This window comes from Limanda limanda, chromosome 11 (assembly GCF_963576545.1).
Source record: "Limanda limanda chromosome 11, fLimLim1.1, whole genome shotgun sequence".
In the NCBI taxonomy this organism is placed as follows: domain Eukaryota; kingdom Metazoa; phylum Chordata; class Actinopteri; order Pleuronectiformes; family Pleuronectidae; genus Limanda; species Limanda limanda.
In genome coordinates, this window is record NC_083646.1 from 19,885,409 (window position 1) to 19,957,497 (window position 72,089).

A 72,089-nucleotide genomic window follows, 5' to 3' on the forward strand; every position below is an offset into this window, starting at 1 on the left:
AAAGATCTATGTTAAGAATGACACAACGATGCATGAACGTATAGTCAAGTGCCCAAAGTTTCCTCAGGGCTCAAATCAGCCTATTAAAAAACAAAATGTTTATATTTATGTCTGTTTATGACAAGGTAAATATAGTTAGTATAAATTACCAACAACATTTCCAGTTTATTCCCGTTTTGATAACATATTTTTTATTGTGCATTTCTACTCTCCATGTCCTTTCACCCATCAGAAGCACTTTGTGAATTTGGTCAGAGAAACGTGCTTCATTATATATATAAATGTAGGAGTTATTCAAAAGGCTTCACTCAGAGTGATGCTTGTCAAGAGACAGAATCTGTAGCCTGTATTTAAGAAAACACCAACTTAGCTTTAGAATTAGTTTCCGCTGTTTTGAAATGGAAAACTTAAAATACTGACAACGACTAACAAATTGTCCCTGTAACCACTGAGGCTCCATTGTCATGATGCTGTGTCAGGTCCTGCATTTAGGACTACACGCCGCCATAGCTTAAAAAGCAGCTAACTTGAGTTAGCTTGTTGTTAGCCTCTCAGGTAGTTTAGAGGGTTTACACCACGAATATTAGCTCTTTTCACAGAGCACTTAAGAAACATGTAACGTAAAGTAGGTTAAGCCACTGGTTAATGTACATTACATCCCATGGCGTCATCTGTCCGCCATGATGATGCTCACATATTAGCTCCCACCCACAGATGCTAACAGATGGAGGCCGGGTTCTCCCTCACAGCCGCTACTAAACTTCCACACACGGCTCCAGGCCGCCGCGGTGACACTTACCAGTCCCTCGATCTGGATCTGTTTGACCGGAGAGTCCAGAGTTCCGCTGGTGGTGGCCACTGCGGCGGTGGGAACCGGGGTTGTTTCTTTGCGAGCAGCCATTTCTTAGCACGCGTTAGAAGGAAGGACCGTTTGCAGTGGCGGACACTTCCGGTATCTATGCGTCCCCCCTTTTCCTGGTCGTGCTGAAACAAGTTAACGGGACACACATGCTGCATTTTGAGTAGAGACCCCGGATGTTTTTATGTCATGGTTGAATTTATTACATTTTATCAGTCTAACATGATTTATTTGTTTCAATAATAGTTGGATCCTAATGAGACAAATGAAGAGTGAACTGTATATGGCAGAGAGAGAAGAGGCTGCACCTCCATGTTGTAATGTTGCAAAGGTACCCGCAATGAAACTGAAGATGAACATTAGTGATGTGACGTCACGTGTCGAGGCTTCGAAGTGTGTGTCGAGTGAGGAAGATTTTTGTGAAGCCCGTATCGAGGCTTGTGTTGATGACGTATGTGGTGACGCGTGCCGGCCGTACCACGTGACCCCACCATTGTATCACAAAGACAGAAACCATTATTAATAAATTCATAATTTATGTATTAGCCTCACAAACATAATTCATTAATTTATTCAATTCAAAGCTTCACACACCAAAGCCATGGTGTCATTATTATCACTCTGCCTGTTTTACATGTATTGTCCACTTGTTGGCGCAGTAGAGCACCATGAAACTATGGCCCATGAGTGAACCAATTGGATGGAAAGCGTCAATGCTAGCTTCATCTCGCCATCACTAGTGCAAATTATTTGATTTACCCAGCATCAAATAATCAATTCATTACATCAAATAATTTCAGTGCAGTTTTCACAGACGTGCTATTTATTATTTTGCCGACGTTCATCCCCACGAGAATCTTTTGCGTATTTGTACGGCTCAGCTCCTGAGCAATAAAACTGTATATTCTACTTTAATTTGAAAGGCTTCATCTAAACAAAGTTTTGATTCTAATCCAAAGAGCCATTTTTCCAAGGACGTAATTGAAGATGAAACCGTTTACCTGAAGATGGATTTTTTGAATAATCACAGACTTGGGCTCCTCTTGGGATTCTTCTTTTTCAGCCCAATTTTAGCTTCATCTTCTCTATTCCCTCGACAGCTACTTGTTGAACTACTCGTCTAGATCGATGAAGCCGTTGCAATTAATAAGCATTTCTTATCAAGGTCTTAAAATTGCTCACTTTATATTTTTCGGTAATTTAATATGTAAAGGTAGATTTCAGCCAATTTCTTCTTTTTTACCGTATAAAATAATAAAGAATTCTAAAGTCAGAAACAAAAGAAGACAGAAACTAGGGCTACGTTGTAGCACTGACGGCCCGAGCACACGCATTTTGAAGCCTGTTGCGGTTATTGGAGAGAGCGATCAATGACCAAGCGCACGTCTCCACATCTTATGTTTTGCTCACTGCGGCAAGAATAAACGCGTCTATCAAAGTTTACAACATGTCACTACCCTGTAGCCAGCAGGTGGCGCTGTAATGATGAGTCAATATCGACACATGAATCTGAGAAGGGCGGGACTGCGAATGTGTGAATGAGGTTTGAGGCTGAAAGAACAATGCACAGAGGAGTTCTAATAAATCTGTCTTTTTTGGCGAGAAAGACAAATGTCCCTATCAATTTTTGTACGTGTCAGCCAATCTTAGTGCCGGGGCTTCACTTTAGGGGGCGCTAGTCAGTTATTTTGTCACACCCATTCCTTAAAACCGTAGAAATATCTTCCGGGGGGTGCTGTTGTTAAACAAATGTATTTTGAGGGAGACTGAAGCATGAACACTGAAGTTACAGCAATTTCGTGTTTAACGGCGAATTGATGAACTTTGATTCCATGCAACTATTATAGCGTATTAGCGTTTGACGAAAAGTCCCAGTAATCTTATGCCATGATCAATCTCTTGAGACACTTTTGACACAGTTTGACATGGTGCAGTCAGTGATGTGGAGGAATACTTCCAAGTTTAAGATGTTCCAAAAACAAGACATTTCCTGTTGCCAACAGGGGGCACTGTGATTTTAATTAATCATTTCTGTGTAGATGTCTTCAGGCCGGGATTCTTGTCTTACATGTCTAGTTTGGAGTCGATTGCACCATGTATGTCTGAGATACAGAACATTGTGTTTTGATGGTGTGTAATTAAACTAATTTGAGGTAGTTTATATCTCCAACTGGTTGTGATGACACTCCTGTCCATATGAAGTTGATCTGATGAAAACCCTGGGACAAGTAACTCAAAGAAAAAATTTACAAAACGGCCGAAATGGTCACTAAATCCAAAACCTAGGGCTTCCTGTTGCGTTTTTCCCATTGCACCTCTAGACTTTTTTGTTTAGTTATTAAACGCCTGGTGTACGATTTTTGTGAAGATCAGTGACAACTAACCGAGTGGCTTCTCCTTAGATGGCGCTGTTGTAATTTTGCCACGCCCATTTCAAATTACTCAAGGATACAATCACTTTTTAGAGTTTTGATTTTCCTGCAAACTTTGGTAAGAATTTAAGGCCACCTAGGCCCTGTAGAAGCACAAAAGGGAAATACAATAGGGACTCTAACCATAGTTGCTCAGGACCTTAAAATAAAAATATCCAGTCTTACCAAGTACTTAAAACAGTTTATTTGAAATCTTTACAGATGTATCACAACTAGAAGTTACCATAAGACTAAAAAGGTGGGATACCGAACTTAACTGTAACAAGTACATTACCTAGTTACATGATGCAAAAAGGTGAATAAGCATAAAGAGGTACAAAAAAAAAAAATCCAAAGAACTGAATTGATAAAACTGCCTGAATTATACATCTGAGACACATTATTTAATGCCAGGTAAGATTAACTGATTTCTTTTGACATTTTAACCTTTTTGTTTATCATGAAAGAACAAGTGCAACAAGGAGGAGGTGGAAGAGGCTACACTTTGGAGCAATAAAACAGTACCTTTCCAGAACATGTGGAGTCAATGAGGGACTTCATGTGAAAATACAGGGCTCTTTATCTAAAATCTCAACGATATCCGGTGACGGGGGCAATAGTACAAAACTGAATGGAATGAGCAGACAATGGAGATTTAACTTACAAAAAATAATGAAACGAAGCTTGCAAATTGGTGACTAAAAAAATGTTGCTTTATAAATATAATTGTTAAACATTCTTCCTCACTTTGTTTTACCCGAATGAATACTGCATGATTCCATCTGTAGTAGAGTAAAATCTTATTTAATTTGTTTAAGTTTCCAACCCGTTCCCCGCTACTCCCGCCCCTTTCCCAGAAACAAATGGGGCTGACAGGAAAACAAAATAAAAAGGGCCAAAAACTTGAGTAATTAAAAAAGTATATCTGTTGCAAGCAGAGTGTTTTTTTTCTGTTCTTCCAATGTCTAAATAAGGTGGAATCTTGGTCCAGCGGTGGCGATGATGTCGCTGTAGGGCTCTGTCTGGGTGACCTCGATGGCTTGCTGCTTCTTAAGGACAAGGAAACTGTAAAACTTGGCCGCTGCCTGCTTCTTGTTGTTGTTCCGGCACAATTCGAGCAGGCTGACTGAGTCTGCTCCAGTCTTGGCCATGACACGCTGTGGAGAAAGAGGAACAAGATATCAGTCCGTGTCCTTTGGTTTGAGCTGTGATGACTAATCTAACGAACTGGTGATGCTCATCTTTAACTTTACTTTCATCAAGAGAGGGAAAATAACAGTTCTCTAGGAAGTAGAGCTACACAATTCCTTTTATATATTCTAAAAATGGCAAACTAGAAACAACCTAGCAACTAATCTTTTAACAACTATTTGTCTTCTTTGAATCTGTTATCATACTTTGAACAGTCAGTTTTATACCTGGAGACCGTGCAGCATCTGTTGGGTTCTCTTGTTCCATCTCTTCTCCTCCTGATCCTGGTCTCCTGTCTGACCATCCTCATCCTGAGGAACACAGACTCAGTCATCAGCATCAATTGGCTCATACAGTTTCTTTCTTATTATTGCAATTTCTGCAGTAGCACTTTGGGCAGCTTTTGAACAAAATGACAATCACTTTCACATGACTACTACCATAAACAATGTCTCCTCTCACCTCTTCTTCATCGCTATCATCCTTCTTGTCTTTGCTTTTCTCGCTAATAAGCTCGAGCTCAGGGACCAGCTGGGTGAGGCTGAGGGTCTCCTCTGGGGGCAGATCCACCTGAGGCATCTCTAACCTCTGGGACAAGACTGAGCGGTCAACCTGTTGCTGCTCCAACGTAGGCATCTGAAAGAGAGGGAGCAGGGTGAAGGTCAGGAAGAAGCCTAGACAAAGACTGAAGTGATTAAGTTTGGTTTTCCTCCAATTCGGCTGTTGAGCAACAAACCTTTACTGCCTTTGTAAATTGAGAATAAATAAATCCTGATGTCGTATAACCCCACATTCAATAATATAATAGTAATGAAACCCCACTTAAAAATCATTATCTATGAAGACTTAGACCAGATAAAAATTGGGAACCTACTTTGTTAATTTTATGGCTCTGAATTTAAATTGAACATCATTCAGAACCTTTAACAGCTCCTTTGAATGTTAATCGTGAAATACACAGGAAAACCCGGTGGACTTTTACTCACTGCGAGGGGGCTTTCTTTGTCAAGGGTCTTGCGCTTGACACCACGGGGGGTGGAGGGAGGAGGCATGGCTGTCTCATCCAGGGTCGTTCTGCTGCCCTCCATCGCAGAGGCTGCCAGCATGCTGGGCTCCTCCATGATAGTCTGGTCTGTGAGAGAGAGGTTGATACGTATGAAGGTGTCTCACTTAAAAACATCTGCAATCAGTCTCTCGATCTCCACTCATCTTCTCCAGCAATACTTACCAATAACATCTCTGTGCTGACTCATGATCTCCTCCCTAGGCACCTCGGGGTTCTCCAGCTCCTTGAGGAACTCATCCAGGCTGTCTGCTTCTCCGCCCTTCCTCCTCTTCCTCATCTCGTCTGGCACCAGAGGCGTCAGGCAGCGTGTGAACATCTGTCATCAGAGATTTAACCATTAAAACGTGGAGCAAAACAGTGGTACGATAACAGTGTAGGGACTGTTCAGGAAGACCGATGCAAGACAAAGGGAAAGTCTGCTAAATTATACATCAACACATTATCCATTCCGGAGGGGTAACATGGTTGTGAAGTGATATGGATAAGAGAGAGAGAAAAAAACAATCACTTCCTCCTCTTTCTGTTCCTTCACTGTTCTCACTTTAAAATCTCACAACCTGAACAGAATGCCAATGAAAGATATAATATTGTAAACACTCTCTCCCCTTCCTTTAAACAGCCTTCAGTCTGATCCACACAGAGAGGAAGACCTCAGGTGTAGTTTGCTTTTTTCTCATATCGTCTTTGTGATTTCAGGCAGACAGCTGGCCGTTTTGGTATCTTCTCCAACAGGAGTAGACCCAGAGTACTTTCCATAAATACATGCATATTTATACTTAATACAAGCTTTTGTTATTTACCTTGAGCAACCTTGCATTCCACAGGGGTTGAGCAGGCAGAGAGAAGAGCTTCTCGACTCCTCCGGTCTCTTTCCACATCATGAGCTTCTTCGTGGGAGGGGCGAGGTCCAGGGTGGTGACAATGTCTGAGTAGTCGGACAGCTGGGCCCTGATGGTCTTACTGTCCAGCTCCTTCACACTGTCCACAATCAGCTTCCTCTTACGCTTTGCCTTAGTCTCTTTCACTGCAAGCGAGAAATAAAAAGTACCTCATGACAGGCTTCAACCTTTAAAATATGGGTCAACAGCATTTTTACAATGATTGGAATCATCATTTTTTCCCCTTAAGTTCAGATGGCGAGCATCATCCAAGCCACAGCACAATCCTGTTGGTTACAGGTCCCAAGCAATAGCCCACCAACACTGAATGCTAGTGTGTACACAAAGGATTTCATATGACTGAGCTGCTCCAGGGAGCGAGCAAAGCTGCGTGTTAAAAGGTGAGGCAGCAGAAGTGTAATAGATATAATCCTCTTTGCTGAAGTCGCAAAAACACCTCATTTTTAAAAAAAGGTTCATTTGTTGATTCAAAACACTGAGCAAGAGCGAGCTGGAGAAGACTGAGCTTAGCTAAAGTAACCATCAGATCTGAATAATATGTAAACAACTGTGGAATAAAAATTCAATTCTATTCAAATAAAATCCTTTTCCTTGTTAATGTCACTGCTGTTCTCATTGTTAAAAGGAATAACACATTGGGATAACATTTGAGAATTCAACCACAGTATATGATGACTTTGGAGGATGGACAATGTGGTGCTAGTGATGAATCCATCTCTCTGTGTAAGGGCCGGTTTTTTCAATACAGGGAATCCTAGTCTTAAGCATTCATTACGAACATTGAAATGTTCCTAGGTATTATTTCTTAAAAGCTTTCATGGGCCATTGTGTGTCAAATAAAATTTGGTTGTTGCTACACATCTAAAAAAATTACATCCTACAGAAAAGAATATACACCGAATTTAATGCTAAAAAATATGAGAATAAATGTATTTATAAACAGCCTCTTAAGATGAGGGAGTCTTACCAGTGATGTCGATGGGCTCCAGGGCAAAGGCCTCCTCCTCATTATGAACCAGAGTCGTCTGTTCCGTCTGATCAGCCACGGCTGGCAGTGGCTCGGCTGGGCCGGAGTCTGGGCTGTCTGGACCCGCTACACACACAAAGTTGCATTTCCTCTTAAACAAGCAGGTCTTGACAAAAAGTGCACACAACTTATAATAGTACGTGACCATGTAGGTTTTTCCCAAGGTGACCTCTATAACATTTTTACATGAAAATGTATTTTAGCGATAAACAGTGACAAGATAATAAAGGAGAAATATGTAAAACCACAAAACCATCGTAGTTTCCTGGTTAATTTCCCTTGCAACATGTCAAATGACTTTGTTTTCTTACGAGACTGGAGGTTGTCAAAGTCATCCTCGTCATCTCCGTGATCTGGAGGCATCAGGACACTTTCTGTGATAGCCGGAGGATCATCAAAAATACCGCCTCCATCTTCAGAACTCAGCAGCTTATCAACTGGGAAACAACAGAGAGGATTAACATGACAATCATCGTTTTGTAACTTTATTAATAACATCTCATACTTCTTATAGAACAGTCCAATAGAGTAAAAGATATTATTAAAATAAGTCAAACTGCTCACCCAACATTCCCCCATCAGTGTTGCCCAGGGAGCCGTCCCCAAAGTCATCATACTCCATGTGGTTGGACTTGTCAGGGAGATTAGCTGGGCCAGGCTCAGTCTCCAGCAGAAGGTTGGAGGCTGTGGGTCCGTGCATGATGTCCTCCTCAAATGTGCTGGCCTCTCGCATCATTTCTCGGTCGTCCATACCGAAGTCAGCTGAAGAGTACAACAGGTTGTTATTGTAAAACATCTATAGGATGATTTATTATCTGAGAGAACTGAATATCATATCTACTCATTTGTGTGTAGTGTGATGGTATTGAAGTATGTATCAGTAACCAGTGTCCTACCGAAGTCATTGTCTTGCAGGAGACTGAGGTTTCCAACATCTTCTCTCATGGTGATCTCTTCTACTCTGCTCTGGTTCAGGGTGAACTGCTGTGCCACATCTATGTCACTGTTTGAAACAACAGAAGAAGAGAGAAAAGACATTGTGGATGAGAAACACTGGGTGAGTGAATAACCTAAACCACACAGGTACTAGTGACAGAAGAAAAATCGGTCACCATACAAACTCATCCTTCATTTCAAGTGTTGGGCTTAACTATTTAACAAACTAAGAAATCTGAATATAATGTTTTGAACTTACTCCAGATCTGGGAGTGGCTGGTCAAAGTCATGGAACTCCTCAGGTAAGGTGATAGCATTGTAAGCTGCCTCTCTGTTTTCCTCAGGAAGATCCACCACACCTGAAATCAAAGCAAAGTCATAACTTTATAACACACAACCGATGATTATCACAAACGTGATTGTCTGCCTCAAACAATAACACCAAATATGTTCACTGCAACAGCAGAAAACGTGTTCGGGAAAACAAATTTCTAATTCAAGAAAAGAAAATCATTGTCTTTCTAATGAAGAAAGGTCCAAGACCATAATTATCTTGACATTTCATCTTACCTGGCCTGAAAGCCATTTTAATCTTGATGAAGGCTTCATTACAGTCAGCGAGCAGGTACTTGGCCTTCCTGTGGTAGATTCTCACGACCCCAAGGAGCAGATGGCCTGACGTACGCAGCGCCATCTTTACCTAATGAAAAAAGCCACAGGAAAAGAGAATAAATACCTAAAGAACAGACCATTGTTAAAAGAGTGTAAAAAACCACACTGAACTGTTACCAGTGCATGAAGTACAGCAATCAGTGACACTGGAAATAAACCAGTCTATGTGGACATAAGTACAACTGATTGTTTCGGCATGAAGTAAAGACAAACTCTGTTGTAATATTTCATAGGACACACACATCCACTGCTTTGACTTAATGGAAGTTATTAAGAAAGATGAGACAGGCAACAGTAAGAAGTCAGGATCAGAGAGAGACTGAAGTGCACAAGGTGATCACATGACCTGCAGCAGAATCTGCAGCTTTGTCTTGTTACCTTGGGGCAGATGATGCTCTCCACACTGCTCTCTAGGTTGCATTCAAACACATGGGCCTTGGTCAGCTTCTTGTCCCAATGGGCCGCTAGCCAGATCTTGGCCAGCGGCCCCCGCTTGCTGAGGACAAAGTGGGCGTAGAACATTGCCCCGGTTGGCCTGGCTCACTCACACTGCGGTAAGGTTTACCTGGAAAACACAATTTGTTCATGTATGAGAGCAGGCCACTCTGAAAAGCTCAGGACAGAGAGACAAAAAAATACAAAACACAAACTAACAGCTCTGAGATAATGCTGATTTCAGCTAACTTCAGAAGCATGCAGCTCTCTGGGAGTGCATTGCACAGTGTGGTGGATATAAATTACACTAGTGTACAGAATAAATGCTTTGCAAGGTTAACATGATTTTTTTTTTAAATATTCGTTGTAAATTACACCAAACATCAGCCTTTAAGGCCACACAAGACGGAACAAACTGGCTTTGTAAAGATATGGATCTATTTAATATATTATATCGTGTCATAGACGAAATAGTTTGTATTGTTGAAATCTTCGGTTTTAAACAACTATTGCCTTTGAGAACTTTAGGGTTTGTTCTCTCTCTCTCTTAGAAGAATCCTGTTAATACTAATTCATAATGTCGCAATGGTTATGCTGGCGGCTTCAGGGCTAGCATACAGCTAACTATAACAGTCACATCGATGCGGTTCCCTCCAAGCGGTTCTCTTGCTCTTGTTATACACCGATCACGTAAATTGGATCGTTCCTCATTGTAAAATACCAAAACAGAGCAGTATACGTGAAATAATTAGAATCCACTGCATTCAAAACAAGCGCCGACTTCATTCAAGTTCCGCCTGTCTCCCAGTCAGGGACGCAAAACACTGGTAATGCACAGGTCTCCGCTCGGCAACAGACGCGATCCCGTACAGTACACAGATGACTCTTAACCAGCACAAATACGTAAATCAGACATGTACAGGTAAGACGCGGGAGGTTACACGATCACCTCAGAGTACAGTCTGAGCGCCAAAAGGGGGATCGACACCAGTAAATAGTCGGCGCCATCAACTGGGTCAACTACATTAGCCGCCAGCTAACTACAAAAGGAGCAATGGAATCGCGAACTACGCGTGAAATGAACCAGTTTCCGTCCCGGCCGATAAATTAGAGCTTTTCTAATAACAACAGAGGAGACTGCGGTTCTTTCTCGGCAACACAGAAAGTGCAGCACGCTGGGTATAGAAGCTCGCACTTTTTCCCTCTACCAGCACAACAGTGTGGCTAGCTGGCGGCTACAGGCTCCGTGTCCAGGGAAGGCCGCGGCGGATAAACACCGACCCCCGGGTAGATTCTCCCCCCGGCCCGGCACCGGGAAGCGGGCGGAGGTTCCCGCTGCAGACTCACTCACCCACAGGTCGCCTTTCTCTGTGAAACTCCAACTACGATGTAATTTCTCCCAGCGAATTCTCCCCTTGTTGTACTCATTAAAAGAGCCAAGATGGCGCCACTCGCCTTCCTCCCGCTCACCGCTGTCCTTTTAAAATCGGCAGGATGTTTACAGTCAAAAATGGCGGAGGAGGAGTCTGCTGACAGACAGCCCCACAGATATGGACAGCCCGCTGTGCGCGCCAGGCACAGATAGGGGGCGCTGTGGCACAGTGCGTACGTGACAGACAACAGGAAGGATGGTGACCATGGAACTAAAATAAATCAATATATTATTATTAGTAGTACTATTATTATTAGTATTATTATAAGTAGTAGTAGAAGTAGTAGTAGTAGTATTGTAGTATAGATCAAAATATGCTCCAATTGACTTTAAAATAATTAATTCTGAGACCTTAATTACAAAGGGACAGGCTTATTCTCACCAACAAATGACTACATTATATTACTTTCAATATCATTACAATAATTATTATTATTATTATTACTATTAGTAAGTTAGTAATAACAATATTGTTGCTGTTGTTGTTGGTGTTTTATACACTGATACAGTGACTCATCCTATTTACTTATTTGTAAGATTTTATCTACCATCTATTTTATTTGTAAAGCGTTTTTTAACATTGTTAAGAAAACTGTTTATTATTATTATTATTATTATTATTATTATTATTATTATTATTATTATTATTATTATTATTATTATTATTATTATTATTGACCAAGCCTGGATGTTAATCACATGCTGTATATTAATATAAAGGAAGTTGAATTAAATTGTTGTCTCCCACTATTTTTGCCTTTCATAGATTTTTCCATTTGCAAGAAAAGAAAGAAAAGACTAAATTGGCTGCGTTCCATCAAGGGAACTCAGCTGCAGGTGCCCCATGTCATGGTGCACCTAAATGGAGCAGAGCCATTACTAACATAATTAGGTGTGCTCTCTGCCATGAAAGTCAAAATGTCTGCTCTGATAAAGGCTCTGTAATGACTAATCATCTTGTTGTTGTTGTTGTTGTTTATATAACGAATGAAGGAATCAATCACTTAAGGTACATTTAGAAAAAATTGTAGTGGGACAAACTTAATCTGTAGCAAAAATGTTTACAGGAGAAAGAACCAATCTGCAGCTCAGAAAAAAACAAAATCAATGCTTTGAAGTAAATCCTGCGTGTGTGCAGGGAACTGGAGATCCACACAGACTACAAAACCAATTTCCAAACAGTATATTAGATAGTGAGATGAGGAAGAACATGCCTAACAGAGAGACTGACTCATCTACAATCAAATTGCAAAATTGGTATGCAGTAAAGCGGATTTGTCTCATGGGCCACAGCATCTGTTGCGGTGGATGCGCTGCCAGCTGAGCATGTTTATGGTTTACCAGCAGCAGGGATCCACGTCACAGTAGTGGGCTGGATGGTTGATAACTGAGGCACGTCATGTTTTCGTTATATGCAATGAACATTAAACATCATGCTGACTAAATGTATTTGCCTGTGAGCAGATAGGCTCCAAAATCAATCAGATCTTTTCTTTCACACACATTTCATCATCGCACCAACCGTCTCATCTTAAGATTAACAAGATATTGATCTAGGCCAAATAAATAAAGAATCATAAGCTAACAGAGACGAGGGAGAAAACAATTAATTAAAATGGTGTTAAATTGGAAATTGGATGGAATTTTTCAGTGTGTTGCATCAGTGATCGAAGGGAATATTAAATGGAGCCCTTTTTTGTGTAGGCATCTAATGCTTTGTGCAGCGTGCAGAGATACTGCTGTGCGACTCATCACAACACAAAGCTGCAGAGCCACGTTTGGATGGGGACACAGAATTTGGGCTCAATTCTTTTTAAATGAGATCATCTGAACCAGGATGGCAGATTGCTGCTTTCTGTTTTCATGTGTGCCAGATGCAGCCAAACTGCTTCAGAGGAAACAGCCTCTCTCTCTGCCTTTGCTTTCCCCACTTACAAGGTGTGAGTCACAAAGCCTGAACGTCTGATTATCTCCACATAGCGAAACACAAGTATATTATTATCTTCACAGCTGTATGAAGTGAAACATCTTGTTCTTTGTTTTCACTGAAGCATTCTTACACACACACACACACGCAAACACCCACAGGAGATTTGGACTAAACGTGGAGATAGATTTGTATCCAGGCAAATGCTGATTGAAGAATTTGATTCTTTTAATCCAGTGGAATTAATTGTTTCTGGCTAATAGTGTCATAATGTGTCTAATCTGAATATATTTAATTATGTTGCTCCCTTCCCCTCCCCTCCCCTCCCTGCTGTACTCTACTCTTCTGTAACATATCTGTTTTATGAAATGCTCCAAATTCAATTGCAAATTACCACAGCAGAACATGTGATGAAAATAATCAACCATGCAACGTGTGTTCGGTCGCAATCGAGTTAACTCAAAGTGGCAGATACCACCATGATGACATCATTTCCCCATCATCTGCTGATACCAGGACTGCAACTGTCTCTGAATCTACAGAAAACTAAATTAAGGAAAGAAGAAAATATAGCTGAGTGTATCGCTGCCCGATATCTAATGTTGTTATAGAGAATCACTAATTTCCATCAACCCATCTCGATCTGCTGTTTTTAGTTTGCTGTTTTGGTACACAGAGCTAACAGAGTGAATGGGGTCTCTGTGTAACTGTAACTAGATCATCTCTCCTGCTCAGGCACGGGTCCAGCTCTTTCACCTTTCTGCTTTGAGTTTCGTTGAAGCTATCTCTCTCGTAGCTGTTGCTCCAGCTGAGTTGGCAGCTCTCATGCACCATGGGATCATCCTGGATAGATTCTGTTATTTATGCAGCGTGTCTAAACCAATCATCCTGACCGATTTGTGTAAACACAGCAGCTCCCTGGCATAGGACGAGGTTCACACACGCACACGGAGGAAGCTCAAGATACTTAGGCCCGCTCTCCCGCTGTGGGCGCAATGCAGAAAAATAACACATGCAAAATAGGTTTGGGAAAACTGAAAATGGGTTGTTATGGCAAAACATAGAGGGGGGTAACAGGTGTAACAGGGAAAAAAGAAATGTGTTGTTTCTTTGCATTTAAGGTGTATATGAAAAGTCGAAACTGTAATTGTAAGTTCGGGAAGACATTCAAAACAATATGACCAAAGAATAATACAACCGATACCACAGAGTCAATTTATATCAAACATTTTATTTGTTGTATTTTGTTTTATAAAATTCTTTTACAAAATTGTGATTTGTTCCCCCCCCTCTATCTTTCCATGTTCCATCTCTATGAAGTTATTTCTGCAGAGGAGAATGAAAGGAAGCAGGCAGCAATTCAGCTGAGACACAACACTGCCCGATAAATACTGTGTGTGTGTGTTTGTTTGTGAGAGAATTCTACTGTGGGTGCATTACATGTATTACTACACTTGTGAGAACCAGGAAGAGGAGGCTATTGTGCCCTCGCAAGTATACTAATACAAGGCAGTGCATGTGTCAGTACGAGTCTAAAGAGACCTTGAAAGATGTTCCAAACAGAAAAGGCCGGAATGTCAGAATCAGGTCCAGTGTTAAACAGCACCAGTTAGGGAGCTGCTGCATGTCACTGGCTATTCATGAGGAAAACAGACACAAAATATGTACAACTGTAATGAAATGGGGGACCTGTTTGTTGCACAAGGCAGATCGGGAAAAACAACACGTGAGTTTATTTCTTCTGAAGGCACATCAATATGTAACCCCCTGCCCTCTGAAACACAAGGGAAGGGAAAAGAAGAAAAGATGAAAAAAATGTCTCCTTAAACATTGCACCAAGTTCATTTCTGAAATGTGATTTTCATTACGATAATATTCAGTTGTCTTGATAGCGCTGGAATACTGGGATTGTTAATTTGCTGTCTAGCTGGACATTCTCAGGAGTGAAAAACACCATTGCAGCACCATCTCTGCTGATTCCTCTGTCGCTCACACATACACTCCATCCTTCTCACTCCCTCACACACTCTCTTAAACTGAAAATACTTTATTGAACCTAATAAATACGGGAATGCATGGCAGTCCTCATATTAGATGAAAAACAAATTATACAAACAAAACCACAAATGATCCAATGGCACATATTGGGGGTCTGTGACGGATTGGGGAGCTCACCAAAATGATTGTTTCACTGCTGAAGGAGGATTCAGAGCATGTGTGGTTAGATTTCTTGATTTCACACAGAAACGCTGCTGGTTTCACACCTCAAGGAAAGAGGAACTTTAACTTGCACAATGCTTTGAAAACACAAGTGCACATTTAAGCTTCATCAAATTACATTAACATTTTCCAGATAATCCGATATGACAAATCCAAGACCGAAAAATGTGCATGAGTATTAATAAAACTAAACACATTTAATTTGTTTAATCCAATTAGCCTATTGATCCATCTGCAAAAAAACAATTTCATGTGCCACTGACCCTTGACCCTAAATGAAGATTTGCAGAGATTGAGATGTGTGAGAAGCTAACATGTAAAAAGATGTAATTAATTATTCACGTTTATGGAACATATTTCTTAACATACAGGTTTTACATTTTGGTTTTTGAAAATGGCCATGCACATAAGCACATGAAAGGCTTGGAATTCCATGTATTTATGTTAAGGAAACACCACAAATGATAACACTTACTTAATAAAGCTGATCTCCCCAAAGGTGCAGTATCTCAAATGTTTGTTAGAATTCTTCGCCATCTCCATATTTGCTTTCAACAAGTGGGTCAAATAAAGATGTTTACTCTTGGTCTGAAACCTAAAATGCCGTTTGTTGCTCCTACATGAAAACAGTGTAAGGTTGTGTCAAGTACTTGAAATTGGGTCTATGAGAGGAATAATAATAATGTCACATAAATATCCCATACTGAACAAGCCCAACACGATCCAGTCCCTGGATTTTAGAGTGGTTAGTGTTTCAAAAAATCAACTCGAAAGCTCAGCCTCCCTTAACTGAGGTTCTGCCTTTACAAACGAAAAATTGATTTCAGAATGGCACATAATGACAATTTAGTTTGTTCAATTGAATAAAAATAAACATTTATTACACTCCAGTAAATAAAAACATGACTGCTGACCTGAAGAATTTACCACAAGATCCATAATTTCAACATTTGTAAAGAAAATCACAAACCATTGAATCAAAAACAAAACAGAAAGCAGCAAGGTCAAGGTGCTTGTCCTGCACCGTGCTCTTCTCTCAGACGCATATCAACACCATTAGATAAACTCCAGGCACTATGAATATCAGATCGTTGATGGTTGATGGGTTTTTCATTCCTCCTTTTCCTCTTGCTATTGGTTTTTATTAAGACAATACAGAGAGTAGTGCTGGCCATTCATTCACTGTATAAAAAAAATAGTAAAACACAATCCAAAATAGTGTTATCCTCTTCATAGTCAGTATCATCAATAATATTCATCAAAAACGTTCAGGGACCTGTGCATAGTGTACAGAGCAGAACAGACAGTCGGGTTCAGTGGGATGGAGTTTTCAGTCGTTTGCCACCGTTGGGACACAGAAGCTGCAAAGTTGTCATTTACAACTCCATGAATTTGACCACTTCAGTTCATAGTCAAACACATTAGAAGTCCTCAGGTGTCCTTCGGCTGTTGGTAGCCATAGTGAATATACTTGGACCAGTGAGCTCAGCTGTCCACCAATACACAAAAGAGACAAGGTGGAGAGGAGAATACACGGAGGAACCTTTACAGACACAACAGAGGAGCAAAAAGGATGTGCTGTTCTCCTCTTGTGTTGGAGTTTATTTTCCTCCCCCCCCTTCTACCCAGTCCAATTTGCATCTCCATTGATCCTTCCATGAGAATCATGGAACTGCTTTGCATGTCTCCATGGGTCCGCCCCCTCGCTCTCTCTTTCTGGTGTCCGGTGAGCGGGGGGGCTCCGGAGCGTTATAGCCTCTCGATATCCCTGTACTTCTTCCGCAGTATGGACACCTGGTCTTTGAACAGGACTGGGTCCAGCCTCATTTGAGAATGGACCAGGGGCATGGTGCCAAACCAGTTGGCAAACTTGTTCATGCAGGTCTGACGCTGGGCAAAGTGGTCCGGGTCAGCCCAGCGAGACGCCCGGGAGCTCTGGGGTTGGTGAAGAAGGGTGGGGGGGGGGGTGAAGGGGAGAGGGGGGTGAGAAAACAGGAGAGGAAAGAAAAAGAGTGAAGAAGAAAGAAAGACGGATGCAAGGAGGAACATTGGGAGAGGGAATGAAAGAGATACACAAATTGAATAATGCATCACCAATTATCCTGACCTTTCAGAGCCTGTTGTAATTATTCATGAGTTTTTTTTTTTTTTATTGAAATGCCATATTGCAATAAACACATCTCAATTCAAAGTTACAAATGACTGATGTTTTTTTCCCCTAACGGCTAAAATTGTTAAAGTTTAAGTGGTATGATGTGTCTAAAGGGCATTAGCCTACACAATAAAAAGGGAAACACAGGTTTCTGTTAAATACTCAGCCTCCATGTGAAAAACTAATTATGAGATAATGTGGGCTTTGACAGTTTAAAGGCCACCTGCCTTAAAGGGATGGTTCACCCAGGAATGAAAATTCACTCATTATCTCCTCACCCCTATGCCGATGGGGGTGGGGGTGAAGTGTTTGAGAGTTTAGAGTTTCGGGGTAAACAATGTAGCAGCTGAATCTGATACAATTGAAGACATTAGTAACTTATCTTCAGACTTAATAGAACAACAGAAAGAACATAACATGCCTCCATACTGCTCGTGTGGTGTCATCCAAGTGTCTTCAAGCCCCAACCATACAATTAGACTTGAAACAAGGTCATTTCCACTGTGTTTTAAGTCTAAAAGTCCAATACTGGAAGTGGCTAAGCTAGCAGAACATCGGATGATATCAGAGGACATTTATGCTTAAAACTTTGTGTAAATGACACCGTTTCCAATTTGAATGTCGGGACTTGTGGACACTTGTATGACACCACACAAGCAGTATGGAGGCATGTTATGTTTTTATTCTATTACGTCTGAAGAGGAACCCCCCATTGACTTCATGTGTATTGGATTCAGCTCTAACAAAGTTTACCCCTGAGACTCCAGACTGTAAACCCAAATACTTCACCCACCGCTCCATCAGAAAGAGAAGCCAGCAGATCTTGTCAAAGACAAAGTAATATATATTATACAAAATATATAATAATATGCTGCTCCTTTAGGGATCAAAGTGTACAAATCGAAATAGATTTAGTTATTATTTTCCGTTCCACCTTTAGGCTTAAAACTAGAATTACTCTATTCCTGTGCCAACCACTCAAACTGCAGTTTGTATTCATGTCAGTCCAGATTCCTCTGTTATATGAAGCCAACACTTTGAAACAAATTAACCCATTAAGACCGGGTACGATATGGGTTAAAGTATGAAGATACATATATTTTCTCATGGTCTTATGAATGCATGAACTATACCATAATAACTCTAGCCACCTTTGAGGCGTAATGAATCACTTTTACAGAATAGTTTTGCCTCACCTGTCCCATCATGGTCTCCTTGTACTGTTTCTTCTGAGTGACCTTGATGGGTGGTAGCTTAGAGACGGACGACACCAGAAAATTCATCAGAATGTCCTCGCAGTTGGACATCTGGTCGACCATGGACTTCAGACTGACTGGAAGGTAAGTGGTGTACAGGTGGTGGTAGTATCTGAGGGAGAAAGTGAGAGGGAATTGTTTTAGTGTCGACATGAATCAGAGACAGGATGACAGCAGCTACAATTGAATAAAGTACACCACAGAAGTAGATCAGTACTTGTGATAGATGGCGGCCCCAGTCAACACCATGGAGTAGTCATTGGTCCATTTGGAGGTGTAGCCCCACCGCTCCTTGTTGCTGTCCCAGAAGTGGCTGCGGGCTGGGTAACCTACGATGCGGTCAGGGAAACTCTGCCACACTGTGAAGGCAAAGTCCACCTGGACCAGCATCAGAGAGAAACCAGCAAATAGAGAGAGAGACACAGAGGGAGGGAAAACATTAGGGCCGATAAACTAAGAACAGATATTTCCAGGAAACTGTTTCTACAAGACATTTAACAATGAATAAGGGCTTTTTCTACAGCAGATATTAAGAAATGTTATATTAGGAAAGGGAACAGATTTTGTTGATAACATTAACAATGGCTCTGTTCAGGCCAAGTGATCCAGAAAAGACATGCGCTCCTGTTCCTGCTCCGCGAGCGTGCAGCAGTGAGTCAGCATGCAACATTCCAGGACTATGAAAGACAAGCAGCTAAATGGAATTTAGTCGTCATTCATTTTATTATTTACACCTGTGCCAACTTGGACCTGAAACAAAAAAACAGCTGTAGCCTATGTAGGGCTGCAAAGGGGCGGAAAGTTTCCGGTAAATTTCCGGAACCTCCCGGAAACTTTCCATGAGAAGTTAAGCTCGGGAATTTTGAAAAAAACTAAAAATACGCAAATTAAACGCTGAGCAATAAAAACATCATTCAAAACTCTATTATTAAGATGTATGGAATGCAGCACACTTGCACGTTGAATTTCAACCCTCCACTGTGCATTCTTCCATCACATACACAGATAATTCCCAGCATCCTGCACACTACAGCAGAGCTATTGAGGCCTGCTGTAGTGTGCAGGACTAGTCAGGTAAGTTTCAATGATATTACTGGGGAAAATATATATGCATGCTGATTGAGGATTGTTCATCTGTTCATCTAGACTATTTCCATTGATTTATCCATCAATTGTAAAATACTTTTACAGACGATTCCAATTGTTTGTCTAACTATTTATATCTCTGGCATTGCATTAGTGTTTTTCTTATTCTACAGAACAATGCCACGTGCACTATCTCATGTGTGGAGACATTTCACCCCAGCTAATGTAGAAGGAAAGGCTGTGTACATTTGCAAATACTGTGCAAAGACCTAAGTTAAGAATGACACAAAGATGCAGAAGCATTAAGTCAAGTGCCCAAAGTTTCCTCAGGGCTCAAATCAGCCTATGACAAAACAAAATGTTTATATTTATGTCTGTATATATGACAAGGTAAATACAGTTAGTTTAAATTACCCACAACATTTCCAGTTTATTCCCCTTAATTCCCGTTAATTCTCGTATATTTCCGTATATTCCCGTTAATTCCCATGGCAAGTTTCCAACTTTGAATATTCCCGGAATTTTGCAACCCTAAGCCTATGAACGCAAACTGTCATATGACTTTTTCTAACTTATTTGTTTAAGAGTGTCACGACCGTCCGTGTCAGCTACGGCAACATAGGTTTACTGTGTGTGTCTGTGTGTGTCTGTGCGGGTGTACATATGCTTGTTGTGTGCACACACAGACACGTGATATGTTTCTCTACTTGCACCACCATGACTCTGTTTATTTTTCCCTCCTCTTCCTGCTCTGCTCTCATTTTGGAAAATGTACACCGTCGCTCTCTCACAGCAGCAGGTACAGTATGTTACAGTTGTGTAATGTTTAAAAAGCAGTAAATAGTGAGGTTGTCAGTTTCATTATCTATAACTAATGTAATGAATACAAAAATGACAATTATTGTTAATCTGCACAAGAAATATAAAAAATGAATACTTATCTACTTACAGTAATCAATTTGACCCAGACAGAGGTGATTGTTTTACGCTGTATTAGCAAGACCTTGTGCAACATGTCCTCTAGATTACACATTGCTGTAAATGTTTGCTGTAATTATCTGGCAGTCTGACCTCTGTGGTGGAGAGCACCGTGTCCTCATCCAGGCTGAGCACAGCGTCGGTGGGGATGGTGTCGTAGGGCAGAAAACGACTGCTGATCACCTGGTGAGAAACAGAGACACTGGGTTCAGAATCGGGAGTGAACAGTTTCACCATGCAACCATTAGTGTGTAAACAGAACCAATATAGACACAAGCCAGGTGCATCTGTCTGACATGCAGCGCTTCCAGTTTCTTCATGTCTGTTTGTGCCCAAGAGTCATTTCCTCTTGCGGCGTTGACAGCAGATTCAGCCAAATGTACAAGCTGACATTACACAAACCGACAGCCAACTGCAGCACTTCATTGATGATCTAAAACCACAGATAGGAATCTACAAGCAGCAGAGTGTGTTAAGCTCCCTGATGAGCCCTGCAGCCTGTGCTTTTTGGCATGAATCTCTGCAAAAATAACTGGGTAAAAAAAGTGCAAAGAAGGTGGTTTCCAATTTTTTGAAATATATGCACACAAATCTGAATGCTAGTTTCAATTAAAATACACACATGCTGTGTGTGGGCTTCCATCCGTGACTGAAGCAATCTTGGAAGCTAATTTGGCATTCAACCTACAAGACCTGTGTTAATAACATTAACACTAACAACAGTGTAACAAGTAACATTAACTCATGATGAAAATGCATGTGACCATGTCAGTGTTGTAATACCTGCAAAGCCCCTGTAATATATACTGCACGACAGTTATATATATTTTTTTCATGTACTGTATCCTAACTCAATACAGTCAGAGAGTAAATATACAATATTTTGAGGCCTCTGGCATAGACAGCGGGTATTCGGCTATAGTTCTCCGCACAGCGATACTTTTTGTACGCTTTTTAGTTTCAGACGACATTATGGCTAATCTCTATTAACAACTAAGTGCATATAAATGCAGACAAATAAAATAAACTACAGCCAATGCCTTTTGGTCTGGCCTGTTTTGCTCTCCACATGGACCTTTTTCCTTGACTGCTCAAATGTGATAGGTCAAACTAGAAACCAGAGGGCTTCAAGCCCGAACCATTGTCCCTCACCTAGAGATTCTGCATGTTCACATGTACAATATGTGAATAGAGAATATAAATGGACTGTAGCTTTGGCTAATGGACATACTTTCATCATCAATGTAACAATTTCTTAACATTAAGCCTGGGAGTTTATGGGTTTAAATTAATAACCAATTAAATCGATCAAATTAAGTGTTTCTGCAAGTAGCACCAGAAATATCCAAAGTCAAAACATGAAATCTCAACTCCAAGATAAATGGACCCGCAGATGGGACATGGAAGAATTTGATTCATGTGGTTTTGGCACTGATCTTGGGATTTAAGTCCAAGTCTCAGAATCCGCTGGTGCCAAATTGGAGAGAAAAGAAAAACACTGGTTGTTCAAGCCACTTTGAGCCAGGCCAGATACAGCAGGACACACTTGAGAATGTTTGATTGTCTGCCATTTCACATTTTACAACTCAAGCTCAATCGCAGGCTTCCAAAACTGAACGTTCAACATTGCCCACGGAGAGAGAAACAGCAGGAGAAGGCGTTTACCTTGGTTTCCCCTTCTATGACAATGACAGGGACTGAGGTGGCAGGCCAGCGGTACTTGGCCGGAAGAGGTTTATCACAATTCCACAGAACTATCACCTGCACAAAAGGAAAACACACCAAGCTCAGACATCATTCGGAATACAACACCCAAAGCAACAATATGTTAAAATACAAGTTAAATGTTGGACAATCCTGTCTCGCATGTACAGATTAAAAATACACATATTTTACAATTTAAAGTCTATTTTATATCTATCCCTTCTTTGTGTGAAAGGCAACGACTTCCTGATGTTTCTTTTCAGATCTATTTTAAGAACTGTCACACCACCTACAATTACCTGACAGCGAAACACTGTATAACTATAAATGTTATAAAACTGTCCCAAGTACAGGAAAACCCAATTTATAAAATACCCAAATAATAAGTAAAATAGAATTCAATCGAAAAATGACAGGGATAACTGTTCAGATTAAAGTCAATGCTCCATAAATTAAGGGGTCATTATTAAAAGACCAACTATGATAAAACCCCTCTCCCCACTAATGTAACCACTCTCCCCACTAATAAAGCATCTTAGGTTGTTGGGATAATATCGAATGAAAATATCTACAGGGAGTATTTATGATAGCCGAGACATCTCACACAAACACATAAATAGACAAACACCAATGCAAAAGCCACAACACATCTGTTGAAGCCACACAACCGAAACACAACCAGCGGAAGGGACTCAGGGATTTTATTTCCAAGCCCACAGACAGAGTGATCACTCTATGTAAAGGTGGTTAAACAGTCAAAAACACAACAGGATAATTGAGTGATTGAAACTGATATGTGCAAATAACAACTTGCCATAAATCAGCATTAATATGTCTCCATTCACTGCAACAAGTGATGTTATTTGCATCCTATCGACTTATGTTAGCCAAATGACCTAGCATTAACGCTAACATCATCGCACAGCTAGTCTTATAATCTCCCACCTTGAGATGCCAAAATACACAACTATTAATTTATATATTTATGTCATCATCTGTTTTGTCTCACTTGCTTTGTGGTTGTGTTTCTGTTGTATGGCTTTTCTAGTTGTGTTGTTACTTTTGCATTCATGTTTGGCGTTTATGCGTTTGTGACTTCTGGGACATCTCATCCACCGTATAAATTGAACGTAACATTTGCAAACATCAGGTGTGAGTTGGGTAATGTAGAGTTATGTGTTGCCTTTTTAATTACCTGAGCACAGTTCTGGGATTTGGCCACGGACACAAGCAGCTTCATGACTGGCTGAGACTGGGAGACCAGTGGGGTCACCACATGGATGATCGCTGTAAACTTGGGGTGCGGCTTGATACCTGGAAAAGGTTGGAACATCGAGGGAAACATTAAATTGACCTTCTGAATCCAGTTCACCAACATACTACATCACTTGTATACGAGACTTTAATAATGACAATGATAGAAAATCAGCCGTAGTTCTATGTTATATAAACAGGTGACATCTCTTTGACAGCTTTAAACATTTCTTTATTGGTGCTTGTTTACTTCAAGCTGCGTTTACCTGATAGGTTTAATCAGGCTTGTAAAAGGTGCCAGTTAACTGAATCCTAAAAGTCAACAACAAGCCCCATATCTTTCCAATTAACAACGCACAAATACATCATGAGCTTCCCCAAGACAAATCCTGAATTAATAAAGATATATTGCACAACTTGTGGCAATGTCACTGATTCACATGTTAGTTTACAAATATGCAACAGCTGCTACACACCAGCTGTTCCTGTGCAGTGTCTTACTGAAAATGAGTCCATCAAAACTTAGGGTGAGCATTAATGTAGTTCTTTGCATACTGTGCAACAATATGCATGAAGATTTAACTGACCCAGCTTGGCGTAATAGAAAGGGAAGTCTCCCAGGTGTGTAGAGTACTGCGGGAGGGTGAAGAGGCCTCCAGGCAGGCTGTTCCACATCAGGTTGCTCCTGGAGGTCTGCTGCAGGACCCGGTCCTGGATGATCTGGAGAAAAATGGAAGCAACTGAGATTTAAACTAATGTTTTCTGGGACTGCACGATTGGGGACTGTCAGTAAGATGAGTCAGAAAACAGCTTTGTTGCAGGATGTTGGAAGATCTTTTACCCTTCACTTAAAACTAAACAATTAGGCCAGTGTTATATGTTATTTGTAAACTGAGTGCGGACAAGTATCCCCTGGCACTTCTCAAATTAACATCAGAAATAATGAGTCCCTTTAGATAAAAAATGATCCGACTGACGTTTCCATTACAGTGTCACATGATCTCATAAAAAACACATTCCTCTCCTATATTCAGTTCTCTATTAAATGTTTTCTTGGCACACATATTTATATCACTGACCAATCAGTACTTCTTACACTAACAAACTAACTTTGCCAAACTTAAAATCGACATATTTACACATTCTTCAGCAGGGCCGAAACACTGGTATAATGAACGTGCTGATGAATCGATGCTTGAGCTGCACCAGAGCATTGAAACATTCAGGATCCCTTGCTAATGGTATCTAACTAGTGGAGAATATTTGAAGCCAAAACCCTGATGTGCTGTACTAAGGTATGTCTCGGAACAAACAGGGTTAAGACACGAAAGAGTGTAAACAGATCGAAGATCAGCTTCTTGGGGCTGTAACTTTACCCTGCTGACAGAGAAATCCCAGCTCTGCCCTCTAGCAGCCTGACCTGCTACCTCCTGGGACGAGCCTCTCGTAACACTATCCGTGGACAACAACTTGCTAACTGTAAACTGCAGTCAGCCATAAGGCTTACGGTAAATCTAACACAGCTATAAATCAGAAGTAATTTCCCAGTTTATTGCATCAATTAATACAATACAAGCTAAAGCTGATACATTTATTTTGCTTACAAGCCTGTCTGGTAGATTACTTGCCATGGTTTACACATCCATTACTGTTGAAATTAGGAGAAGATAATGATGAGGCAATTTGCAGACACTCCATGGTGTGAGCATGATTTGCATGATAGTTGCAGCTAGCCGACCTAACACACCCTCTGCCAGACTCTCTGTCTTGCTCCCCTTTCACCCCCCCCCCCCCCCCCCCGCTCTAATCTGTGCTTGTTTGTAATACCAGCTCAAGAGCAGTTTGATAGACTGGAATACAGATAAATGGACTCTGACAGGAACAAATTACTGACATGATTGATGGCCAAGCCAGCCTCAAAGAACATGACAGCAGTGTTTAACAATACACATCATCCCTCTTGGTTTTCTGTCATGTCTGGAGCAGTTCCATTGTGGGTATGAAGTCTGCAACAACACCTACAGTCTGTAAATGTAAGATGCCAGTAAATGTCAATATCTGGGATAAGTGACATAAAAAAAAAAAGTAAAAAAGTAAATCTTTATATTTTAAAGCATGTTATGCCTTCCTTCGAAAGCATTGTAAATTATGTGTGTACCTCCAGCGTTGTCAGCACTATCTTCTCCAAAGAGTTGAAGTAAGCCTCCCATAGGAACTGGGTCTGCTGTCTCAGGGACAGGATCTTATCCTGGTGGATGGAGCGCACTGTAGAGGGGATCTGGGACAGAGGTGAGCACATGTTAATATACCAGAAGACAAACAGAAAACAGTGTGCTAAAGTAGATATTGTCATTTAATCCGCACAGAATTTTGTCAGGCGAACAACTGCAAGATTTGCCTCAATAAATGCAAATAGTAACTCTCAGTTGTCAAATGGGAAGTTGCACATAAAAACATGTCATTAAATACAAGAGTGACACATCTATAATTACATTGTACAAGCTGAACACCTGCACACTACTGCTGTGTGAACCATTTATAAGACCAGATAAAAAAACAATGACTATGTTTACATGGCCACTAATATTCCCACTATTGACCTGACATTCTTTCAGTTAGGGTGTTTACGTGAGTCGCTAATAGAGTATTCCATTCATATTCCCGGTACAGAGCACAGTCTGATTATGACTCACATCATCATTACGTCCACTATGTCTTACATCAGATGTTCCCAAGACCTTTTTGGAAATATCACCGTTGCGATGTTTATCCCAACACTTCATAATATCCATTTCCCATAAAGGTGACATATTATGAAAATTCCACTTTTGTAGTGCTTCTACACGTTAATTTGGGTATCTGGCATGTCTACCGTCCCAAAAACTCTGGAAAAAAACAACTCCCGCGATTTGTTATGGTTTCTCTATGTCAGAAACGTCATGCTTGAGTGACTGCGAATGAGCTTTTGTATGCTTCCCTCGTCACAGGCGACATTGGAGTCTCTCACATGGCCTTGGATGTCTATATAATGCAACTACGATGGGAGTACTCCACATTTCTTTCTTTAATTATTGCTTATTCCAAGTTTGACCTGATTCAGGTACAGGTAATACATATTTACATGGCAGTGATTTCGGACTATTGGTGTCCATGTAAACAAAGCACTAGCAATGTAATAGTGGTTTACAGATAGACTTTTATTCTTGCAGCAGTGTTAGTAACTTCAGTTGTGTATGAAAGAAGCCGTGTCTACCTGTAATAGCAGCCTTTCATCCCCCATCACAGCTGCAGTATTCCAGTCGATGATCTCGGAGAAGGGAAGTTCCCAGCCGTTACTTAGCATCACAGGCACACATGCTGCCTGTAAGAGTAACACACAACACCACACACAATATAAACCCTTGGTTAATAAGATGAATTGTTGAAGGCAAGTTGTTTTTGTGGAGCCTGTAATTATAATGACATCCACAGTATGGAAATAATGCAAACCTACAGCGACAAGACGCAATGTATGAATAAGTAAAAGGTATTAAATCTGTGGTGTGGAAACGATGAAGAAGAGCCTTGTCAGTGTCATATCTCCTGTTACATTAAAATATTCAAATTCAAAAGGTATTACCCCTTTCTGTGGTATAATCTCCATTTAATATTATGATAAAATGAGCAAGTGAGAAAACTGAAAAATAAAAGGCTTATGCTCGGCCAACCCTGCCATCACTGTACAAGGTCGATTTCTCAAGCAATCAAATCAGCCAATTTAACCAAGAGGGGCGACATCTTCCCACACATTTCCATTAACTACAGAATCATCACAGCACCACGATGACTACTCTCAAAGCGACGAGGGACTGTGCTTTCATAAAATGACCATTATGTTCAGTGGCAAAGGAGATAAATGTACTTGTAAATTAAATCTTTTTTTCTGAGAGATTAATGAAATTGTATTGAAGTGTGCGTCGACATTTGTGTTTGTGTGTGTGTCCTTGTCTATCCAGTTATCCATTTTTGTTTTGGCCTGTAACATTAGGTGTGTGTTTGTGTGTGTGTGTAAGAGTTGGATAGTACATACAGCTTCCTGCCAGAAGTGAGGAGCCTTATAATCTGCAAAGCGATTACTATTCACTGATTGGTCTTATGCAAAAGCACGTCCAGGCGCTGCTGCAGCACACGTATAATCTCCTTGGTGTCATTAGTAAAAGCTACAATCTGCTGGACCTATCACCACACAACATAAAACACAACCACATTGGAAGAGCGCAACAACAGATGTTGACAATGAAACAAGTATTGGGTGTTTAGTGGAGCCAGTGGCCGCTTCAAATTCAATGCTTGTCTATTTGGGGTGTTACGGTAGAGGTGCCTGGAGTTCCCAAAAAGGATTAAATTTAAAATGTTTGTGTTCTATCTTTTTAGGGGCTCCTTTCGTGGTTATGTTGTGACGTCTTGGCGACTGTACATACGCACCGGATACTGAGAAACTCGCTGTTGGACAATGTTCCCAAGATGTAAAAAAAACAACAACCACACAAATGTTGATGGCTTTTTACAAGCCAACACCTTCAATGCGGGTCACAACGCCAGAAAATGTGCAACGTCATCACCTAGACATTCACCCAGGTGTCATGTTTCCATCACTGCATATCGGAGACAGTTAAAAAAAACGCTCTACTGCAGAGTAATTTGACCCAGGAGTGAATGCTGATTGTATCCATAGCAGAAAAAAGCCCCAGCATCTGGCTGTTTGGGTGTTAGTGGTTTTTTTTGACCAGTGGATAAGGGGCTTTATTTAACTCCTCCTCCAAAACCTAGCTCCCACTTAAATCCTGTGACCGTCTCTGACCTGGCCTGTTGGAATACTTCACTGAGCCAGTGTAACTAATACAGCTCAGTAGCCTTCAACTTCCCCAAATTCCCCAATTTGTGCCTGGCCTCTTCAACTTTTGTGCTCCCCAGTGTAAGGCTGTGTTTGTATAGAGGCACCATTACCTCCAGGCTGTGGTCCAGCCCTCCACCCCAGCCAACCTCTGCATGCTACTACCATGAGAAGCTGCACCTCCTCCAGTGTCGACCTGGTAATCTGTTTCACTGTCTCACCATGTGTCGCTTCTTTCTCCTCTGTGGTGTATATGTCTTCCCATTCCACCAAATATAGAATCACTTCTCATTTTATATTATAACTCAAAAGTGATCACTCTTCTTCTTTTTAAATATCTTGCTTCCCTACAAATTCTCACACGGTACATCAACACCATAACTTGGGTTTCTTTGATTATTTGTGGATGTAAATAAAACGTAATTTTATTCCCAGGAAATAGCTTTCCATGGTTGCACTGTACAGTGTGCTGTATGTCACTGGTGGAGAAAAAATAGCTTAATATCTGAAATTCAAATCATAACACCATATGCATATAATTATATGCATATTTTACATACTGCTACCCTAAGTGTGTGGTAGTAAAAGGCATTTAAAATGCCTCAGGGAAAACTGGTTATTAAAATAAATGTAGTTATTCTTTAAATATAACTGTGGTCTTGGCTTAGATCACTAAAACGAGAAGGCTGACGTGCTGAGTACCACTGGGAATTAGGGACACTTGATGAAGACTAGATGATGAAATGAAGAAAGAGTCAATGGAATGTTGTATGTGCAGCCAAGCATTTACTATAAACTGAAGTTATAATTCAAATCAGTATGATTGAGGAGCGGAAAGGAGAGGAAGAAGTGGGTGAAGAAGAAAGGATGGCAAAGGCAGCATGAAGACACAGAGTCAGAAGCAGCTGAAGTAACACGAGCTGCACAACCACAGAATGACTGGCAGTGGGTGAAGGAGTGAGTGGGAGGAAAGTCTGCACGTCACTTTTTCCACACAAAACCACTGATTAACAGCTTCACTCTTTTGTTTCTTCTGGAGGAATCAAACACTACATGCATCCTCTGAAATACCATAGTACACCTACTCTACGTGATTCACATTTAATCACCACTCCGTCTGGCAATAATGAGCAACATCTGTATTTGTGTCACTGACCTGCAAAGCCTCTAAGAAGCGAAAGGAACCCAGCCGCCGTCCTCGAGGTACCAGGCAGAACGTGGAGTTGTACAGCATCTCTCTGTAGTCGTACCTGCAGGAAGATGGCAAAGAGGAGGAAACATCAGGAACCAATTCATTCATCAAATTAAACAACACAATCTGAACGCAGATGCAGGACAGTGAGAGAAATCACAGAAAAACTGAGCGCATACCAGCAAAATGACACACGTTCCTTCTACTGGTTTTTTTCTTTACAAAGTTTACTTCTACCATCTCATAATAAAATGTTGACTCTTGGAATGCAGCTCATATCAGACCCACTCTATCTGAAAATGTCTCCAAATAAAACACCTCTTTCAAACAATGTAATATTTCAAAAGCACAAATACTTTCAGGAACAAAATCCCATACTTTCATTTGAACTCATTTTTAAACCCCTCGCCCTCTAACCTGCACATCTCAACATCTCTCGCTTCTTCCCTGCTCCCTCCATCCAATCTAAGCCTCTGTCAGCACTTGCTTGGATTAAGGAGCTGCTTCGAATTCCTTAGTGTCAATATTTTATGTGCAAAGGAGCGAGTGTGAGTCAGAGAGTGTCCGTTTGTGTGTTGCCTGCTCATACATTAGAATGGGTTTTATGAGACAGGACTGTGTGTTTGTGGGTGTGTGTGTGCATGCATATTTAATTTCTCAGTGTATCCTGAGTAAACAAGCAATCCTGTACACTTAGCTTCCAAATTTGTGTGTTTAAGACAAGGTGTTGTCACATTTGCATGAGAATGCAAATATGGATGTAAAGGAGAGTGATTATTTGTGTACTCAAGGTGATGTGTGTGCCTGTAGCTATTTGCCTTCCCTCTCCTTGATTGTACGTGTTGTTGTGTACAGTTTCATGGTGCCTCAGGCTGCACGGTCTCTCTCTCAGTGCCAGTGTTACAGTAAATCGCTCCATGACTGAAGACTTGATGCATCAACAGATCCACCCACACCTCTGTGGGTCACTGCACAGCCAAGACACAAGTCAAATGTATGTCATGTACATGCAGCAATAGGAGTGCAGCAGAACAGGAATGCTCTCTCTCACCTCAGAGCTATTTTTTTACGTTATGTAACAAATATCTAAAAATGGAGTCTGAGCAAAAATAGTGTATTTTTTTATATTGATGTAATTCTTAAGTCTACAGGAGATTCAGCTGAACCTCATTTGCAAGAATACTGCAGACACAACTAAATTAGCCAATTAAATTCACATTTAAAGAGCAATTTACATAAAACTACTAATTTTTCTTATACACAATAGACAAACTTGACACAGTTGAATTGTTACATCCAACAGCTGCTAAAAACCAAACATGAACTACAGAGCTGCCCTCTTTAGAGCCTGACTGAAAAGGATTTTTGGAAGCAGTTGCTGGTTTTTGTGAGTGAAAAATCAATGAAAAAGTTACTCAAATGTCGTTATCAAACCCTTGAGACAAAGTAATGTAATTGAGGTTTGATCTTTAACAATGAAAAAATAATCTTTATAATAAAGAACTAAATAAAAATAAAACACAAACAACCAAATATTAATAGACCTACATATAGAAGAGAATGAGATGCACATCTCCTCATTATTATATTATTATTATATATTAGACAGTTAAATAAAATGAACATTTTGGTAAATATGAATGCCAATACAGATTTGTTTGTAAAGGCTCATTTCAGCTGATAAAGTGGTCAAGCTCTAATATTTCCTACATATTGCCTATTAAATGTGCTATATTGAAGTCTGCTCGGTAAAATTTGATAATGTAAACTTGCCAGACGTCAAGCTAACGATTTCTGAATTAATATGCAAGCATCAACACCTCTCTTTACTCAACGCAGAAACCAAGGCATTAAGACCTCAAAGGCTTTTAACGTCATAGGCATTTCAATTATAGCAGGAATTCATGATCAGATTGAGTGGAGCATTGATGAAACTTCAAAACACAATTTTTTTCCATCGAAATATCACTGTGTGATTAAGAAAATAACCAGGCAACACATAATCATTAATGAAAGCATAGAAATTGAGTTTCACTACACTTGTGATTTGTCGAGGCTCATCTGTATTTATGTGGTTGAAGTTATAAGCAATGCATGTACAGTACAACCAAATACAAGTAGAAGGGTTTCCCCCAGAAAACTTGCTAAGCCTGGTGGTAGGGCTGCTAGAAGGCACCCGCGGGGGGGGGGGGTGTTGAGTCGGATTTTGAGCTGGACACCATTGTTTCTTATACTCTAAACATGTTGCACTTTGTTTAATATGCACACCTAACTTTTTTATTTTGATAAGGGGTTAAATAGATACTTTGATATCTTTTTGAGTTGCACTGCTGACTTAACTTATAAGCCCTCTTTTTTATTTATTTTTATCACGTTGGAGTTGCTAGTTTAAACCTACAGTTTTGCACTTTAATATTTGAGCCTTTGTTTACATTTTGTTTTGTGCTGCATTATATGGTGACATACAGTTTGTTGTTATCAAAATAAAATTAACTGAATTGAAATGGTCAATTTGATTTTTTTGGAGGAAAATTAATCATTTAGATTAATCAACTAATCGATAAAATAGTCGTCAGATTAATCGATAGAAAAATAGTCGTTAGTGGCAGCCCTACTTAATATTAAAAAAAATTCAAGTTTGCTGTGAACATAGCAGTCAGGCCTCTTATTTCCGAAACAATGAACCGTAACAGTTTGGTTACCAATAAAAGATAAGCGTACTACTTCTTTGCTTTCAGCCAGCTACTCAAACAGACAAGCAACAAAATAACAAACAAACAAAATACACAGGCAAGTGTCGGCCTACTTTGAAATAAATTAAACACAGAACTTTGTAGGGCTATTTGAGTCCTCCTCATATTTGTGGAAAATGTATGAAATAAGAAGTACCCTATTTTTAAATAAATAAAACCAAATAGCTGCAGCCTAATCGTGTAACAGACTAGGTTTATGTTTATGTTCGGTTTTGACTTATGTTCAGTAAAACACTGTGTTGAAGGAGCGTTCTGATGTCTGAGGGTCAGTGAAGGCGACGTATGTTCAGTAAAACACTGTGTTGAAGGAGCGTTCTGATGTCCGATGGTCAGTGAAGGCGTCTGGGTGTAACATGTGACTGTTTGGACCAATAGGATGGTTGCTTGGGGATCGGGGCTCAATGAGGAAGTGAAGTGTTGTTGATGTGCGCGAGTGACGGATTTTTTTTTTTTTTTTGAATAAAAAAAACATGCGACGCTTAGCCTGGCGGGGGGGGGAGTAAGGCCTGGCGGCCCGCCAGGCCTATACAGCACTGGGGGAAACCCTGAAGTAGATTGATTTGTTTTTAACCAATTATAACTGTCCCTATTGTAACTAGAGGACTATAGCTTCCTACTAATATGCTCAATAAATTCTCAGTTGACATTATTCTGACTAATCTTTTTGAGGAAAAATTGATTTTGGAAGATTTGGCTCGACAGCCATCTGGAGGTCATAGTCCCGTTTAACCATTAAACACACATCACCAAACACAAATTATTGGTCTCACTAAAGTGTTAATACTGAGCACGTAAAGTACTATCACATGGGAGTCAGAAATCACTGCAATGCAACATATCAACTGCAATGTAGAGTTTACTTTGGCGCTTATGTAATATCTATCTGCATAATCCCACTTTAGAGCACACATGCCTTTTACAATTACAGCCACTACAGTGGTGTTAGAGAAGATTAACAGCCACAAAAAAGCATGAAAGCTACATTTAAGCTTGGAAATAACCACAGAGATCCATTATCCACATGGCACATAGGAGTTAATACTAGAGGCTTCTCTCATCTACACAACGAAACAATGGCTTAATTCATCCGGCCTCCATTACAATCATTAAACATGACAAAGAAATAATCCGGCAAGAAGCACATAATAACTGACCATTTTGCAGGCTTATAAAAAGAGAAGCATACATCTGTATCTGGGCCTGGCACAGTCTAAATCTCACATCCATTACATTTCCTGTGAAAACTCAGAAAAGACCAGATGTTCCTCTCCCTGCATACCTCCATTCTTCCTTTCTCTTCCAGATGGCTGCCTGTGGGAGGACCACTTTCACAGTATGCTACCGCATGTCAGCGGAGATGTTAAGTATGAGTGCTCAAAAAACATCTTCTTCATACACCAGCTCCTCTATTGGTGTGTTGTTTTCGGAGCAATACATTTAGGTGTTCAACTGATTGGTCTCACTTCGTAAGAAAAAAGGATTGCTGTCACCGAGCACTTACTCATACCCTGCATCTTGCCCAAATGTCCGCAATTGACTATACATGACATGAGGTAAATCCTTCCTTGTCCTATATTTTCAGTGCTGCAACATGCAGATGGCTGGTGGTGAGCAATGCAGTCGCTTAGTAACAGATGAGATATCACTGTGAAAAAAAAAGTCACACTGTTAAAGTAATGAGCTCGAGTTATTCTTTTTTGGCTATATTTCTATTATGATGTAATGGAAGTGCTAAAATAAAAGCGGTCATAAAACAGAGATTTGCAATTAAGGCTATAATTAAAACTACTAGAATTATATGGGGATTAACTGTCTTATAGTCTATAAAAACTATAATGTAATTGCATCATTCATTAAAAAAAAAAAAATTGGGGTATTAAGTGGTCATCAAAAATGTGCTTTCACCAAATGAAAAAAATTAAATGAATGTTGATATTCAACTTGTTTGAAATATTTGCAAAGAAATTGTCCAGTTGTTATAATGTGTACTGCCGAGTTCAGCCAAGGAGAATTCATGTGGTGGACTAGAACGCGTGTTTAATGGGGATTTAACCTCAACCCAATCTGAACGCAGATGCAGGACAGTGAGAGAAATCACAGAAAAACTGAGCGCATACCAGCAAAATGACACACGTTCCTTCTACTGGTTTTTTTCTTTACAAAGTTTACTTCTACCATCTCATAATAAAATGTTGACTCTTGGAATGCAGCTCATATCAGACCCACTCTATCTGAAAATGTCTCCAAATAAAACACCTCTTTCAAACAATGTAATATTTCAAAAGCACAAATACTTTCAGGAACAAAATCCCATACTTTCATTTGAACTCATTTTTAAACCCCTCGCCCTCTAACCTGCACATCTCAACATCTCTCGCTTCTTCCCTGCTCCCTCCATCCAATCTAAGCCACACTTATAAAAACTATAATGTAATTGCATCATTCATTAAAAAAAAAAAAATTGGGGTATTAAGTGGTCATCAAAAATGTGCTTTCACCAAATGAAAAAAATTAAATGAATGTTGATATTCAACTTGTTTGAAATATTTGCAAAGAAATTGTCCAGTTGTTATAATGTGTACTGCCGAGTTCAGCCAAGGAGAATTCATGTGGTGGACTAGAACGCGTGTTTAATGGGGATTTAACCTCAACCGACTGTTCAATCAGACTCACCACACTGTGGACGTTTTCTGACCAGTTTGTTGCCCTTGGTATTTTTGGGTAGAAATGCTGTTGTTTCATGTGACCACTCTGGTTTTCATGGTGACTGTAAGTAGTAGGTATAATGTAAAATAAATGTCTCAAAAAGTAGTTCTAAAAATTCTACAGTGATTTATCATTGCTTAGAAAGGTGTGAATACTTGTTATAAATATCTCCATAGAAACCAGGAGAATTCTTTACAATACGCTCTTTAGATGAACCTTCTTTACATTGTTAAAGGGGTAAGTTTAGATTGACATGGCCAGATCACTGTCAGTTGAAACACCCATTATATCAAACATACCACTTCGTTACAGGTCAAGACACTGACTTATAGAAGTGGAGGTTTTATTAACTTCACTGCTTTAGGAAATGACAAAGAAGTAAAAGTGATGTGACGCTGACTCGCTGTGACATCTTGTTTGCTATACAGTGTATTTACAACAATCATGTGGAATGTATAGTCAGTTTTATGAAATGCAAACTCTTCCCTGCATCTACAGAAGGAGAGATGTAAAGTGTTTTAATGCAGCTACATGACTTCATCACTGTAACTCAGATCAATAATGAAACAGTCTATTCCTGAACATGGTTCAGTTTTACAAGGTATTTTATTGAAACAAAGAGCTCGGTGCCAGCAGTAACAGCACCTTTAGTTTGATGGTGTGGGAGATCAACTGTCATAGCATCTTTATATAAACCTCCTCGTTCTTGGATTTGATCAAATGTCATTTATTAATATTGCACGAAGGGATCGCAGTCTGAGTCACAAAAAGAGAAAAGAATAACAGGAAGTGTGCTGGGTCGAGAAAAAACATCAACCAGTCTCCTAGCAACAAGAATGGATGGAGTGCAAGGCAAATGCATGGCTCATTCTGTCAAGTGCCCGAGGAGCCTCAGAAGAACAGCCAAAGAGTTGTCTCCCATAATCTGTGCAAGAGACCACACACATTTCTAACATAACAACTCAGAGAGAAGACCGCAATCAAAGGAGGCATTGCTTTGGCTGATCTGTGACGAGCTGAAGTGCTCATGTGGGTTCCCCGAGACTGTCCTCTGTCCCGGGAAAGTGTGTCAACCACGATCCCTCTCCTTTAATTTAAGAAATTAGCAGTTCATAAACAACACAGCACAGCACAAGATGATTTGATTTGTATGAATCTTGAAGAAATAATTCTCTTAGTAAATGATACAGGCTCAATTGGAGCAACAGGATAAAAGGTGGTATATTTGCCCCAGGCCTATAGAACAGTGACTATGGCCCCGATACTGCATTCCTTATCCACTCATTTGTTTTTGTTCAATCTTGAAACACCAGGTCCTGGTCATGATCAGTACAGCTGAATTTCGAAGTTAGTCAGAAAATGAATTGCCAACTACGTTGATAATATATTAAAAATGTCTCTCTTTAATATTTCTCCCATTTCCAGTCAAAAAACAGTCAAAACCCCTGAACCCCTATTTCAACTCAATGTCTCAAATGTTCTGCTGTTTCAGATTTGTATCAATGTAAATGGGGGGAAAATGGACACCTTCCATTGGGCTTTGGGGAAACATGGTGGACATCTTTATCAATTTGTAGGTATTTTAATGATTCATCAAGAGCATGAGTAGAGTATTTAAACCAAGTTAAATGCTACTGTAACATGCTTGCACCATTGTGACGATACAAAGCTGTGTTAAAGTTCATTCAAACAAATGGGTGAAAGCATTCCTTCACTCTAAGCTTAACTATGTCCTACTTTGCTGTATCGCATGCACCTTCACTGTGCCTTGATTGACAGAAAGCAAGTCTACAGAGGGCCCAAAGCAATTGATATGGGTTCAAATTTGTGCTTTCATATTGTCGCCAGAATAATCAATGAAGAAGTAAAACAATAACAGGCATAACTCTTTCAAATACATTGGCTGCAGTTCATTGAGTAACAATCACTCATCTTGGTCAGTAGGAGAGTCCACAACAAGAAAGGACTCTCTAAACTGAACTTCAGGAGGGAAAGTTAGGGCAGCTCCAGTACTATCCCACTCTTCCACCCAACTCCCATCCTGTACTGACTTCATATCTAATTCTCTGCTTCCTCTTTTCTGTCACGCTTGTGCCAAGTTGATGGGCAGTTGGCTGTTGCCGCGACTGAATTCAAGCCAGAGGAATTTCAGCCTGAAAGCCACCAAGGAAAAGTGAGTGTCATCAAATGAGAAAGGGAAGAAAGAAGAAAAAAAAAAAAAACAGCGGTTGACAACCGCACGCTACATCCGAGCTCCACACAGCCAGCGCCACCCAGGGCAAGAATGTCACACACAACATTAACGCACACATCAAGCCTCAGTTTGATCTCAATACACATCAGAGCTTCTTCAATAGTTCTAGACTCCGCTGCTTTGTTCCCCCTGACAGGACTGCACACCAATACATAGATTGTGTACAATGCATAGTGACATGCACAGGGGGATAAAAACAAATACACTCTTTGTGGAAAACTTACATCAGACCAGCAAATAAACACACATTCACTGCGTATTCAGGCACGGCAGCTGTCATGTCACGACTGTTTCCATCTCCACAAGGGAATCAAACGGCTGTCTATAACATGGGGTTAATGAGCAACCCCCCCATACTCGTGTTACATGGGGTCAGGGCTGGACTGGGAGAACAAAACGGCCCGGGCATTTTTTGGCTCAGACCGGCCCACATAAGTAGCCGAGCACATCTGCCATTAAATTGACGTAATTTATGTCTTCTAAATGTCTTAAAGTAGCTCATATTAAAAGTACTTAAGTATCAAAAGTATCTGGTGTTGAAATGTACTTAAGTATCAAAAGTACAAGAACTAAAATTAAAAATGCAAAGTGCTTTTTATAGTAGGTCTATACAGACACAAAACAACCCAAAATGTTTCTCCTCAAGATTTATCTCAACTGACTGAAAAATTACAACAACAATATGCATATAATGTATAATTTTACCAATTTTGAACCCTAGATGCTGAGGTTCAAATAGTAATGGACCAGTGCATCTGAACTTCTAATTAACTATAAACAAGTGCCTCTTGTGTCTGCCCAAGAACATTAATAAACCACAGTATAACCACTATACTATAGGCACACAAAATAAGACACTATCTCTATTGTAGAGGAAGTAAAAGTCGTAACAAGATTTCTGAAGGTGAACCTGCGGAGGGATAGACCAACCTCTCGCGCTGCACCCCCCCCGCCCCCAACGGCAAACACGCCACCGGACCTGCACATCTCAGGGGAGGGAGGGAGAGAGAGGGAGAGGGAGAGGGAGAGGGAGAGGGAGAGGGAGAGGGAGAGGGAGAGGGAGAGGGAGAGAGAGCCAACCTCCGCTGCTCAAGTAACGAGCCAGTTTTGAGAATGTATTGAAAATTGAAAATGCGCGCTCACATGTCTGCCTCCACTCGCTCATCATTGTCGAGTCCTCCTCGCTCGTCTCCCGGCGCACCTGCTGCTGCTGGGCTGGTGAACCCGGCACCACATTTAGCAGCCTCCACCTCCAGAGACTTCAGCTTTTTTTCCCGATGCTTCTCAGCGCCACCCGGGCGTTTTTTTACTCTTATTATCCATTAAGTTAAGTTTCTGTCTCAGCAGCAGCCCGTCCCGCGACTCCCCCCGCCAATGCCATGAGGTCCCGCCCCCCCCTGGTTTGTGTTGTGATTGACAGCACTGTCAGGGCTCTCTGAGCCTGTCAGCCCATGATTGATTGACAATGACAAACAATAGACCAATAATATGTGTCGATGCTGGCAACACACTGCTAGCCCTCTGTAGCCAATTGGCCGGCCCAATTGGAGGGAATTTAGAGAGGAAGAAGAGAAAAAAAAACAACAACAACATAGCGGACCAGACCGGCCCACATTGGGTCAACGGCCCACCGGGATTATGCCCGGTATGCCAGATGGCCAGTCCACCCCTGCATGGGGTTAATTAGCCATCAGAGATAGATATTTTACCAAGCGGAGTGGCCTCTGTTATAGGGAGAGTGTATTATACTTCTGTAGAAAGCCATCCCTAAGGAATCAGGAAACATTAGACATCAGCAGTCGTGTTATTGAGCGTGTAGGGATCTGGTAGCACCAATCCAATGGGAGCCCCCCAGCATATACACACACAGAATGCTTGATTTGTGTGCATGTGTGTTGCATTTGGATTCAAATTACACTAATGACTATTCCAGCAATGCCATGCAGGCAAAACTTAAGAGTTTTAAGAGATGAGGACATATAATTTAGTAGAACTGAAGAGCATGACACTGACTTGCCTAAATTAGTTATGGAGCTTAAAATACTCCAATGGCCTCCGGATGGCAGCATTAGAGATTAATGGCCAACACTGGCTTGAATCGTAGTACTGTATTACCTTGTACCTAATGGCATAGTTAATCTTAGTGGTTTTACCTGTGACCATGATAGATGAGCAACTTTTTTTGAGGCACTGGACCTGGCTAATGTTACCCAGAGCGGGGATGGGGACATGATACTGGTCCAAAAAAGGAGATGGCAACAATACTATATGATGATGATAGTGCATTATATTAAGGATTCTGCTAAATACATTTGTTTTCACAACTAATTAAAACGAATAAAGTTAATTGTTGCTTTTCCAAAAGTCTAAAAAAAAATCTGTATTACTGCTAAGAGGGTTTAAGGATATAAAGGTCTGTGCTCCAGCGTAAGTCAATAGAGCAAAGAAGAATTTAGTACCAACATGTCTTATTGAAAAACAAACCCTACACTGATTTCCTCAAGGCACCTTGGGCTCAACCATCTTCCCTCTTGTTAACGCGTTCAAAGACAGGTTTATAAAACATTTACAGAGACACAGAGGGGGGTCTCGAGCTGTATGTGACCCCAGGTTAATTAACCTAATTACTATGCTTTGAATCCTCCATCACTCTTTTTATTCCTCCCTCGTCTCGGTCTGAATCCATCTTAAGGCTTTCTCAGTGGAAGAGTTAAAAATCAGGAACCTTTCATCTCTGCAAATATCCCCTCCTCAAAATGGAGCCATACACACCCTGGAGTTGGTTCCACTGAGCTGAACACGCACCAACCAAAACATGCACACTTATTAACATCCTTCCAAAATGTGTCATTAACAGCGCTGCTGATTTTCACAGACTCCCTTTGGAGTTTAAAGGAAGTTTTGCCCACTTCTCTAATCAGCCATCCATCAGCTTGATGAGATTGTTGAAGGATGCTTTGAAGTGCTCTCTGGGTACAATAAACCAGAGCAAGGGAGTATTGCAGATAATGAAATGACTGTTCTTAGTGGAAAAGCCATTAGTGCTGGAATGTCAGTTCTGACTTGTGAAGTCGGACAGCATAAAGATGTCAAGAATGGCCAGATGGGGTCAAATTATATGACTGCAGTGACCACAAAGGGACTCGCCCCCTTTGCCAATAGCTGAAAGCGGCCATATTATGGAACACAGCAGGAACTGAGTAATATAGCCCAATCCTTCAGTTGTCTAGATTGCTAATTATTCAACTATATCTCACATTTTTTAATCATTCTGAATACAAGTAGGTCACCAATTAACATTTTTACGCCTGAGGCTGACAGACTTACAGATCTATTAGTCCAGCTATCAGGCAAAAGCATGATCCTGGCTAATGACTATCTGAAGGCAAGAATTAATATTCACATTAAAAAATGGGCTGTGAGTGTGTCCCATTTGAAATAAAGGTGGAAGCTGAGCAGATTACTTTGTGGGATCCCAGAGTTTGAAGGAATGCTGTCCAACAGCCAGTAGCTGACTTCTGCTGGAGTTAGAGTCTAGCTGCTGCTGCAGTGGTTGCTTGGCAAGAGAGATAAGTCCAATTCAGGAATTTCTCTGTGCCTGAGCCAAGCAGGGATGAATGGAGGAAGAGATAGAAGGACGTGACAAGGAAAAGAGTGATGCAGAAAAGGGATTGATTGAATGACAGACAGGTAGAGGGTGAGGAAGAGGGAAACAGGAGTGGCGAATGTATGGGAACTGATTGAAGGGGTGGGGTTAGGGAAGGAGGCAGAGGAAGATGGAAAGTGGTGAAGGGCGGGGTTTGAGGAAACAGCAGAATAACAAAGGCAAAGAAGATGGAAACATGGAACAGATGAAGACAGGCGAAAATATAATCAGCAAAAAGAAACAATGAAAATGTATAAAATAAAATGCATCCACAGGCATGACTTTCTACCTGGGTGCGTTCTGTGAATGCGTTCTCAGCATGTGACAAGCTATTTCAAACATCAGTTTTGTGTTCTGTTTTTATCAGGGTGAAAACACTGTCAACTCTCAGACAGCCTCCTCCATTTAATGGCAAGGCAGCCATGACAACAGCCATGACAGGCAGAAAAGGGGGCTTTTGTAATGTCTCTCTTGGTTCACAATGTGGGCTGTTATCAGCCAAGTTTGCTATCAGTTCCCCATCAAATGGACCTGTGGGCTGTGTCTGATCTGATCCAATATCCACCATGCTGAGAGAGGGATTTAGATAAATCTTGACTGCTGAGGCTTGGAGAAGTCTGCTTGAAAGCATGTTGTGTGTTTTTTTTTATGTGTGGGTGTATTTTGGGATAGTCTGATGGGTTATGCGACAGACAAACTGCAAGTCTATGTAAGCAAGTCGGTTTTTTTAAGGACATCTGAGCTGGCCGTATGCAACTGTTTCAAGGTAGAGGTGAAGCCAGAGTGAGTAGTGAGGGGAGGGAGATTAAAGAGTTTGTGTTGTTGACTTGTTTGAACTATTTTAATGCCAATAGACTTTCTATTATTAGACTGTGACCTCGAGTGTGAGACAGTTATAACAGAGATCACCATAGGAATAATGCAAAAGCCAAACATCCATTGGGGCTGGGATGAGGTCAGGCTGAGTGTGTTTGGACAGTGCAGTGGTGGTGATTGCTCTTCAAGCTTCGGCACAGATTATTTCAACTGTCCCCATTCAATATCACACAACAGTCAAGTCAAGCTATAATTTTCCTCCTAAGTTTAAGTTTGATTGTGAAAAGAAGAACTGTTGACCTACAGACCCCACTGAAACCAAATTAAAAAGGGCAGTAACTGACCAGCATTGGAAAAGTAAGCAAGGCCTATATAAGAAAAATAAAAATTCACTTGCCATTATTGAAATATCTTTCACGAAAGCTTCTTTACGACACACATTTTCTTAAAATTTGAATGTCTGTCAGAAGCTACAGGACTCCAGAAAATGTCAGCCTGATTTTTGGGACATTTTCATAATTAAAACAGGTTAATGGAATTTAATCTGGGTTTATTACAGGATTAAATTAAATTTAATTTAATTTAATTAAAAGTACATTACAAAAAAGAGAAACTGGCCTCATTACTGCAGAAAATACATAATCCCTTCAGAAAGTGAAAGTAGTCCAAATGAAAAGCATTTTTGGAAAGAAATATGCAATTATATTACTGATTATTAATAATATTATTTAAACTATACAATTTTGCAAATTTACCTTCATTATATTAGAGACGTGTTTCTTCAGCCTAAATATCTAAACCAAAATGGATGGATTGATACAGTTGAGTGAGAGCGAAAGTGGTCTCAGATGTTTGGGCCCCAACTGTGCCACCACAATCAAGTGAGAAATTTGTTATTTGGGTGAATCAAATCTTGAAAATTATCACATGAAAGAGAGAGAAAATTGAGCTCATTCAACCTGCTGAAAACCAGCCTCAAAAACTCAGGGAAAAGAAAGTCAATGAGTGCAGAGCCAGTGTGAAGCAATGAGAAGTGTGGCTTCATTCTGCTGCTGAGAGAGTAAATTAGTGTCGCCAAGTTGAGCCGCCAAAAACGAAGTGTAAACACAGTCTTTTAGCTCTCAAGAGGGAAAAGATGATTACCTCACAATTACAAGACCACGGAAGAGAGAGAAGCCCCATTGCTCCGGTGACAGAAAGAGAGATTACAGGGTGGCGGCTGTACTAATGATGATGGGGGAAAGCAGAAATACTGCAGTTTATCCCAGAGGATACACAAAATTGCGACAACATACAGAAATGTGTTGCACTTGACTAACACGCTGGCGAAGCTCTTCAAAATGAAAGATGAAGAGGGACTGCTTTGTTCGTTGCACGACCTGCTGCTGAGCATTGAGACACAAACATCAACAGTGGCGTTCAACAGGTTTCTGTTTCAGTAAAGCAGCACTGAGATGCACAGTGGCCAGTGAATGTCAGAAACATGTTTGTTCTAAAATGATGAGTACTTATTCCAGCCAGTGAATACTACCAGGCCTGACAGTGACACATTATTTAAACAAGTTGATTAGCAAAAACAACATGCTAACTAACATCAGTGGCTAAATACATTTGACTTGTATGACATATGCTTGACCTACATTATATCTGTACCATGGTCTCTCTCATAAAGGCTTAAATTGAAAGGATGGTTACCTTTGCAATATACCATTGCCTACCACCCCTCAGTTTTTAAGCCATCTACTAAATCCTCACGTACTAATGTGATGACTGTGGGGGAGGGCGTCCTAATCCCACACTGATACCATGATACACCACACACACCGACCTGCACATCAACTGGCTATCAGGGCTGCCAAAGAAGACCCTTCTGCATGCACAAGCTAAAATCCTAAAACAGTTTCATATTATTGCACCGACTACAGAAGGGTAAAATATATTTGGGCAACTGTGCAGAGCTTGGCAGACCTTCAATTACCTTTTAAGATAGTCAAAAATGTATCCACAATTAAATATGGGGACTTTCATGAGGTGTGAATACATGCAAAAAGGATAAAATACACAAAAATAACTTCTACCTATACGGGTTGTAAACTTATAACATTGTAATTTCCTGTTACAGTCGTCAAACTCACACTACATCTAACATATTTAGCACGGAACAAAACGTTCTGAGGTCAGACTGTTTTTGTCATTGGCATTTTTCAACTGCTGAAAGTCCCTAAATTTCTGAGTCTCAACTAATACCGACTATTTATTTCTAACCTGCATCTATGGCTCTTCTCCATGCCTCATATTAATCACAACCTGTTTCATGGACAGAGAAGGCACAGGCACAATGTAATACAAAGCTTTATAAATACTTGAGAATATGAGGACAATGTAATTGGATGAAGATATGGTGAACATTACACTGTATTCAATCTAAAGGCCATTTCGGTCTTTGTGTGTATGCAGTGGTCGGTTTGTTGTATGTTTGGTCATCAGTCCAAGTCCATGTGCAGCCCGAAAATTTGAAACTGTCCAAACTGCCACAGCGCTGGCTGCACATGGAAGTAAATGCGACTGTGCTTGTTTTGTGAACCATGTGTGTACTATTTATTTCCCATCCAATTTGTCCAATTGGATGACCTCAATTTTTTTTTTTTTTTTTTTTTTACACTTTTCAAAAGGGAGCTCTTAATTGTCTCAGGAGAACTGTTATCTATGAGAATGTGTAGAATATATCTTTGTGCACATTAGTCCTACTGTAGAACAAAAAAAAAAGCCATCCCATGGCAAATAAAACCATGACTTGGCCTTAAGGCTGCTGCTACTGCCATGCTTAAGACAACAAATACATCCTCTTTACACATAAATAACAAACAATAATTTTTTCATAAAGTTTCTATTATTCTTATCCAATCGGCCATTCCTAATTATTTCAAATTAGGCAACAGGTCCCCCCAGTCAGGCCAATACAATGTATTTAGGTGGGGAAGCCCAACAAATACTAAAACACTCTACAAGTTAACCTGATTGCAGAGGCTGCAAAACAGTAACCTCTGAGGGAGCTGAATTCCTCTGTATCTTCACAGACAACTGGCCCAGAACAAAGCTTCATCATCCGTTAATGAATACCATTGCCAGCAGCTTCGGGCAGGTAATTAGTTTGAACAGCAGGAAAGATCAAAGACAACACTTCCTGTCAGCCTCCTGTCTTAGGCTGTGACCTAAAAAGAGAAAGTCAGAGATGTCACCAGGTGAGAGAAGGAAAAAAACTCTATGAAGCTTCACCAAGAGGCAGAACAAATCATCGAGAAGTTGTTAGAATCACAGAAAGTGGTTAATAAACCAGACAGTTGCTTGGAGTCTTTGTAAATGTTTTTAATTTTGGCCATCAAGTCCACATTTTCCTCTAATATAACTGCTGTCTTGACATATTTCATGCATTTAGTATTGTGGGTCTAACTTAATCTGTTAAGGACTGTGACAAAGAAAAGGCCACCATTTCAAGGAAGAGTTAACTATCACATAATAAGGGTTATCATCATGTGCTGGAGCTTCTCTTCCTTTCACAGTGCTGGCTGAAGCCCTTATCAGACAGAGTAGAGTCCAAAGAGGACAGTGAGAGATAGCACATCTGTGTGTGCGTGTGCCAGATTCATCTGATGTTCCAAGTCATTACCCAGCCAAGCCCCACAACATGGTGGCTTGTAATTTTTCAATGCTGCCAAGTGTGGTTACATTAACACAGCACAACATGGTCCCACATGGTGATGATGATATGATGCCAGAGAACCTTTGAAATACAAGGACAATCACATTTATGTGGCCCAACTCTTCACGAAGGAGCAGTCAGTTCTTCCCTACAAATATTAAAAACAAAAATAGTATTCAAAAACGCTTTTGAACCTCAGTTCCTAAAATAATACATAAAATATTAAAAACATTTTGTAGCACAGAGTCAAGAGTCACAGACACTGAAAAATGTCTTTGGGCTTGGCAGGCCTACTCACCACAGTAACTGAAGGATTAAAAGCCCATAGGATTTGGCTGGCCTGGTTTTAGAGTGCTGCTTAATTCTGCATGTAGCTCTCAGAATGTATTTCATTGTACATGAGGGATAATTGAGAAAGCCCCAGTCATGCAGAGCAAGCAACTTATCTGAGTTTTTGAAAGGACTGTAAACGTGCCACATGGGTCACGCAAACATTGGCTTGCTGAATGATAACTCAGGTCCGTAAAGTTACGCTGTTGTCCCAAGATGCTCCACCAGTGGTAATTTTGATGACTTTTTCAGAGAAACAAAAATCAAATAATGATATTAAATCACCTTTTTCATCTTTTAGTTTCTTTATCCCACTCTGTGTCACTAAAGGCCTTTCATATTTACTCAATTTATTGTAAAACTTTCAACCAATCTGATTATTTATAGATGTGAGCTGCACCAGAGCTTGAAAAAAAAAAATAGACCACGGGCCAAAGATTTGAAGTAAACTCTGCACGGTTGTACAACAGCAGCTTTAGTGCTTCAGCCAATGTACTGAAAAAGCTGTTCCAATTAGGCCAATGTAGCAAAACACCATAAAAAAACGTTTTTAGATAAATTCTTGATGAAGCTCAAACTGTTCGTCTCCCTCACCATAGAGTGGGGGTTGTGTTTCATTACCATTTCTGTACATCTTCACCCTCTCTGATGTTTGTTTCTTAAGTGGCACCCCTATATCTGTCTAGCAGCAACAAAATGATATTAGCCATTACACGATAACAGAAAAGCTCTTCCTGGAATGGACCACACTCGGTGCCTGGCACGTGGACAACCCGTTCCCTATTCCACTCTGTCAGCATTCCAACTGGAATACATCACCTGCATAAGGCTGCCAAGGACGACACATACATCATCCTGTCAGGAGAACAGCCCAGATAGGGAGGGAGCATGGTAAACATGTGGCACTGCCCTCTGTTCTAAACAACTAGCCTCCAATGAGAGTGAGTGTGTAACTAAAACCCATTCAGGCAAATGAAGCATATTTGAATTTGAATCTGGGTGCGTGTGAAAAAGGGGAACAGAAAACCACTGCAACCATTCAAGCACATGCACAAACAGGGTTTTTCCTGCATAGAGATTTACGAAGCAGCGTCCTGTGTCAAATTTCGTACACGTAAACACACACACACACACACACAGTGTCATCAGACAGGTGTGAACTCAAACTGGGCTAAAACAGCAGAATTTGTAAACTTAGACAATATAAGGAGAGGCCGGGGAGACAGCGTTGCACATTTGGTTTGGCTTGATTCGGTTGACAGTGAGCAGCGCGAATGAAAGAGACACAGAGGAGATGTTAATTTCTTACAGAGCCGTAAAAAAACCTGTAAAAATAGTATAGTAATATAGTGCAAACATGTAAGAAAAGACCTAAAATTAACACTGTAAGTGGATTTATGCTCCCTGGGTGTCTGGTACCAGCCCCCCTGTCTGAAGGCTCAAGACTTAGATGACCATTCATGTTTCCAGATTTTAACTCTTTAACTCTCAAGAGCAGAACTCAAGGTAAAGTGGAGCTAGCGGATTCAAAGCTCCCTGAAGTAATTAATGAGTGATGAGACGTGAGCACTGATGGTAATAACCTCGACCTCTCTTTTTATAAATCCTGGCAGTGAAAAATGAGATGGCAATCACTTGGGAGTTTAGAGGATTGAACCCTTCTGGGAAAGCAGACAAAAAATGATATACTATATATGGCAAATATCCATAGTGTATTCTTTAGTAAGAGCTACAATAAAAGACGACAGAAGATATTCTGCACAGGTCATCAGTTTGACTCAAACGCTTAATGTTGGAAGTTAACAGGATGAGCTTAAACTCTATAGGTCAGCCTGCATGTATTGCACCAGGAAGTCAGTTAACCTTTTTACATCACATGACACCATTGTGAAAAATAACAATACCAGCCATGGGATATCATGGTATAATGGTGTTATCCGCTTACCTACATTTGTTTCTGTAGCTATGACTTACAACGGGCTCTCTAAATATGAGCAGTCTGTAATCCCCGGGCTCTATAGAAAACTCTGCATCATCCATCTAGTTAAGCACTCCACCCCCTTAACCCAAGACCACCAGCCATTAGGAGCCACCGGGTAAATAAATCCCCTTTTACACCAAAGTCAAAAGCCAGAAGATATATAAGCACACTCTGTAGTTGACGTAGATCAAATACTTTGAAACAAAAACTGCACAAAACATATTTAATATTCACGTACAAACAAGCTACACAGTAAAAAATCTGCAGGGTGATTTGTGTTGGAGGCGACAGGAGAGCTTGGTGCCTCACAGTGACACACATTTACTGTTCTATTGTCTATCATCATTATGAAAGAAAAATCTACATCAGCATACATAGATAAGAGACACGTTTCCAATCACAGCATTCAGAGGAGCTTATCTCCACTCATTGTTATCAGGGGCGGATGTTCCAAGCATATTCTCAGCGCGACGGAACCCGTTTTTCAGCATCAGAAACAAGACATTGGGAACCGAACAGCCAGAGAGAAAAATCATCAGATCACACTGGATTAATTTCACAACATAATTTAACATCACATTATGTGTGAAATTAGCAAGGTGGGTGAAAATGATTGTTTGTGTGATGGCGACGCCATATCCTTAAGACACAGCTCATCTGCATTTGATTCCTATATATAGCTTATAAACATGTACGAGAACACAAAATTAAGAACTGAGTGACAATGAGCGCCAGTCGAAAAAGGAAGACCAAGTTGAGAGACTAATTAAACTGCTGGGGAGTCTTCTCGAACCCCTTTGCTGTTTAGGTATTTGTAGGCCTCTCACTTGCTACATGGCCTGTACTTTCTCTCATAGATAAACTGGCATAGCATAATACACAATATCCTGTTTTTAAATATATTGACCACTCTAAAACTATCGTGGGGTCATATAAATGTCATTTCTAAGCCTTTGTTGATGATGAGTAAACATGATCTGTTCAGAGGGGTCTTATGGTTTACCAACCATCCTCATTACCTGCTATGTTATTTAGCTCTTTCTTGCATGGCCAACTGAATGTGTAGTTTACTAGCAGAGCTGACTTATGAAGGATGGCGAAAAGGGCCCATGTGGGAAGAAGGGTCTTTCAATAAACAGAGTCACTGCATTAAAAACCATATAGCAGTACAGTAAAAAAAAAAACAGCCAAAAACAACGGCATTAAAAGAGAAAGATGACTTTAGCACAGTGTCATCTGAATTCGGAAAGACGGAACCAAATGAAACAGTCCAGAGGAAACACACTGCTATGTGGCCCTCAAAGGTGATTTATGCTTGTGTGTCAGGGTGTTGTTGAGACTACATGTGTGTGATCTGTAGCTCTGTCATACCAATGGAGCCGTGGTTTCCGTCCTCAAAAATGTGTCCACCTACACACCAGTGCTTTAGGGACTATTACAAAATATACTTTGAGGATATTTTTTAATAATGCTAGACAAGTTTTTATTGTATTGTGCCATTGCTGTATGGATAAATGCTTTTCATATGGCAATGTTGTTGTCATCAATTTGCCTGGCTAGAGGCAATAAAAACAAAAGAAGAGGAGAGGAAAGGATTATTCATTCAGAAGAAAAAATGAACATACACACCAAATTCCTGTTTAAATCAAAAACCCAACTACTGATCCCATGAGTTGAAAAAGTTGACATGACTGTGAGAAAAAGCATTTATGGTTAATATGCAGTAACTCAGAGATCGACCATCCTCCCCCAATGATTATCGTTTTCCCCAAGCTCTGCAAAGCCTGCATCAAGTTGGCTAGCAGCCCTCTGCCAGGGGCTTTGGCCAATATTGAGGATTAAAACCCTGCAAGCCTATAAATACACCTAGCAGACTAACGTCAGCACCCAGCTAGATATTGCACTCACCTCTCACTGCTGGATGGCTGGCATGTGTTTTTCTGCTTCTCACATGCTTTTAATTTGTCCCTCCGTCTTTCAGTTTCCCAGACTCTCACTGTTAGTTCTTTTTGTGTTTCGGTTTTCCCCCTCCACCTCCCTCCCACAGTCTCTCACTCTTCTGTGACTCTCAATCTATCGCCTCTCATACTCTCTCACTTGGCAGGGCCTCTTAATTGGAAACAAGCTGTGAGAAGCCTTTCAGTTTGAGGTTAAAATTACATCTGACCTGCCTCCTGCTTTATCTTTTCTTCTCTCCTCTGGCTGTTTTACAGGCTCGTACACGGTGGCTGAGAACAGATGTACAAAGGACAGAGTGCGGTGCAGAGGGAAGCAGAGAGTTGACTCTTCCTACTGGCTCCACTCAGCAGGGACGTGATAGGTAAACACAAGCCAAACAGAGAATATATAACTTGGGATTTTTACTCCTTGAAAATCTAGCCCTGCAAAAACATGATATGAATTATCAGGTAGACAAATGAGACTGATTAATTAAGCCTTATGGCAAAACATTCCTTTAGTGAGCCCCTGCTATCATCACACTCAAAACAAAAAGGAACTACATGAAGATATGAGCAGTTAAAAACTAGTAAAATGTTTGATTATTTCGTTTTTCAACCAAGAAACTAAAGTCAGATCCTGTATAGTGTGAAGCTCTGTACAGATGTAATAACAGTGTCACTTCAAGGCAACACATGTCCATACACTGTACATCAAAATACCCATATGCATACCAAGCAAACATCTGGAGCCTAAATTCTCAACTATTACACATAAATGACAAGGCCATTACATGGTAATTATAGCGAGAGGCTGCATTCAGTCTGTCACAACTTCCTTGTTGTCAGTGGGAGAGGATAAGAGGGATTTGTTGCACAAAAGGACCACAGAAGCACATCCAGGCACAGAAACTATTGCTTCCACCCAGTTAGACAACAGACTGTACTGTCTGACCCATAGGGCTGCGTAACAAGGGCCCAACTCAGCCACGATCAAAAAAGTCCACCTGCACAGAGAAATCACCACAATTCAAAGATGGTTCAGTTCAAATAGAAGACTTTCTAGATCTGTGCATTACATGACCGATTCTCTATGGAATAAAGAATAAATCAAATGGCACAACTACATCTTTTTAAATACAACACTTTAACAAATTTGGTTAATGTCTCCACCTACTTGTAAATATGTACCACTGACAAATTGCTGCATAATCCAGGGAGGTAGTTTTAAGAGCTCAGCTCAGTTAATATTTTCCCAATCTGCAACATGCTACAAGCAGCTTACTCCAGCTTGCCTGTTGTTTACAGCCCAGTACAAGTCACAGACACTTTTCATTTGGAAAGTGGAATCAGGACCGAAAAACAAATATTGATCTCCTTGGCAACTGCCCTCCTTGACTACTGTCCCACCCACATATTTGGCCCCTTCAAGTCTCACTGGCTTGGAACGCCATGTTCAGCTAGGTGCCAGGCCAGAGATAAAGAGTGAGTCTGGGTTTGATTACCAGTTGAAAATGGTTCAGCTTTTGGGGACTGATGCATCAGTCTTGTAAGGACTAATGATAAACATTGGGATTTCTCAAAAAAAGGACAACCACCACTGAACTTGCCCTCCAAACAGTCTCAAATAAACGTAAATGGCAATGTCGTGAGATCTATGTACAAAAGGGGCTTTAGGTAAGAAAGCCTGTCATATAGAATTTGTCTATATCGTCTACTTGGAAGGTTTATGTAATAGATGCTTCTCACTTCTTAAGTGCAAGAACTGTATTGGTTTCACAAGTATTTACTGAATATTGTGGCTCTACCATCACACCTCCCAGGAGAAGAAGGTACATTTGTATGTAATTTAACAGGAATTCTACAGTTGACTGGGGTTCAAGCCAAAGCCTGTTGACGGAGAGTGGTGTGGCTTACTGAGGATGTACTTACTCAAAGCCACTGAACAATCTGTGGCTGTGCAATGAAGTTAAGCTGGCAAGGGCTAGTGAGGCACCTAAACCCTTTTTTTCTGCCCAATGCTACTTAATGACAGGAGGATTAATTTTCCCTTCATGTGATGGCTCTGATGCCACCCATCTCACAGTGTGAAATCATTCCTTGGCAGCACATAGCAGCATTTCGTCAGCTGGCAGAAAGAGCAGAGATAGCTCATGTCTTAAGATTGGATGGCGAATGTTATTTGCTTAATCCAATGAATGAACCATCTAAGCTGATTCTTACCTGCACAGGCACACACAAACATGAGAGGATTTACACTAAGCAAACATCAAACATCAGACATCGTGACATAAAAACACATCAAAGTAAGCTACTGATTTAAGGTAAATGAGGAAAACAACTCATCGTCTCTGTAAGGCTCCATTTACTATAGTTTTGCATGGCACACACCTGCAGAGATTTCAAGCCAAACATCGTCAGTAACAGTTTTACTTCATCAATAATCCAAGCAAAATAAATCCCTGGTCTTACTTTTTGCTATTACTGTTTCTCGTTCATAGTATTTTCAAATATTAAGCAATCATCGGCAAAGTGGACAATTTGCCTCAATTAACCTACAGCGCATACACATGTATGATAATAGTGATGTGATATGCACTCTCATGTGAAAGGGTGGACAAGGATAATTTATGAAATGGAGCTATTACACTAGTCTTATGTGTTTAAGTGAGGGTGTAGGTGTTACAGCCAGGTGACGTAATGACCCTATGACGTAATACGAAATGGTCGGTCCCACTATCTGAACAACATCATTGGGGATCAATCAATGCAGGTCCCCAAATAACGGAGAGGTCACACAGGACACGGGTTGGGGCCAGGGCATTCCTGGCTGATGCAGCTGGGTTGGTCTGGGAAATGACTGTGCAAACAGGGGCCAGAGTGGCTTCCCCTTACTGGCACCAGCGCTTTGTCCCTGTTAATCCACTCCAAAGAGCCACAGTCAAACACCCAGCGCCATACAGTCACCAGTAACAACACAGCACAGTCTGGGGTGACATGAAATGAATCCCACTGGCAAAAGCAGGGAGACAGACGCCAGTTTGCTCATCAGATTTGGGCACAGAAAACAGTAGGGCTGGGTGATGGTCACAGAGCGATTCCTTGAGGCGCTGCCTTCAGCAGGGATGAGTTTCAGAGACAGTATCACTGGGCATTATGGAAATATATATCTGGGTTAGATTGTAACAAACATGTTCATTAATCATCAATTTCTGCCATAGATTATCATAACTCATAATGAACAAATAAGCAGAAGGCTGGAAATGTCGAGAGCTAAGTTCACCGGTGAATAGCAGGCTTTATAGGCGGATGGAGATATCAATTGAATTACATTAATAAAATCAACTTATCTGAGCCTCGTGATGTTTAATTTGGTAAATAAGGTCATATGATATGAAAAGTCATTTAAAGTAATAAATCACAGAAGTTAATTGGAGTCGGCTGGTTTTGTGTAAAACAATAGTGCAAAATATATTCAGCTCAAACATTGGAAATTGGAATCTTGATCTCGAGTCATGTTCCATTTAGAAATACTCTCATCACACTTCCAAAGGTCTGGGATCCAGAATGATTTGTTATGCATCAACATCCCAGACTTAAGTCTCTAGATCCCATCAACAGATAAGAAAGAAACAAAGCATGGGAACAATACTGATAAAAGCCACAATCTGATGTCAATGGAGAATATCCATTGTAATATATGTGGGTTGTTGAGATATAACCACAACCAAATCCTCCAAATTGTGAGTGATTGATTATGTTACTGACACCCACCTGGAAATCTAGGAAGAAACAGGAAATGCCTTTTTATGATAGGGTTGGATAAGAGTGGATTTTGATACTGACACAAATCAGGACAAGATGAAAAGACAAGACATAGTTTATGGCCCTCAAAATCAGTAGTGAAACCAATATCCCACAGAGCTACTGTGTGCTGTATAAATCAAGAGGATCTGGATGACAGCCTAGCAGTGAAGTTAACCATTGAGATTGAATAGCTGGTAGTGTACTCACTTGTCGTATTCTGCGTTGTCTTTATCACAGCGTGCATCCTTGTGCTTCTGCCAGTCTTTCCCATGCTTACATGTGGTGAGGAGGACCACATCCTCGGAGTTATGAACATGATATAAAGCGTTCCTAGTGTCTGAGCCTATTCCAGTTAGGTACCTCTTCCCCTTAAAAACAAGCACGTACTTCCTGTACGGGGGAATGGCATTATGTTTTAGGTAGCCTCTTTGCCCTCCTGTCCTGGGGTGGTCTTTGGAGAAAAGAGGAATGGAAACGTCAAAGTAAGGCCGAAAGTTCTCTGTGCTGATGCTGGCCTTAGCCAACATGGCAAGGCCGATGTCAAAGCCGAGGTCTTCCGTGTAGTCGGGCCAGGTGCCGGAGTACAAGTTGAAGATGATGTGATTCTTGCCTCCATTCCACAGTGGAAGGCTCTGGATTTTGGCTCTCAGGTTGTGCAAGTACTGGGGTGAAAGCTGGTCCCGGTCCAGTGTGTCCAGACTCAGGACAAACAGGCATGCCTGTCCCGGGTCAGGTGTGTAGAACCTGGACCCTTCAATAGAGGACAGAATGTTCTGATAACTCTCCGACATCTTTTCCCCTTTCTGCTGGGGGTGCACATAAACTTTGAAGCCGTTCCTCTGACACAGGGAGAAATCAAAGCAGGACTCCATTCTGCAGCGTTTCCCAGAGTAAACGCCGGAGTTGGCGTCCCTCTTCTGCCGGGGAGACATGTGCTCATTGCGACCATCGCTCCAGTCTTGCTCCCAGGAGCTGAAGTGCTGCAGGTACCCCGGGAAGCGACGCCACCGAGCCCCGGGGGGAGAACCGGCGAGGCTGCGGTCATCGCGCCGGGACAGCGGGACTTGTATCCCTCCGAAACAGAACAACAGGATCAGACACAAGCCGGCGGAGAACAGAATTAAGTACCGTTTTTTGGCCTGCATGTGTCCTACGATCTGAGATAAGATGTCCGGCGATAAATCCAAGTCGTCCCCAAGTTTTGTTTTCACCACCTCTTGCGGGAACGCTCCGCCATCTTCCCCCGGGCTGCAAGGGCTGTGCGCTCACGTCTCCCACCTCCTGCTTCTTCAGATGCCTTTCACAAGTCCGGGAGCTGATCCAACGCATGTGGGCGATGTGTGATGTTCATCCGCCTCGTCTCCTCCTCGGCAGTGGTGGTGTCGATCGACTGACAACAGGTTCTCCGGTGCACCCGACCCTCTTCAATCTGAGCATCTAAAGTGACCACCTACTTTCCTTTTGTGTAAACAGATACCTTTACTTTAACAGGCTATGATTTTAACCCAGAGGATGGCCGACCAGCTAACCGGGGCCACACAGGGAACTATCAACACCCACAAAATGAACCCAAACTTGAGGGTGTTAAGCAGCAGACTTGTTGCCTGGACTATGAACTATTGTCCCTGCTGGGAATTAGCAAACAGAGGACACCGGAGTCCCAAACATCCAACACCCAGTCTCTAACGCTATCAGAAGGGTTTAACAGAACCTATCGCAGGATACAAGTGGCATTTGAAGTTATAAGCTAAATCTGGGAAGCCAATCTCTCTAGCCGGCGGTCTAGCTAGCTAGCAGGCTAACTACCTGGCTAGTTTGTGAAAACATCTCCTGTTAGCTTGTTAGCTAAGCGGCCGCATCAAAGTAGATTTCTCGCTGGTTGGAGGTAGAGACAGCCGGGCGTCCTCTGCTCTCCGTCCGCGACCGTGTCCTCTCTGTCCCCCACGACGTGTCCTCCGCTCCCCGGACGAGCTCCGCGGTTGTCCCCGGGCGTGTAGGTGCTCAGGCGGCGGCTCGCACTGGTCACAGGGCAGAGAGGAGCTGGAGACTGGAGCAGGCGGAGCGGCGTCTCCACCGGGACGACTGATGATGCTGGAGTGACGTCCGCACACGGTGCACGGTGCGTTGTCATTGGCTCCCGTTACGTCCGAGGCGGGCGGGGCTTCCCGTGCACCCATTCAAATCAAGGCAGAGGAACGAGAGAGTCTGCACTGATTTGGATATATTTGTTGTTAACCACAGTTTGATTCCACAGAGCGTGAGCTGAGATGTATTTATCATCGATTAGAGTCGAGGGGGAAAGATCAGAAACAATTTCAATGCAGTCAAATAAAAAACACATTTTATCCGAAATAGCTTGTTCTGCTTTTGATCATCTCATCTTGATTAGCAGATCGCATCTGCCCAGTTGTTATGTAAACTGTAGATGTAGAATTTGTCTTTTATCTTTGAGGCCTACTCATGCATTTTGACTTGAAGGTCCATTGTAATAGATCAGTGTTTCTCAAACCACGGGGGCCTGTCGACACTGCCAGGGGGTCCGTGAATAGTTTCCGGGATAATTAATTAAAATATCAGGACATGGTGGAAATATTATTCATACAAAGGAATATTTAGTTTTGTATGAAGAACCTCTGTAAAAGATAACTGAACTCCCAAACAAATACGATTAGTCACCTGAAACTCATCGGTGTGATGTGAAATCCCTCTAGGACTACAACATATTATTCTGATGTTGCTTGTGAGGTTAAAAAAATAATAATTACATAAATATAGTCCCCTTATCAACAAACTCACACTTAAATTCACATAATTGGGACTTTTATTTCCATCTACACCAAACTTATCTCATGAGATACCACTTCCCTTAATATGTCTGATTTCCTCGGGGAAAACACCTACCTCACAATGTTAAAGAAAGAAAAGAAAGTAAGATCCATCCCCTGATTGGATCCTTGACCCATATCATATCCACTAAGTTTTGTGTTAAGCCATAGAGTAGTTTTTACGTAATCCTGCTAAGCAACAACAAAATGTAGATGAAAACAGTACCAGTTTTGGTTGTGGTAAAAACAATTCCTTATACACTTTAACAGACTGCAACTTCTAGGGCTGTAATTGTGTTTCTTCATATATTGAGTAGGTTTAGTCCCTCAAGGCCAAGGTCTTTGGCTGGAACCGAAATCCAAATAGCCCTGTCACTCCAAATCTCACATTATTGAGTAAGGCTTTTGTCTTGCTCATTCATCAATATTCCAGTAATAGTGGTTTGTTGTTTTGTCAGTTTAATTTAAAGACTGGCTTCTATTAGCAGAGCTGGTTCTTGGATAGTAACCTCGGCACACGACTGGTGGACTGGTCTCTGTTCAGGTCTCGGTCTTGACAAGTGACTCTGCAATGTGATTAGCAATGTCTGTAAAATCGGCCCAAAGCAAACACTGGATCTTACTGCAGCTCTGTTGTTGAAGATGACCTCTGACCTCTCTTTTTTGGGGGGAGAAATCCATAATTTTCAATCTCAACAGAAATGGACTACTTTAGAAAACATAAGGTGAGAATATAAAAAAGGGCCTGCATCAGTGAATGTGGACCAGCAGGACAATGACCCTGCAGTGCATTAGACAGGTCTTTTCTGGCATTTGGAAAAGCCATGATGTGTTTTCACAGCTGCTCTGCTCTGAAAGACGAGTAGTGATTTTGCAGAAGCGGGGAAAGAGCAAGGAGGAATGTGAAGCTGCGTTCCTCAGGAGCTGTGGACCAGCTATCTGCACTGTTCCCCATGGACCACTGATCAAAGACAGGGAGGGGTACGATGGCCACCTCCTCATTCTCTGTACCTCCTCCCTTCCCCCTTTTGTCTCTCTTCTTTCTGTCTCTGTCGCCCCACACTCCTGCCTTTTCCATTTCTCTCTCTATCATCCCCTCTGCTGCTCTCTGGCATTATTTCCTTCCCTTCTCTCTTTCATCCCTTTAAGTGATTTACGAGGGAGGGTGTCGCTGGTGACTGATGTGCATAGATTTATGTTCCTCAGCTTTTGCCACTATTCGCTGAGGAGATGTGCTTTGTCTATATGTCACCGCATTTTAATTCAGACTCTTTAAAGTGGTCAATCCGAATTGTTACAGCCCCTCGCTCAACATTTGGAATTGCATTTTTGTACTTCCAGTGTATTTGGAGGCCTCGCTTCAAAACCAGTATAATGACAAAGTCGGGACATATCAACAAAAATGCAGACAATTGGATTCCAGGGGAAAAGACCTTTATCCTTAAAAAAACATCCAGTGGGGCTCTGCTTTTGTCTTGTTATTAACTGCAGCTTAATGAGAACGTGGAGATGCCGTCTCCCTGCTGTTGCATTGTGTTTGCTGAGCTGAGCACTGGCCAGATTTAGAGCAGCAGGGGGACTGAGCCAGAGCCGCACTCCCACTGTGTAATACACACAACCGTGCCAGTTTCTAATTTGGATGCACCCAGGTCAGCAGAGTTTTCCCAGCCAGCCAGCAAGTCAGCCGGCCGGCCAAGCCACTAAATAGGCAAATGGTGATTTATTATTTCCTCCTGAGTACAGTTTGGGGTCACCAATCTGTTTGATTAGAAATTGAATTCAATTCAGATTTGTCAAAGCAGGTAGACACATTTTAAATGTGTAGTATACGCCAGAGAAATGCCATGAGCAATATGTGCAATACACTCATTTCACAGTACATTACACCATGTCTGTTATATTTATCTATTCATCAGTTTGTGCAATTGCATCCATTATGTGCATTATTTCTCATGCCTGTTTACATCTTATGTATCTATTTATTCAATTTGTGTAATTTCAGTCATTTCCGTGCAATATCCTAATGTCTGTTTACACTATATATACAGATAACCACTATTTGTTTCGTGACTGATTTAATATACTTAGTATTCTAAATTACAGTTATGAGCTGCATGCAACAAAATTATACCCTTCACTTGTTTTGTGTTGATCTGAATGACGATAAAGGGAACCTTGAATCTTGATATGTTGCATATGCGCAGCAAACAGTCATTTGTGAAAGTGTAAATACTTTGTGTGTGTCTCTTTCATGCAGAGCACAGCCTTGGATGTGATAATTTAACGTCCCCTGGTGACTGAGGCCGACAGCCTTGGTGAGGAGCCTCATCTATATGTGTTGTTGCTGAAATGCACAAATCACATCGGGACTAACGGTGAAATGAAGGTTTCATGTGACGAATAGAAGTGTCAGTGTCTCGATGCAGAAAGGGGGTTTAACCTGGAGGGCTACTTGATCTACTGTTCATCAACCAGCTACTGTATCCCCGAGAGGGAACAATTCATGTTGATTGATATTTTCAGAAAAGCACACTCCAATAGCCCCTCAATTGCTTTCTATCATCCTTGCGAGTTATGTGAGAAGATTAGTATTACTTTCATGGCTTTGGGTTAAATATGAAGCTCGAACCAGCTTATTATTGCAAGTTCACCATAAATACAGGAAACAAGGGGAAACAGGCAGTCTGTCTCTGTCCAATAGCAACACCTCTGCAGCTCACTAGTCTGTGGTTCGCTTAGTTTGTCATAAAAGAACATTATCGAGAGGTAGTCATGCACGTAGCTATGGAGGAATATTAGGCCGAGTTATGAGGAAAACATTCCAATTTATTTTTCTTTTGATTAATTCAGATTCTGCTGTTTATGTCACTTTCACAATAAACATTACAGCATACATAGAACTGAAAGGCTGCACTCCACAGATCGGGGTTCTGGTCACATTCAGGGACAACATAAGACACTTTAAAGACACATTATCCATGCAACATAATAAAATTATAAGAAACAAGAGAGCAGTGTTGTGCAGACAGTCAGTTGACATATTGTGTAAACACATAGGTGACATTGTTCTTCTGTTCTTCTAGTAACAAGGAACTTCTTGTGATAATTAGTGTTTGGGCTTTCTCTGGAGGAGGTGCATGTGTGAACTCGAATGTCCGAGTGGGACGCTCCGCAGTTCCTGCAGATTTTCTTCACTGGGCCTCGGTAATGTCTGTAGAAATCCAGGAGAAATCGATGTGAGAACAGGGATTCAATGCGAGTGTGTGGGGTGGGTGATAATACTACAAACACACCACAGACACCCACAAATAAATAAATAAAGGACACTGTCGTGAAGGTTTTCTGGAAGCTGGTGAAAGGAGAACTCAGGCAGCAGCTGATTTCTTATGCATTCGATTTTAATGTAGACTTGATGCATCAAGGAAAACAAAATACAAACGCCAACAGTGTAGCATGGGCAACTGTCACCCCCAAGTCTGAAGATGTCTCCCACAGCATCCTAGTATCTCCCTCTACTTGACTCACCCATTGCAACAGCACATCCATGAAAGGCTAGAATAGCTGTCACTCTCTATGTTACATGTAGGTGTTCGCATCCTATTGGATTAAGCCTGAAGCATGCATTCCTAAATCACATTGTGTCCTGACGTCTTGCCACTGGTGAACTACGCAAAACAGTTAGAGTTGGTGTCTCTCTGTCTGGCACATCTGAGTTAGATATGAAAGTCCCTGAGCGTAGTCACTACAATGAACTGTTGGTTGGCCCTTTATCTATAACCTGACCTTTGGTACTGCTAGAGAGAAGGGAGTATCTGTGAAACAAAAAATACCCCAAGCTCTTAATGGTGTCCAGATATAATGTGCAATATAGACTATATACATAATATACAGGACTGTCTCAGAAAATTAGAATATTGTGATAAAGTTCTTTATTTTCTGTAATGCAATTAAAAAAACAAAAATGTCATGCATTCTGGATTCATTACAAATCAACCGAAATATTGCAAGCCTTTTATTCTTTCAATATTGCTGATTATGGCTTACAGCTTAAGAAAACTCAAAAATCCTATCTCAAAAAATTAGAATATTTCCTCAGACCAAGTAAAAAAAAGATTTATAACAGCAAAACAAAATCAAACATTTGAAAATGTCCATTAATGCACTCAGTACTTGGTTGGGAATCCTTTTGCACGGATTACTGCATCAATGCGGCGGGGCATGGAGGCAATCAGCCTGTGGCATTGCTTAGGGTTTATGGATGCCCAGGATGCTTCAACAGCGGCCTTTAGCTCATTTGCATTGTTGGGTCTGGTGTCTTTCAGCTTCTTCTTCATAATACCCCACAAATTCTCTATGGGGTTCAGGTCAGGGGAATTGGCAGGCCAATCGAGGACAGTAATGCCATGGTCAGTACACCAGTTACTGGTGGTTTTGGTACTGTGGGCAGGTGCCAGATCATGCTGGAAAATGAAATCCTCATCTCCATAGAGCTTTTCAGCAGACAGAAGCTTGTAGTGCTCTAAAATCTCTTGGTACACAGCTGCATTTACTCTGGACTTGATGAAACACAGTGGACCAACACCAGCAGCTGACATGGCTCCCCAAACCATCACTGACTGTGGGAACTTCACACTGGATTTCAAGCAACTTGGATTTTGCTCCTCTCCAGCCTTTCTCCAGACTCTGGCGCCTTGACTTCCAAATGAAATACAACACTTGCTTTCGTCTGAAAAGAGGACTTTGGACCACTCTGCAACTGCCCAGTGCTTCTTTTCCATAGCCCAAGTCAGACGCTTCTTCCGTTGTCTTGAGTTCAGAAGTGGCTTGACCATGGGAATACGGCTAATGTAGCCCATTTCCCAGACACGTCTGTGAACAGTGGCTTTTGATACCTGGACTCCAGCTTAAGTCCACTGTCTTTGAAGCTCCCCCAAATTCTGGAAGCGACCCTTCTTCACAATGCGGTTAAGGCTGCGGTCATCTCTCTTGGTTGTGCAGCGTTTCCTGCCACATTTCCCCCTTCCAACAGACTTTTTGTGGATGTGCTTTGAAACTGCACTCTGTGAACAGCTTGCTCTTTGAGAAATTTCTTTTTGTGTCTTACCCTCCTGATGGAGGGTGTCAATGATTGTCCTCTGGACAGCAGTCAGATCAGCAGTCTTCCCCATACTTGTGATTTAGTTTACTGAACCAAGCTGAGGGTTTTTCAAGGCTCAGGAAACCCTTGCAGGTGTTTCGAGTTAATTAGACGATTCAAGTGATTAGTTGAATACCCTACTAGTATACTTTTTCATGATATTCTAATATTTAGAGATAGGATATTTGAGTTTTCTTAAGCTGTAAGCCATAATCAGCAATATTAAAAGAATAAAAGGCTTGCAATATTTCAGTTGATTTGTAATGAATCCAGAATGCATGACATTTTTGTTTTTTTAATTGCATTACAGAAAATAAAGAACTTTATCACAATATTCTAATTTTCTGAGACAGTCCTGTATAATGCATATACAGTAATGTGTGAGGATGGTCACAAATTTCTCAACAAAAACAAACACTTTCCAGTGAAAAAGCAGTGCCACACACATAGAAAACACAGATGAAGATGTCAGGAGAGTTTGTGGTGATAGGAGCTGACACCAGTGTCTGTGTCACGTGACCTCTGCAGCAGAGTTAATACGTCACTTCCTGCCTCCGCCTGCCGAACCTGGCTGCTCCATTTTTGCCTGAATAATGTGGGAGGATTTGTTGCTGTTGTGTTGTGAACGCGTCTGTGCAGAAAAACCTCCTGCTGTGTGAAAGGCAAACTGCGGGTAAACTCCAAAGCCAATTCTCCGGATTCTACCCGCAGGTCACGTCTGAAAACGGCTTAAGTGAGCTGTAGAGTGGTTGTTAGGTGGAGCTGTGGCCTCTTTTTTCCTTGCACTAAGCTAAGTTTACAGCTGCTGGCTGTGGCTGCATGTTCAATAGACAGCGTGGTAGTGATATTCTCATCTAACGCTCAGCAAGAAATCAAAGATCCGTCTTAAATCAAACCATCAGCCTGGTAATATTATTGATATAATATCTGCATGAAGAGAGCCACTAGAGATGAGGGCACAATTAAAGGTCGGCTCGCCCCTATTGAATTATGAAAGTCTTCTCCTTCTGCTTCTCACAGTAATTTCTGTGATGAGCTTCAGTCACAAGAGCCTGTCACATAAATTTGAAGAGCTTTCACCCTGTCACAACCCTGTTTCAATTCCCAGTGAATTACTATGCTCTATAAAAGGCCGATATTCTCCTCTTTCCTGGCACTAAAAATCAGACATCCTTTATCCAAAAGTGATTAAGTTTTTACTGCGCAGTAGTTTAAGTAAGTTATTGACTATTCTCATTTGCCGTTCCCTTGTTTCATTTGTGTAATGGACCATTTTAAAAGGTAAGTTGTATGAATGTGAAAGATCCCTATTGCTATAAACACAGAGCCATGATTAACTTCAGGTTCCTAACTTCTTGTTTCCCCCCCTCCTCTTCCTCTCCAACTGATGTGTGTATGCAAAAAAAAAAACAGGATTGTTACTAAATAAAAAGAACAGAGGAATAACACTTTGAACACCTGTGAACGAGTGCGTGCACCAAACACTCACCACCCTGCGTGCGTGCGTTGCAACGTGTGTGTGTGTGTGTGTGTGTCGCAATATCTCAATCACAGAGCGGAGATTAGGTTCAATTACACATGCAATAACTTTTGGGTCTCAGCAGGCCTAGAAACCATTTATATGCTAATCTGTATGACAGCAGTAATGACTGGCAATAAAAAGACATCTGCTGCTTGATCAAATCTGATATTAGAGCATTACCACCATCACCCTTTGCTATTTGTCCTGAAACCACTTGTTAGTCTTGAAACTCCTTGTGGGAAGTGTTTTGGCAGCTAGTATTGGTGAGGTAATAACCCATCTCCCAGCCGTCTGTCTGCAGTGAGTAATAGTGTTGTACTGGTGTTAGCTGTGCACCCTTTGGGGAAATTGAAAATAGAGACCTATTTCAACTGGAGTCAAGTCAGTGTTTGACCAAATTCACAATACAGGGTTTATAAAGGAGATGAATGTTTTTTTCAGTTCTCTCTTTGTTATAGTTTTTTTTGTTTATGTAAAAGCTCTGCAAAGTTAAGGGGGGGCTCCCCTCCTCCGCAGAAGACACTGATCCTAAAGATCCTGAAACGCGTCGACAGTAGTTGATACTTCCGTAACATCATGTTGTCATGTGTCATTTGCATAAAGCACACCTAGCAGCCTGTCTGGCACGCCCCTTATTCTTGCCATGTAAAGCTAGTGCCTACGTTTCCTTTAAATCTGAAAACCAACTGCATAGCACCCTCCATCTTCAGACTCAGACCCTTATTTTGGACAGGGACAAACTGCCTCCAAAATCTCACACAGGAAACACAACAAAGTTAATCTCATAAGTGTTATTAAAATAACAGCCGTACACGGCAGCTAATTTTAGCTGTAATTGGACGTGATACATGTCGATGAAATATCTGCTGACGTGGGAGCAGGGAGACAGAGAGAGCAGAGCAGAGTGTGCATCCTGTCTAATTCCAATGAGGGAAGCCTGCTGTGTGCAGCTCTCACTTCAAGGGGCCTGAAAAAGATCAATGAGGAAGAATAGCAGAGGGACTGGCCTACAAATTGAGCAGCCTTTAATCACCTCACACAACTCACAGTGGTGTGAAAGTTCCCGCCACGAAAGGGTTTAATCACTAGCCGAGCTGAATAGAGTCAACTCGCGACTAATAAAGGGCACTCGGGGCCTAAGGGGACACGTGTGACACATGTGCACACAGAAACACACACACACACGTTTCTACATATGTGCTTCCAGACATTTCATACATAGAGCTTCAAAAAAGGACCCACTTGTAGCTGATAACAACCTCTAATTTATAAATCTCTGAGCCACTCTCGACAAAGTTGTCCAAAGTCCTCAGTGCGGTGAGCTTGCTATCACATACAGTAGCTCACAGGTGAGAGGAAATCACCATTTGTCAGCCAATTCAAGAGATTCACTGACAAATGATAATTACCTGACCCAACAGTCAATAGCCACTGGGCTGCAGGGAACGAGATCGTAGATATGCCAATGTTCTTAATGGGCAGAGATGTGAGGGTCATTTGGTCACTCTTCAGTCAATCTCTTAATGAATACACGGTGGTACTGTATGTGATAAGATTACACTCTTGACCTTACTCACATATTATCACAAGCCATCCCTGTTGAAAAAACTGCTTTTCTCAGAGGAGATTCTTCAAAGAGCAATCATGATAACAACAAGTGAAAGCCCACAAGGCAGCCGAAGGTTAATAAACAAGGTGTGTAGTGGGAGCCCTCATTAGTGAGAGCCTTTCATGAGGCTTCCCATGAAGCCCATATACAGTAGCTGACCCAGGAGCTGCAGAGAATGTGACCTTGGTGTGATGGTAAATGGGTAATAAATCCAGCGGCCGCAGGGACACCGTGTGCAGTATGTGGACAGCCAGGTCAATGAGGAGGCCAGCTATGAATCTTAATTGCACTGTCTGTCTCTCTCTCTCTCCCGTCCAACCATAAAGCGCTCTGAAATAATGTTGCTCCGGCGGCTCGGCGCGATAAGAGGCACGTCGCGCAGGACATTAAACGCAGCCCAGCTCGCCTGATGTCACATCCTCGGCCTCCCCTTCACCTGTCAAGCTCCACTTAGCACTAATGAGTAAAATAAAAATAATCTTTGAAAACACCCTCGAGCGGAGAGAGCTTTGCATATCAAGGATAAAATGCAACTGAAGTGATGCAGCTGTGTTTTATTGCAAGACTGACAGCGATTCTACCACATGAATCTTGAAGGATGTGCACAGACACGTCAGCTGCTTCAGGATTGAGATGAACTCTGGCTCTGCCATGCAGAGAGGTGACAGGATCAAACAAACAGCTCTCTCCACGTGACTGGCATTAACCTCGGGCTCACACTGCTTTAAGGAAGTGTCTGCCAGCGTCTTAGACTTATTGGCAATAAAAGTCCAATTCAATCAGAAGTTGAAGGAAACACGAGGGCGTATGCTTAACCGCATGTCGGGGATCTTGCAGTTTGTCAGCAATTTCAACCACGCTGAGACACAGTGGCTGTTGGATTCCAGTAATTACAAGTTAGGCTCATTATTTCTGCTGCCAAGCGTTTATCATTGAAAAGATGATGATTAATAATGAGTGGTGGGCTGTTAAAGTGACAGGAAGGTCACGTCAGAGGCCCTCAACAGGACATATTTCAGGCGGGTATTTCTGTCTAACAGGGGTCGTTACACTTCTTCCCTGCTGATTCATCTCTGAGCTTTTCCACAGCAGGTCGGTATAATTTTAATTCAGGCTTGTTCTCACGGACTGATCCCTGAGAATCACTGCATTGCTGTGAAAGCTGTACTCAGAGACCTTCGGTGTGGTGGAGCAGCAGTGAGAGAGAAGAACTAAGAGTGAAATGGATCTTTGTCGCCATCTAGAGAAACAAGTACATAGAACTAATCACTCTGACCTGATTTAATTCACTGTTCATTCATTGACAGTGTGTGAACCAACATAACAAACATCTATTCTCTCATTTTATCACACTTTACATCTCTCTTTTGTGCACTTTTTTTTATTTTTAAATTTAAATATTTGGCTTTTCATTTTTTTTATTAAATCTAGTTTTTCTTGACTGCATCTTCTGTGTGGGGTGCAGGTGTTTATGAGCAGCTGGGAATGCTTGTGTTTCATCTGTGCATGTGTGCTTGTTTGCACTTTGGGTTTCTTTTTGTTTGTGTGAAAAGTGTTTAAATAAAGTCTGATCGATTGATTTATTGTTTGACAATAATCAGTTTTGAATGATAAACAGGCCTGAGCTAAATTATCGATTTTAAATGAATGAAAAAGATAATTCATGGGTTGACAATATATTTTCTCCTGCTCACATCTCATTGTCAGGATTTATCTTAGGTTTTGATCATAAATCAGTATTGTCATTCAACATTTTCAATCAGGTAAAAGTGATCCAAGGTCTCAGAGGAAATTCCATAAGAGGTGGAGTCTGGCTTTATTTCTTCATTCATGGTCTAGGTTTCATTATTTCTGACAAAACAAGCCGCACACCAGGATTAAGATGAAGAGAGTAATCGATACATTTGAAGTCACATAGAGCTCAACAGAACTCAGAATATGGACTTTGATTATCAGCGATAATATTGTTACCATCTAATGTAGACTTGTAGGTGTTCTTTGCTCCTGTAGAATTAAAGAGTCAGTATGATAACAACTGCTTTCTAAGAAAAAATATGTCGATTTCAGGGAGAAATACTACACTACAATCCTCATGTGCAGTAGTGATGTCTCTGATTGGTGGAGCCTGATGTAACCATGGAACTAACCATAACATTGAAAATAATGGTGGCTCCAATTGGGTTGCTCAGCTTTACTACACTAGGTTAACTATAAACCATATGACAAAAGTATCAGTTTGCATAAATACAAACACAACATTTTGCAACATTGTGTTAACAACTAGTTTAACTTCAACAAGAAATGCTGGAAGTCGTTGAAAAGGGATCATCGCAATGGTTTATGGGATGTGTAGTTCATTCACTTTAAAAAAATCATGTTAACATGGTATATTTATTTTAATGTTTTCTTGTATTTATTTTGCTTCTATGTAAATGTTTTATAGTTTCATATCGTAGCTGGTTCCAGGCATAAAACACTCTATTAAAGATTTCCTGAAACGTCAATTGAGAAAATGAATGGGACATTTACTTCTGGAACCAGAGCCTGTCTAAAAGTGAAGCTTTATAAACCATTATTTGAGTTTCCCCCTGTAACAGAATGACAATGGCTTCAGTCAGACCTCTGTACACAGATGCCCCCGCCCGTCTCCGGTACGTTGACTGTCCCGAATCAAACCGACCCAGCCGTAGAGTCACATGATCAGTCATGAGGAAGTAAACAGGGGAGGAATTATCATCCACACAGGCAAGTCTGCTTTTTCTATTATCTCAGACTTATACATTTCTACATCTGAATATCCAAACACACACATGTTAGTTTACATCTCGCCACGTGTGGTCGTCTGCAGCGGAGAGACTCGTGAAGGGATCTGGCAGCAGCTGGATGCTAACGTTAGCTTTACAGTCATAGGGAATGCTAACAGCTAATGCTCGACTGTAAAGTAACTGTCTTCTAAGAAGCTAAACAAGTGCATTACATGTGTTTTAATGCGTCACCAAGAAACATGGACATTGTTTAACAGGGCTGTGCTAAATGCTGCAGATATTTTAGATCTAAGGTTAAAATAAGAGATGTGTCTTAAAGTAGTCTGATAGGACCATACATTTTCAAAGTCAAGGTAATACTATTATATCATATTATATTATATTCCCCTAATTGAAATCAATTTCGTTTAGGTCAGTAGCATACTTCAGACAAGACAATACAAATAGTAGTAGTATAGAATACTGTGTTAGTGTGAGTGTGTGTGTGTGTGTGTGTGTGTGTGTGTGTGTGTGTGTGTGTGTGTGTGTGTGTAAATGTAAATGTGTGCACATGCATGTTGCCTCAGAGATCTCAGGACCAGACAAGGTGTATGAGAGCACGAGTGTTTGGAAAAAAAGTATTAAAATAAACTACCTGTTGTATTCAAACATCCTGCTTTTATTGTCTCTTCTTTTCTAAAGGTTGCAACATTTGCTGAACCCCCCCATAGAGTGTGGCTGCTTTGTGCCTCCTTCTCATTCTCCTCCAGCCGCGATGGTGGACTTCCTGGCAGAGAACAACCTGTGTGGCCAAGCCATCCTCAGGATAGTCTCCAGAGGAAACGCCATCATCGCCGAGCTCCTCCGCCTCTCTGATTTCATCCCTCCAGTTTTCAGGCTCAAGGACAAAAGTGATCAGCAGAAATATGGAGACATTATCTGTGACTTCAGCTACTTCAAGGTACCATAACATTTTCTGGCTGTAAATAGTTAAGTATAGGGAATCACCTGTGGTCTGAGAGGAGGGTATTTTATATCTAATCATTGTATTATCATCTAAGTATGTGTAGCCTGGTCCCACTTTTAGGTCCATGACATTATGAGAGACACACACAACACAGTTTCTCTAAACCCAGTCCACGATGCTCCCTCTTGAGCCGAGTCTTTGTCTCCCAGGCGATAAACCAACTGGCTCAAGGCTTCATTCATTACTGAAGCATCCACCTGGTGAAGGCTATTCAGGACAATTTTGTTATATCTGCCATGTGAACTACTTATTTGTTATAACTTTTAGTATTTTTGTAGAAATGTAATATTTGTGATAAAAATTGCAGCTCAACACAACTAAACAGCTCTTTTATGAAGTTGTGTTATTTTTTTCAGTGGATTTTTGTCAGTGCATGTCTGTATCTTGTATTTTTATCTTCTTTTAATTACCTTAAACTAAATTGCCTTTAGGATTAATGAAGTATCTGTGGAGACCCTATTATTATTACTATGTATTATTATTTAATGGTTGTAAAGTTGAAGTGTGCTCATGTTAAGTGAGTCCATATTTTGTTCTGGCTTCTATTAACTGCTGTAGGTTTTCCCAGAGTTCCGAACTGTAGTTCATTGAATGATTTATAGTAGCAATAGTTCCCTAATTGAGATAACTCTATCACCCTTTTCCCATTGTTGGTAGCTTGGTGTTAATCTTGATAAAGACACAGGTATCGATTGCACTTTGATTGCATTGTTTTACGATGCTGCTTCCTCCCCAGGGTCCCGAGTATTACGAAGGGAAGCTGGAAGCCAAACCCGACCTTCAAGACCTGGATGAAGAGTTTAGAGAGAACAACATTGAGATTCTGTCGAGGTTCTATCTGGCTTTCGAGAGTGCCCACAAATATATAGTGGATCTCAACAGGTAAGACAGGACTGGGCTACTAAGGGGTTTTGTTCAGTTCAATTGCAGTTCAGTGAGAACTGTGTTTGATGCACAGATCGTCAAACTTTCTCCTTTTTTATAGAAAAACACAAAACACAATGAAGCCTTTTTGTTACAAGCACATTTGATATTATTTCCCCCTGTCCTCCAGATATTTGGATGACCTACATGAGGGTGTTTATATTCAGCAGACCCTGGAGACTGTGCTTCTAAATGAGGATGGAAAACAGCTTCTAGTGAGTAATACAGATGAAAATCAGCTTTAATTTTTCAACATTACAAGAATAAAACAATGTAACATCTTTTATAAGTAACCATCCACTTTAATACACAGTAATCAACACACCCAACCTAATTAAAGAGAGACTGCACAAGGTTTTAGGTTGATGGTGTTTTTGTTTTTGCCTTTCCACACAGTGTGAAGCTCTGTATCTGTACGGAGTCATGTTGCTGGTCATTGACCAAAAGATTGAAGGGGAGGTCCGAGAGAGGATGCTCGTTTCCTACTATAGATACAGGTGAGCTTATGAAACCCCCCCCCCCCCCAGATTTGTTTTACCTCTGTCTTAATCATTTCTAGCATTAACTTTGATGTTTCTTTGCAATGTTTACATTTACAAAACATTAGTGTATCCATGAATAGCTTACTAACCTGCTAATATTTCTACCCTGCATAGGCCAAGTGCATTAACTATGCAAACAGTGAAATGCATTAAAATGCTCAGCAAAAAATATGTTGCAGGTAGATTAGTAGTAAAGCTTTCATTTAATGTCTTCTTAGGATCTTTTTTTGGATAAGGACAATGACCGACAATAATCCGACCAATTACCCCAAAATCCATTTCCAGTTTTAACTCAGTTTTGATCAGATGTGTAGTTACTGCAGTTGGCCGTTGTAAGGCAGATTTGAATGACATACTGTATAGATATATTATTTGTAAATTTTGGTTTATAAAATAAACAACTTCATCTGGTGCTTTGACCATTATCTTTTATTATTTTGTAATATTACAAATTATTTTTAATTAATATTATTTTTATTAGGAATAACCTATTTTTCTGAGTTCTTATCAAAAGCCAATGTATTGTTTCATTTTTTTTGTAGCGCTGCTCGTTCATCAGGAGACTCCAACCTCGACGACATCTGTAAGCTCCTCCGTAGCACCGGCTTCTCCAGCCAGCCTGGAGCCAAACGTCCGGCCAACTACCCAGAGAGCTACTTCCAGAGAGTTCCCATCAGCAGCACCTTCATCAGCATGGTCATTGGGAGGCTGCGCTCTGACGACATCTACAATCAAGTAAGAAACATTTGAGATCATTAGACATCCTGCAGGTCTTACTGAATTTGGATGAGACTATTACAACTTGGGTGGGAATGATTTTTTTTCAAATTGTCCTCTCAGGTTTCTGCGTACCCTCTGCCAGAGCATCGTAGCACAGCGCTGGCTAACCAGGCAGCCATGCTGTATGTCTGCCTTTACTTTAGCCCTTCCATACTGCAGACCCAGCAGGCCAAGATGAGGGAGATAGTGGACAAGTACTTCCCTGACAACTGGGTGAGATGTTGTTATAAACAGGACTGTTCATTGGACATCCTAATCTAAATAGTGAGATTCAAGCAATATAGGATTCACTCTGTTATTTTGGGTATTCAGTTTCTTATTATGAGTTTTATCATTTGCACTGTTGCACTGAGTTGAACTCTGTGTGTGTGTGTGTGTGTTTGTTGCCTCTACAGGTTATCAGTATCTACATGGGGATCACAGTGAACCTGGTGGAGGCCTGGGAACCGTACAAAGCTGCCAAGATTGCTCTCAACTATACTCTGGAAACTGCTAATATCAAAGAGCAGGTATGAAAACCAAATTGACAGTGTCAATCTCAAACAATCTCCAACTTTTTCAATTTGACAGAAGTAAGAAGTCAGCTAGTTTGACTGGGCATAATCTAAATTAAAACTCAAGGATATTTATCACATCAGAGACTTTAGAAAGACGTTTTATACTTCGCTTGAAAAGTTAGCTGAAGAGAAGGTGAATATATTAATGAACTTGAATCAAAATTAACGGCGCAGTATCATGATTTTGAAGGACTCTGCTCTCATAGCACCACTTCAAATCAATGATCCATGCATAGTCTGTGGCTTGCACACTGCAGTGCGCGCCAAAGGCCAATAGTGGGAGTGAAAATATAATCTATCGTCTAAGATGAAAGATACTTTTGACCATATCCCTCATAATAAAAACACCATCAATGTGTTCAGGCCTCTAGATATGCAGCGGGCATGGAGTCCCTGAGGCCTCAGGTGCAGCAGCTGCTGAAGGAAGGTTTCCTGAGGGAGGAGATAATCCTGGACAACATTCCCAAACTGCTCAACTGTCTGAGGGACTGTAACGTCGCCATCCGCTGGCTGATGCTGCACTCTGCAGAGTCTGGTGAGAATCCTAATTTTTTTAAACTTTAAAACCACGAAAAAGCTTCTTTAAGGATAAATAATTAAAGTTTTACAGCACCGAAGCAGCCTGAATTTCACCTTAGTTTTGTTTTTGTTGAAAGGTTCCCTCAGTTCTTTGCTTCAGAGTTCCAGATTTGTTACTTTACTGTTGAAAAGATGATGTTTATGAAAATAGATTATTCATTTGTCTTATAGCCTACGACCCAAACAACAAGCGTCTTCGTCAAATCAAAGATCAAGTGCTCAACGACTCCAAGTACAAACCCAGGATCCTTTTCCAGCTTCTGCTCGATACTGCCCAGTTTGAGTTCACGCTCAAAGAGGTGAGAGACATCAACACTGGAAAATGTGAAGTGAGCATAACAGT

At 41.0% G+C, this 72,089-nt stretch overlaps 4 protein-coding genes across 4 annotated transcripts in view; 1 reads left to right on the top strand and 3 right to left on the bottom strand.

Moving 5' to 3' along the window:
- LOC133014240 (eukaryotic translation initiation factor 3 subunit H) overlaps positions 1-935 on the bottom strand; it is a 61,675-nt gene extending 60,740 nt beyond the window's left edge. Inside the window, exon 1 of the mRNA XM_061081430.1 lies at positions 800-935. Within this exon, the coding sequence (XP_060937413.1) occupies positions 800-901 (102 nt within the window). The 5' untranslated portion in view covers positions 902-935. The remainder of the gene's footprint in view (positions 1-799) is intronic.
- Positions 936-3,460: 2,525 nt separating this feature from the next.
- LOC133013540 (double-strand-break repair protein rad21 homolog A-like) lies at positions 3,461-10,965 on the bottom strand. Its single transcript, XM_061080511.1, has 14 exons — positions 10,848-10,965; positions 9,440-9,626; positions 8,960-9,089; positions 8,649-8,748; positions 8,350-8,456; positions 8,018-8,215; positions 7,765-7,890; positions 7,394-7,519; positions 6,328-6,551; positions 5,690-5,843; positions 5,448-5,593; positions 4,924-5,097; positions 4,689-4,772; positions 3,461-4,427 (listed from the first exon to the last, which is right to left on the bottom strand). Exons 2-14 carry the CDS (start codon positions 9,581-9,583, stop codon positions 4,236-4,238), a joined length of 1,905 nt encoding a protein of 634 aa, XP_060936494.1. The 5' UTR covers positions 9,584-9,626; positions 10,848-10,965; the 3' UTR covers positions 3,461-4,235.
- A 3,101-nt stretch (positions 10,966-14,066) lies between these two features.
- Positions 14,067-55,569, bottom strand: LOC133014666 (exostosin-1b-like). Its single transcript, XM_061081934.1, has 11 exons — positions 53,708-55,569; positions 29,535-29,628; positions 26,759-26,866; positions 25,664-25,783; positions 24,093-24,225; positions 23,447-23,565; positions 22,213-22,308; positions 20,641-20,730; positions 18,701-18,861; positions 18,424-18,595; positions 14,067-17,010 (listed from the first exon to the last, which is right to left on the bottom strand). Exons 1-11 carry the CDS (start codon positions 54,643-54,645, stop codon positions 16,825-16,827), a joined length of 2,217 nt encoding a protein of 738 aa, XP_060937917.1. The 5' UTR covers positions 54,646-55,569; the 3' UTR covers positions 14,067-16,824.
- A 12,474-nt stretch (positions 55,570-68,043) lies between these two features.
- Positions 68,044-72,089, top strand: part of washc5 (WASH complex subunit 5) — a 12,003-nt gene continuing 7,957 nt past the window's right edge. Inside the window, exons 1-9 of the mRNA XM_061081933.1 lie at positions 68,044-68,298; positions 69,101-69,246; positions 69,419-69,503; positions 69,685-69,785; positions 70,373-70,565; positions 70,671-70,823; positions 71,006-71,119; positions 71,531-71,702; positions 71,918-72,045. Of these exons, the coding sequence (XP_060937916.1) occupies positions 68,113-68,298; positions 69,101-69,246; positions 69,419-69,503; positions 69,685-69,785; positions 70,373-70,565; positions 70,671-70,823; positions 71,006-71,119; positions 71,531-71,702; positions 71,918-72,045 (1,278 nt within the window). The 5' untranslated portion in view covers positions 68,044-68,112. The remainder of the gene's footprint in view (positions 68,299-69,100; positions 69,247-69,418; positions 69,504-69,684; positions 69,786-70,372; positions 70,566-70,670; positions 70,824-71,005; positions 71,120-71,530; positions 71,703-71,917; positions 72,046-72,089) is intronic.

Bases quoted from the DNA above. Each gene is read 5' to 3' on its own strand.
- LOC133013540 (XM_061080511.1), bottom strand. From the start codon at position 9,583: ATGTTCTACGCCCACTTTGTCCTCAGCAAGCGGGGGCCGCTGGCCAAG. The intron at 5,844-6,327 runs GTAAATAACAAA...CTCTGATGACAG, and splicing joins GGAATGCAAGGTTGCTCAAG to ATGTTCACACGCTGCCTGAC. The intron at 5,098-5,447 runs GTGAGTAAAAGT...CCTCTCTTTCAG, and splicing joins ACAAAGAAAGCCCCCTCGCA to ATGCCTACGTTGGAGCAGCA.
- LOC133014666 (XM_061081934.1), bottom strand. From the start codon at position 54,645: ATGCAGGCCAAAAAACGGTACTTAATTCTGTTCTCCGCCGGCTTGTGT. The intron at 29,629-53,707 runs GTGAGTACACTA...ATCTTCCTGCAG, and splicing joins GACAACGCAGAATACGACAA to GTACGACTACAGAGAGATGC. The intron at 23,566-24,092 runs GTCAGTTAAATC...AACCTTTTCCAG, and splicing joins TTTCTATTACGCCAAGCTGG to GTATCAAGCCGCACCCCAAG.